The sequence below is a fragment of the Dermacentor silvarum genome, chromosome 7 (genome assembly GCF_013339745.2).
Source record: "Dermacentor silvarum isolate Dsil-2018 chromosome 7, BIME_Dsil_1.4, whole genome shotgun sequence".
NCBI lineage: Eukaryota > Metazoa > Arthropoda > Arachnida > Ixodida > Ixodidae > Dermacentor > Dermacentor silvarum.
In genome coordinates, this window is record NC_051160.1 from 19,874,634 (window position 1) to 19,946,722 (window position 72,089).

A 72,089-nucleotide genomic window follows, 5' to 3' on the forward strand; every position below is an offset into this window, starting at 1 on the left:
ATGCAACGTCCCAATCGCGATGGTCAGCGGATAGACGTGCTTCTCAGTTACCTTGTTTAGGTGCCGATAATCTACGCAAAATCGCCAACTGCCGTCCCTTTCTATAACTATTACAACAGGGGATGCCCATGTGCTGCAGAAGAATCAATGATCTTCCAAGAAAGCGTCTTATCAACTTCGTGTTGGATGATGCCTCGCTCAGTAGGAGAGACGCGGTAGGGTCGCCGATGTATCGGGCTCGCATCCCCGCTGTTAACTGCGATGTTTGACAACAGATGTTTGTCCGAGAGGACGGTCTCCAAGGTCTAATATGTCCCAGTACGAGGCAAGGAGGCATGCGTAGTTCACGGGCACACTGGGACGGAAGGTCGGGCGCAATCATTTTCATTAAGGCATTCAAGTCTGAAGGGGCAGGAGGCGCAGCAAGAGTTGCACACGAGGAGTTGCCAGAAGTTAAATACGAAATGTGGTAGTCTCGGGTTGGCGTGGTTTGTGCAAGTCATATGCCGCGCGGGAGAACTTGTGCACGAAGTCCAAAGTTCACTAGCGGAAGACAACAGGACGTGTTGTCCGTAATGGTAATGACGGTGTGAGGAAACGCGACGTTATGCGGAGAGCAGGACATCCGGATTAGGGAATACGATGTAGTCACCGTCTGGTATAGGCGGAACGTGTGAAACATCTATGTATAGGTAACGGCAAAGTGAGGGAGGCGAATATGCTCTTTGGAACATAGCCGGATCGTAGCACTATCGGGCGGATCAATAGCAACAATATTGTTCGTTAGCAGCAGGTCCCGCTTGCAGTTCTTACTTTGGAAGCTTCTTCCTGTATGTATAATGTCACTGGCACTATTTATTACGTACAGCCTCCCACATTTTTAACTATATCGCTCGATAACACTATAATATGGTCGTACGTTGTCCTGAAGTGAAGATCGCATTAGACGACTCTTGCACAGGAGAGTGCTTAGTGCACTTGAGAGTACTTTTGCCGGTCTCGGTGATTATCGCCGCTTAGAGGCGCTAAAATGACGCGTGATGGACGCTCGCGCGATACAGCTAAAAATGCGGGAGGCTCTATATAGTGCCAGTGGCACTAATCGAGTTCGAATCGGCCAATCATTGAAAACACAGCTGAGGACGACGCCACACCCTGCTAACACAGGTTTTTGTCACAACGCGATGCGACACGGACGCTGACTGTTAAATTCCTTTGTCTTTTACGTGGAGTTGCGGTTAGGTAATGCTGGCTTGCAGCAGCGTTCGCTTGCGCCAACGCTATACGGGAGCAAGCCAAACGTTCGCGGTTGTTTGTCACGCGTCCTGCTTAACTTTGCAGGAATGGCAGTGACAGCGGGGGCACGTAGCTTTGCTACCGGCACCTATACAACCGGATAGGCGGTAGACGTGACCATTGTACCGATCCAGTGTGACGAAGCGTCCGGTGGTTGCACTGACGATTGCGAAGAAAATGCGCTGCATCCGCCGCGGAGGTTACCGGTGAAAGCAGTAAAACAGGGAACGCCCACATCGGAATTCAAGAAGTTATAGCGGCCCCGCCACCGTCGCTGCCAAACATTAAGTTTTCCTCGAGTCGAAACAATTCAGAAAAAAAAATTGCTTGATCGGTCGTTGAAGACGAAGTCGGTGTTCCCTCGCGGATTGTTAACTTGTGCACGCAAGGCAAACTCTATTTGATTGATTGATTGATTGCGGATTGTTAGCGGGTGCACACAAGAAGTCTAATTGATTGATTGATCGGTTGATTGATTGCATGGGAATGTTGACAACCTGTGTCAACTGATTTTCAGAGAAACTGGCCAATAACAACAAGATGCCCGGAGGGGGTCCCGTCGAATTCACCTCCCCCGACGCGCTCCCACAGAAATCATCCTCCCCGCAGAAGATGCAGAGCCCTAATCAGGGCGGTGAATTCTCTTCATGTAAGCGTGCGTGTCGGTTCTTTTCCACGCCCTCCCGAGTTCCAAAGCCACGGCTGAGGATTAAAAAACAGAGTAGAAGGGGAAGAAGCTCAGGGCGAATGTTTAAGCATGCGTCGTAAATTTTCCGCGAGAGGCAGCGAAGCCAGCGGCGGTCTTCTTTCGGCAACGGCTGCGGTGAGTGAAAACGAAGCCTCGCTGCGTATCACTTCCCGATCATATCGCGCATGGCAAAAAAGTAACAAAAAAAAGAGAGAGAATGAAAGAAAGAAAGGAAGAAGAAGGAAGAAAGAAAGAAAGAAAGAAAGAAAGAAAGAAAGAAAGAAAGAAAGAAAGAAAGAAAGAAAGAAAGAAAGAAAGAAAATCTCTGTTCTGCTTCTCACAAGAGCCGCGCGAGTCTCTCCCATGTTTAGGCCGATCGCAGCCGTCTTTCGTATCGGGAAGCGACCGACTCGTGTTCTTTGGGAGGCCGATTGGCGGCCTGTTGCTTTCGCCATTATATATTGATGGCTGCTGCTTCTGGCTGCCGTCATGCTATAGCTTGGCTTCGCGGTTTCATTTGCGAAAGGGTCTCTCAACGTCAAGGGGTTGCGTTTCCTTTCACCGATATATGGGAAGAACTAGCTTGATTTACTTACGTGCACATACGTATAGGGTATGCACACACACACACACACACACACGCACGCATAAGCGCTCTGATTTTTGTCCCCTCGGTGGCGCGTTATCGGCGTGGTGTATCTTCAAATGTCGTTCGCCTACTTCTCCGAGTCCCGCGACAACGTACAAATGGGGCGGCTCTGTTATACTTCCTTTCCTTGTTTCGTTTTTGTCTTTCCGCCTACCGCCGTCAGAAAGGCTCTGAGGAACGCCCTCTGGCGAATGTAGTATGTACTTCAGCGGTGATTATGCGTGTTCGCGGCGGATGTCGTTTACCTCGAGTGATGCAGACTTTTCGTTCTCTCTCTCTCTCTCTCTTATCTTTGTAAGTTTTCAGTGATGTAGTCTGTTTACTTCTCTCTTTGCAGATCTGAATCATCGTGTTCGTGTTTAAAAAAGAAAAAGAAGTTTATTACTACAGTGACGATTGTTGCCATTGCTTCAATCCTGTAGCGTTTTGTACATGGTGCATGCATACCGTAGCTTCGACCGCAGCTGGGTGTACTTTTTACTTTGACATGGAGTCAGAGTCGCCAAATGTTTAGCGTAATCTCTTTGTTCTCAGCAATGCGACCTAGGTCGGGTTTCTTGAGATCTTATGAATCATAGTTCTAGAACTGATACTTTGACCACACTGAGGCGCTCTTTCTCTGCCTTTGTTGAAGCCGTCGAGGAGCCCAAATGTGCTGTTCTTGTTGTTGCTGCATCGGCGCGTAGTCCGTGTTCATGTACAAACGCCGGCAACTTACTGATCGTCCTCTTCTTTGGTATCCCACACATTCTGTTGATCAGTAAATAGATGATGATGTAATCGCTGGCACCAGCACTTTTCGCACCGCAACCTAGCATCATGTATATAGGCTATCAAAGGCTGCAGACTATTATTACTTCACATAAAACCTGATATTTTATAACATTAGTGGCGTAGTCAAGTCCACGAGAGTGTTTTGTTTATTATTGTTTTGCGTATATGATGTATACTTTTGTTGGCAATTAGGCTTGGGCAATGCGTTAGCGTTTTGGTAACTATACAGTGGCGTCTTCACGACCCCAATGTGAGTGTCACGTGCCTGAAGCCTCAAGAGAAGCTCTTGTTTCTAAAAGCAAGTGTCACATTGCAATGAAAAAAAGTTTGGCGTATAGTAGAGTTATGATGCAAATAACCTTCGCATAACTCATACCATCCTGTCTTTTTTGTTATTCTTTGTCTTGCCGTTTTCTTTGATACCTCATCGTAACATCTTAAAGCTATACTCACAGCAAGATGGAGACTTAGTCTCCATCTTCAAGTCTCAACTTCTGTATGATATGGTCTGATAGGAATATCTAGAGGTGAGTAGGTTGCAAGATGGGAAGTGCACGATAAGGGAAACTTCATCCAGCGATACAAAAAAAAAATTCAAATACGTTTTTCATCTTAATTCACATCGATGATGGGGCGCAGTCGTAGACAGTTCGCTGCTGTGTTGCCGTGAAAGTGGTGCAATTGCGTTGGCGTATGATGTAGCAACGATAGAGATTAGCTCGGTAGGTGGTGGGTGGACAGCGAAGCATTGCAACATCACCCGGTGGTATCTGTGGCGCAGGTTGACACCATCGCTGTATTGCAGGACAGGATTTGTTTCTGATGAGAATGGTTATTGAGATGTGGGAAATACTGTAACGTGATTTTTGAAAAAGAACTCATCGATAGGGTTGGTTGGATTCGTGGCTCACATTATCGAATAGATTAAGACGGCAGGATCCTTGACGAGATACGGAAACCGCGAATGGCCTTCATGCCGGGGACGCTTGAAGCACAGTAATTAAGCGAAGAAAAAAGGAAGAAAGTCATCCCGTAGACGTTCCGGCAAAAGGATTTGCTTTTCATGGACAAGAACCATAGTCGCAAGTATTCTATGTTTGGACGCATTAGTGATTCAGTCTGGTGTGCCGATTGTTGTGTCGAAAGTGTTTACCTTGACGTCTGGACATGTTTTTTTTTTTTTTAGCAAACCGGCAAAGAAAATGACTCTTGAGCCTGTTCTGACGAACACTGCTTCGAACACACATTGCAGCAATTAACTCGGGCTCATAACAAAAGTAGCACACAGCGTCATGTCGTTTATTATAAACATTCTTTATTGTTCTGTCATTTCGAAAAATATAGATATAATATTGAAAATGAGAAGAAAAAAAGTTTCTCTCGTTCAAAAAATATGAACAAAGATCCAACGCGAACACTGCTACCTTTTTTTTCTTTCGCTATCTTTAACGACGAAAAGGCATTTTCATAAAAACAGTGAGCTGTTCAAAAACATTCAACAAGGCACATGACAAGGCACGAACAAAAAAAAAAAAAAAAACAAAGAGATTCACCGGCACAATCGCGACATTGGCGCAACATGTCACATTATACATAACCTAAATTTTTTCTTTACATGAAGCAGGCAACGCTGATGCCTTTTGGAAGCACACCGGTATTGATTACTAGCACAGCGTGTCTGCTAGCTTATTTTGCGTATTGCTTTGGGCCCGGTCTTCAACAAGGGTCTTGACAAGATTCATTCACACGCGTAATCAGTCACACAGCGAACCATCTACGAAGAAACAAGCTAAGGGACACTTTTTTTCTTATGTAAGGTATTGCACTTCATGACCTCCAGAACTGGCCAATATAAGGTTGCTCTCGCGTCCAAGAAAATTTCCTGCATATTTGATTTTGAAACTCATTTTTATGTAACAATACTATGACGAGTGTCTCTTTGCTGTGCGAAGCATTGAACAGTTTGGCTGAACATGCGTTTACAAAAAAGAAAAAAAAAAAGAAGAACGCCTTCCTTTTTACCAAGTATCACATCGTACTGACAAGAAGAAAAAAATGGAGACAAGTAAACTACTGCAGACATAATTAGAGTTAGTTTCAGCACGTACGCCGATTACTCTTGATCATTCTGAAATCATCAATTAGTATAATACTCTCCTGCCTTGCGCTCGTGCGCAGGAGGCTACGAATACCTCTGATTGCTTATAAAGTTCTTCGAATGTATCTCGAGTCAGACTTTCTAAAAGGAACGAGCTGAAACACTTCAATGTTTTCTATAAACCTTGAACATGGCGACACCGACTCCCACAGGAAACTTTACTTGTCCATGTACATGTGAACTACAACATGCCGTCATGGTCCTTTGTTAGATCTGATTTTTTGGCGCCTTACTGAGCTTAGCAATCTACAATGAATACACTTTATCTTATCTTTCACGTGTTTCCGTAACGAACCAAACACAAAATTTCACACACTCCAGTTTACATTCGTTCTTATAATACACAACAGAATACGAAGAAAAAAGTGCAAGCTACGACCTTCAGCTGATCGGAGAGAAATTCCGTAAAGCATCGCACCGAACGCTTTCGTCCTATTTTTTAAGAGAAACGCCATCTTGAAATCCACGGCCAGCGTGTTTTCCACGAATACGTCGCATTTGTGACCGAAAGCTTGCGCAAGTACACAAACGATAAGTCACGTGTACATCAATGCTCTTTCACCGGTATATATAGTAGCCGTTGAGGCTGGAATGCATTTAGAATCTCGCCAAAAACGAACCTCGGTTTCTCTGGTTCTCTCGTCTTCAGTCACATAGCGCATTGTTTACTAGTGAAGCATGGACGATGAGACACGAATGTCTGTCGTGCTTGTCCAATACGGCATGCATTCATTAAGTGTCTTTGAACCCAGCAGTTAATGAGAGCGTGGAAGCAGTTTTCAAAACCAAAGCATGATTGCGCGTAAGTCACTGTTCGTCCCAGCTTCCATTCTGCTTAGTTCGTTATGTTGCTGAATTCCCTAAACACTGCAGATTGCAGTGATAAATACGGAGAACTGCTGCAAAAAATAAAGAAACAGGAGCTGTGAAGATCAGCAGAAAGTTGAACAAGAGTATGGTGATATGTATATTCAACATAGTTGTACCTTAGATGTGCAAAATTGGAAAGAGCAGAAAGCCTTTTCGAAAGCGCTCTTTCTTTCTTGTTCAATTTCTTCGCGGCAGACTTGCCTCGAGAAGCTCGAAACCATTCTGAGCTTGGAAAAATACAAATATCCATAGTCGGCGACAAACCAAGGATTTTAAAGATAACTGGTATACATGCGCCAGCCAATTAGGTTCGCTAACTTTTGTTGCGTCACGCTTGCGGCAAACATTTTTTTGCAATATTGGTGTTTCTTTACAGGTAACTGCACGCGTTTTCGAGTGCGGAGGTTGTACCAAATTTTTATGGGTTGTCACCGACTATGGAAAGCGTAGAAGCAAGCGAATTGGTAGCGCGATCCCGTGAACATTTTCATTCTTAAATGGAAACCCGATTTTATTCGTCGCTTTACGCCTGTAAGTGGCGACGCTTCCAGCGTCCTAAGTCACCGCACGTTGAAGGTATAGAAAACTAGCTTTTGGACGGACTAGATTGCATGTTCACCATACATTTCTCGTTGAGCGTGGACATACCCGACTCGCGTGATCGTGGCACAGCAGTGGCTTTCCCAGCTTTTAAGTTATGGCACGGCTGAAGAATCCACTCTTCGCTGTGAGCATCGAGATAAAGCTGCATTAGCGTTCGTCAAGTGCGTCGTCGCGGCGAGCAAACAAATTCTAGCACAGTTGTCTATAAAGCATTACGCTCGTATAACGAACGTCGCATCAGCTGCTATCCGCATATAAGGAAGCGATGAGATTCTCAAGGCACTGCTACGCCGCCCCAGACGGGGCATGCGAAACCAAACTTCGTCGAATTGCTTACACTATGCTTGACACATTCTCATGCACAGATCATCACGGAAGGGTAAAAAAAAATTGACTTCGTTGGGATATATGCGAAAGGCACAACAATCTTCTGGAGATCCTGCTCCGAGAAATGAACGGTTTATCTGACACAAAGTCCCTCTTCCTCAAAATCCGCCGCTTGAAAGCGAGTCCGTGAGCCATGCGTGTGACACGAACACGGCGTGATGTTCCGCAGCACAGCCGAATCTGAAAGCGCTCAGGGCAGTTCGTAAGGCCCGACTCGCCCTCGTTCCTCAATCTTGCACAGTTTCATCAGCATAGTAGTCCCCGCTCGTACGCCACTACACCGGCAACAGTGTCATAACGGCGTAACAGCGTGCACAACACTTCACTGCTGGCCTGAAGCTTTCGTTCACGTCCAAGACGTGTCGTCGCGCCATCCACTTCACGGCGTCGGCGCGTCGCTGAGCTGGAGACTTTCGCCGTCGGATTCGAGAATCATGCCGACCAGATCGGTGCTCATCAAAAGCGGGTCGTCACCAAAGTCGAGGCTCGATTCGAGCGAGTCGATGCTCTGCACCGAGTCGACCTCGGAAGAGTTCTCTTCGGTCTCGTTCGCCTCCCTCAGCATCTGGCTCAGGGCCGCGATGTAGTTGACCGCGAGCCTGAGCGTGGTGATCTTAGTGAGCTTGCTGGTGTCACCGTTCTTGTCGGGTACGCAGGCCGGAGGTAGCGCCGGTACGGCAGCCCGAAGTTCTTCGAAGGCCCGGTTGATCTCCTGCATGCGGCATCGCTCGCGGGCGTTGGCTGTTTTCCTCCGGTACTTGGACAGCGGCGGAGGCTTCTGCTTTGGCTTGGGATCCCTCTTGTGACTCTGCTGCTGCTGTTGCTGCTGTTGTTGGTGTTGTTTGCGCCGCTGCTCCGTCTCGATGCGAATCTGGACCGACCGCGGCCTCAGGTTGTAGTCCGGGTTGAGTCGACACGACCGCTGGGGACGTCCACTAGCCGTCTGGACAACCGGTGATGATGACGTCGACGAGGTCACGGTGCCCGAGGCGGCGCCGACGACGTCCATGGCCGGAGCTGGCTGCGTCGTTTGGAACGCCAATACGCTGCTCGACGCAGAAGACGCCGTCGGCTGTTGTGCCGTCGTTGTCGCCGTCGCTTGCAGGACGACATCGGCGGCGTTGAATGGTGGATACTCGATTGGTGTTGAAAAGTTGAGTTCGGAGGGAAAGTTGAGCTCGAGGAAGGACTCGAGCGCGACGCTGTCGACATCCATGTTTGGTATTGGCTTCCGGGAGTCAGCTACTCTCCTTCGCCTGGATCTCGGCTCGCCCGATCTGCAGCAGCGAAAAAAAAAAAAGAAAGGTGCTTTAGTTTCGTGAAAGTTAAGAAGGACGAAAATTTCCCTTATGCATTTACGAAGTTTCCGAACAGTCATTCTATAGTTAATACAATTAATAGCGTACCCGTACTGCTGAGAGAAAATGGCCGGCTCAACGAGGATCCAGTAGACATTAGAAACTTCTCGTAGAAGTAGCGTGTCCGCTCTAAAGAAATAACTACAAGGAGTTATCTCTGGCTGCAGGGGAGCAGTTGTAGTTTGCCTCAGCAATCACTGTAGACAGCCGTCTGCGACGTTAGTGGCCCCATCTTTCAGCACGAATCGCCTCCATTGAACAACATGTCTCGTAAGTACGTCAGGATAACTGCTTCAACGGCTAAATGGGCGTCCGGCGGACCGCGCCTTTTCCATGAGGCTGTGGATATTGATGCTCTGGAGCTGTCATTTACTGATGGGCGCAAATCACTGCGTGTAAGTAACTAACCTCTATTCGATAACAAGAATTCCTGCTTTTTGCCCAGTTAAAGTTTGCAGGCAACACTCATTCCATAAAACAAAAATCACAGAGAAACCGATTATCATATGATGACGTCATCCTCCGAAAATTACCACAATTATATGTCTCCGATGTTGTGCACGACGGTGGAAATATTTTCTGCGTCATCGTAAACTCGACATGATCGCTTAGTCACCGAGTGACGCGAAGCTAGTTCGTTAACTGCTTGAATTGTCAAAACGTGCTATAAGCTAGACCAGCGGTGACATAGAAGACAATGATTTTGCTGATAAGTTGCAGAAAGGCACCGTTAAGTCTTATCGCTCAGCTGTCGGACGCGGCAAATACTGACCGTTCTGTAAAACCATTGATCCGCCTGCAGCTTTGTAACATTCACGCATCACGAAACGGCTCACTGGCTCACTCGCTGCTCATTGGCTGCTATTCTGTTTCTTCGTCGCAAGTATATGAACTGTGCCGGCTGGCAGCGACCCCTCCTGGATCATTTAGAGTTACAGAATTGGGTGCCGCAAGGAACCGAGCTGTTTACGAAAACCGATCTCGTAATGGTTCTAGCGAATACCCTTTCCTTCGACGTGAGCCGAGGACAAATATGCTTCGAGCTATTTCATTTTGCAACTTTTTTTTTCTATTTCACGCCCCCGGTGCCATTGGCCACGGCCTTCGTCGCAGACCTGGCGCAGGGCTGCATTACCGCCCGTCTCACGAAAACCGTGCAACATCATGGAGGCTATCGGGCTGTTGTAAGCTGCGTAGTCGAAGAGCACAATTCGCTAGGTTGTTCACGAAGTTATTGCCTGGCACGTTCCCTCCCCTTCTAAAACATAATTTGTCGCCTTCAATTGTCATTCTCTCACGTTCACTTCTTCGGCTTCTTGTAGACTTTTCGTTTTGGCCGTAAAAAGTTTATGCCTTTTTTTGTGAGACCAAAATTTCTTAACAAATGCACCTCCTTTAACCCAAGCCCGTCCCATATGCTTTCAGTCGGATTGTTTGCGCAAACTGAATGCAAATCACTCATAAAAGAGTGCAAAACCATGAGTACCAGAGGGTTTTATAGATGTCTAATGGAGTGAAACATCTGTACTCTTTCTATAAACGATCCAAATATTTTTGCAACTGTGTGCTCATTGGAACCAAAAGAAGCTAGTCCAAAGCGTAAAGAGGCACCTAATTGCTATTCAGACAAAATATTTCTGAAGGCGTATGAGCTCGAACATTTCTCGCTAAATAATTCCCCTTAGCTGCTTAAGCGGGTAGTATTCCTCTATGCTCAGAGAAAAAAAGAATGGGCAAGCGCAAATACGTCAATATCGTTGTCTTTTAATCGAATGTGCGTCTTGAATAATCGTACCTCATCCAGCGCAAAATATCCCGGGCTTTGCTCAACCGATTAGTGACGAGCAAACACTCCAACCTACAGGCCTGCCCATCGAACCGCTTCGAAGCAATTATACGACAAGCTTCCCACTGAAAAATCTGTGATGGCGGGCCTAGTGTGTTCGCGATCCGCAAATCCCCAAAGGTCCGATGCGTCTGTTAAGATCCACTACCCTGTGTGAACCCTTGTGGCTGACTGCGGAACGAACTATTGAGCGTATGCGAGCGTACTGTGAACTTTGCTCTTCCTTCCCATCTTCTTGTTCCCTCTCTGCCATTTTGCAGTGCAGGGTGGCCAGCCGAGCTCAACCTACTTAACTTCCCTGCCTTATCACTTCCTTCTCCTCTCGCGCTCTTGTCTCCGTGGAATGAAGTCACTGACAGTTCGCGATCAGTGTTGGCCAACGCGGTGTCAACTGTGGCATGTCACAGTGGACCACAAACTTTTCCTTTACGACGCTTCGGCAGCCAAATGGTTGGCTCTCGCGTGCGCCCTACAGCCTTGCGACACCACAGCTCAAGCCTCCACGCCACTGCACGGTTCTTCCTTTTTTTGTCGAAACAGATTACAGAGGCCTCAACCCACGTATCGAGACGGCGAGACCGTGGGGGTACGAGTCCTGTCGACTGCGCCACCACTCGAGCTGCCTACGCCGGCCGCCTCGCCGGCGCCCCAGACGCAATCGGCGGCGCCACGTCTCCTGGTTGGCCGCGTCGCGTGTCTTTTAAAATGCGAGGTCGCGATTCGTCGTTCCAGGCTTCGTACATGTACGCGCAGTTATAGTCACGCGAACGAATCATGCTTGTCGGAGAGGCCGGTTTCTCGCGACGGCACAAGTCCTGTCGACTGCGCCACCACTCGAGCTGCCTATTTTGTCTGAAGCCGCGCAGACGCCATTTGCGTTCTTCTTCTGGCAAAGTCAGGTTCAAATTCGCAAACGTTCTCGTTCGTAAGTGCTAGTGTTTGCTGTGGGTCGACTGTCTTCGCTAATACTAAGTTTGTTGTCACTGTTTGCTTGTATTTCTTCTCATGTACAGTAAGAACTTCTTGGTGGGGGGGGGGGGGGGATATCGGTTATTTTGTGCACAGGTCATGTCTGGCGCTTCATATAGAACTTGTGTACCCCATGGTATCACGCCAGCCAACATCCTAACATGGTCGTAACATCTTAACATGGCCATAAAGATGGTCGAACTTGGCCGCACCAGATGAAGACCCACGCCGGACTCTGGCTGCTGCTCGTGTCCGCCACATCAAGAGGAGAATGGGACCCGTAGGCAATTCACCATAGGGGTGCGCCACCTCCAAGAACAAAGACGACTCGTCCATAGACTGGGTGTATAATATAGTTTTGTTCTTCTTATCCCTTCTAGCACTGTATTTTTTTTTTCAAAGGGCTAACAAGTGTTAACTATAACATCAATGCATTTCCCCACAGGTTATAGGACGTACTTATCGAAACTGGTGCTAAGCACACAAATTTTCATAGAAGAATATGACTTCATTAGTGGTCTGCTTCAATCACGTAATTGTGGCTTAAGGCACACTTAACAAGTAATTTCGCGAACCTTTGCTATTTAGCCGACACAACACAGCACTATGTCGCGTAAGTATTGTAATGTCAGCCTTTTCAAGTAATTCAGCTGATATTAGAGAATCATGCTATCGGACATCTGAGATATTAGTGAGCTTGTTCTAACCAAACAATATCACCCAGTATGTGCGTCTTCCATGAACACAAACCAGTTAGTGCTTTGTCACCATGGCGTCAGCGAATGACAACATTTAGCTGACTTAAAAGCTCTCGCACTAGCAGCGAGTTACACGTTATCACAAGTATGTGTCCATGCCATTTACTGAAGTGTCAGTCCTTTGTTGGCTTCCATATTACTGGTAGGGCTTGACACCATGGTGCCGTAGTTTTGCTTCGACGAACAATCTGGGAAATGTAGCATTAGAGTGAAACTGTATTCTTGCACTCTCGATTGTGATCACGCGCTCATTTTACTGGATGGCAATATCCAGGATGGCAATATCCTTTAATTTCCCTAACCACCCTGTCCTCGTAACAGAGGATTGTAAACTTGCATTTTTCTTGCGTTATATTAAGTCAATTTTCCTCAATGTTCATTTTGCACCCGAGCGTTAATTCCCGCGCTTTTCAATTTCTTCGCTGAGCATTTTGATTTCCTCGCATAGTACGAAGTAGTCAAGAAACGTGAGCTCCTTCACTGCCTCTGCATTTCATTTGCGCTTTCCAGCTGACATCGGCACACAAACAACCTGTTCGTGAAACGCTTTAATGTTTTTTTTTTTTTTTTTAGTGCGCTAAAAGCGAGCAGTCTTTGACGTCATCACACACGAGTATGTCATTTGCCTGCGTGACGCGGGTTGCAGAATCAGCCACAGTGCTATACCGTACTGCCGAGACCCCCTTCTGACTTTACTTTTTTTTTTTTCATTTCGACTCCCGTCAAGTTCTTCAAACTCCTTGAAGACGTGGGATGGAACGCCTATATATTTTCTTTCGTTAGCCGTACCCGTTTGTCTTACGCAGCAGAGTACAGCGTACTCATTTATTATTCTCCACCTGACCTCAAAGAGACACGCGTTCTACTGGTTGCAGGAAAAAAAAAGAAAAAAGGAAGTTTAGTCACATAGCTCTACCGTTTTATCTGTTTCATTTTTGATCGTTCCGAGGCTTCTCTGGGCGGTCGTAGGTGTCTGCCTTGTCGGGTGATCATAGCTCCGCCCTCGTCGCAAACGTTCTTTCCTTTTCGACTGGCGTACGTAGCTCATGGGCGTCTACTCTTCGGCTGTATGCATAATTTCCCCACTGTCACATAAAAAAAAACTGCTTTTTCGAGCGTCTATTAATCGGAGTTTACATGGCCGGCGCAAACTTTTTAACTAACGAAGCTCGAGGCTGTTTGATCTGCAAAGAATCGCTAACAGCGTAGCATGCTCCATTCGGACCGTTCTTACATGAAACGTGAGAGATCCCTAATAATTGTTGACCAATCGCAGTTCGCTGCAGCCCATCCATATATTGAGAAGCGAAAATTATTTTCACAACTTCACGGTAATCATTGCTTTATGGCCCGTTAGTATCGGTCGGTGGACCGACCTTCGTCTGGGGTTACAGGCTTAATAAGTAGGCAATAAGACTTGCTTGTAACCCCTGACGAAGGTCGGTCCACCGACCGAAACTGTTGGGCAATAAAGCACCACAGTTTCAACTTATTAAGCCTGTAACAAGGGTTACTGCTTAATAAGCAGGCAGTAAGACTTGCCTGTAACCGACGACAAAGATTGCCACAAAGTTGTGAAAATCATTTTCACTCATTTATTTATCTGGCCCGTTGAACAACCCTACTGTACATATGAGAGAGAGATAGTAGACGGCGACACCGTATTCCAATCCACTTTCTTGGGTACCGTATGCGTACTAGATCTAGCCCTGTATTATGATCCTCATGCAGCCATCCCACACGAACACGTGGCATTCCTATACAGTACAAATTCCCGCATTTCCCATGAATCGCGTGCAATTAAGGGATATGTGGGAAAAGTGGAGTATGGATAGTCTTGACTGGGATCCTTCGCTTTAGCACATTATGCTTACACTAAACTACGTGTACACTACGCATTACAAGATACTAGCAGTCAAGTAGGCGTTAAGTAACACTATAGCATTTCGCTCCGCACGGAATTCATAGCTTCTGAGAAGCTTCACCTGTCATACTCAAGTGCTTCTTTTTTGAAACCCGCGTAAAATGGATCTTAGTGATTTAAGCATAGAATGATCTTAGGCTCAACTTTTGTGCGCTTTTTTTTCTGGCGATTGCAGGTTGCTACTACGCCGCAAATATGTGGCAGTAACGGATGAGTAGGTGATTGCGTATCCAAGATTCTCGCATGTTTACACGAAGGAAACTATTGAAACCAGCGTTCTAATGCAATAATCCTCTATTTACACGTACTTTCTTAGGAAGAAGTACTGAGCGTCTGTCGACAAGCGTGTACGGATAGATTTAGCACTTGGCGGCACGTCTATATGCTGACTCTGACGCTGGTTTCGAAGCGATCTCGAAGGACAATCACGCAAGACGTTTTCTTGTCTCGCTTCTTCATCTTCTTCCATCTGTCTTTACAACACGAGGCTTATTTTTTCCATCAAACTGTCACAAGCGCGAAGACGCGCGATTAGCTTCTTTCAAACCTGTGACCCTGTATACGGAAGTTTATAGGTTTCCCTTCTACAGCGTCTACGATTCGCGAAGCACACGAGACAGCTTGTATACGACTACGTCTTCAAGCCAAACAGAAAACGCCTATAATATAACACAGCTAGTATACGTCTAGACACAGCCGAGAAAACACGCGCACGAGAAGACAGCTATTACATGTCGTCTGCAGGCAGAACAGACAACACGTCGACAACCGTTCGCTGATTAAGCGGATAATCAAGGGCGCTGAAGCTCGCTCGGCGTTGACATACATCTTTGTACTGTTGCGCGTTGTGTGGTCGCCTAAAAGCACTAGAGACACGTTCGCCAAAGAACGCCGTTTGCTGCACGATACACACGTATGAAAAACAGACGACTGACAATGGCATTCGCTGGCTTGCTGAAGTGCCATCGTGTAAGCTCAGCCGCATGTGAGAGCAATTCAATACGGCTGCGCCGTCTAAGACGTGTGCCGCTGAGGTTCAAGACAAACATTTTTTTTAACGAACGAGAAAAGGAAGAAGGTGATCGTAGTTACCTAATAAACTACGTTTTTTAGCGCCATGTCGCTCCATTTGGTAACGGTACAGTACACGGGACGTCGATGTGACAAGGAGAGCTATAGAAAGAGCTATAAATAGACGAAATAAAGAACAAAAACGAAGTGTACGATCAGGAATCTCGTTCTTACTGCCTGTCAAGACCGTCACAGCTTTGCTTTTTCATTTACTTTTTTTTTTTTTCGTTCACGTCGTCGTCATCGTTAGACCACCGATCATCGCTCGCTAGCAACTCGCGAAAGTTGACAGCTTCCTCTTTTCGTTTTTATCTTCCTCGCATTCATTTTTTATCTTCTTTGCTTGACCGCGGGAGACTATGGGTATTATTTTAGCCGCTACTTCGGCTCGTTCTCTGGTATACACTTCGGCTCCCGTTCGTAACGCCAAATCACAACGCGTTGAGCTGCCAACCGACTCCACGGAGAGTCGATCGTCGTGTGTCTGTACGTACGTAGCTGGCTGCTTGACGGACTGTGACCAATCCCGCGAAGGACATGTACGATACGTTCCCGCCGAAGAACGTGCCGCGCCCAGCCGACACGGTGTCGTGAATATATGCCTCCTGTCGTTATCGCCTTCTTTTTCTTTTTGAATCCAATTTGGACCGCCCGCGGAGCCGGCGCCTTTAATTTTGCCGTCTCGTTCCTTCTCGCGTCTCGCGGAGCTTCGATCTAGGCGTATACACGCTGCTGTGTTAGATTGGCAGGCGAGGTTTCTTCCATCGAAGCCGTATACTTGCGTGAATGTCGCGGAATATGCTGTAGCGTGCTGGCCTCTTCTACGATTTTTACTACATCTTTCATTTGCAGTCTATACCGTGGCTTCTCAGGCTAATAGATTTTTTCTTTTTTCTTTCTTTTTTTTTCCGAATGCCCTTGAGATAATCGTGACAAGTGGCAGAAGTGCCCGACGAAGTGTTGAGCGTCCAGTTTATACTTGGTTCGCGCGCTTAACCGGCGCGTCAGAGCCACGTGAGAGGAAACAAACAATCAAAAGAGCGTTAGAGCAAATGAAGTCAAATAATAAATAAAAAACAATAGAAAACATTCAAATGATTAACAGGTGTCGAACGAGGTCTGTCTGACGTTGGAGCCACGTGTTTTAGATAGGAGTCTTGCATTCGTCAGGAAACTGCCGAAAAGGAGTCCCATTGTGGAAATATTTGGCTTCAGGATTCAGACGTCTCTTGTCCCGCCACTGTCGATCTCTTCAGGTCTTCAGCTTCCTGTTAATTGCTTTACTTTCTTTGAAAAACCAAGTAATTCAAGCGGAGCGGAGCAAATATGACGCGTTCAACGTTTGAGCCTCGTGCGTATTTTAACGACGGGATAAAACACACGCTATTACGAGGCAACGGCAAACCACGTGTCCGTAAAGTTGCGTACTCTACAATGCAAACAAGCCTACAAGAGAAGCCGCTTTCAACCACGGTCAAAGCAGGAACTGTGCTTTCTTTCTTTCTAGGCTTCTTGCTCTTTGTTTCTGTTTTGTCTCACTCGCCGTAGAGCTGCGTAATTTAGACTGGATCGTAACATCGGTGCGGCGCCTTGGAACAACTTACGTCACCGTGAACAAGACGTGACGTCATTTAGGGTCTCGTTCAATTCTTTTCGTTTCTTTATCCATCTTTTCTTTTTCTTTCTATATCGAATATTGTACGGGCAAAGAATATTGCCGCTGGTTTCTATGCAGCCTACGTGGGGAAGTACTGGGAGACCTGAGAGGGTGTTCAAATATCCTCCTGTGCAAACCGCTTACGAGAAGAAAAAAAAAAAAGAAAAAGCACTGGGTACATAAGGTGCCCGTAAAAAAGAGGACAGTCAAGGCACAAGGTTTCCCTTCAGAGTGACTGTTCACAGAGAGCCTAAAGTCTACACACCTCGTGGCTATAGACTCGCTTCGCCGGCAAACTAACGCTGAGTCTTGCGAGTCATCCCCCAAAGCGGCAGATGCACTCAGTCTTTCGCGAAGTCTTCTTCTAGCGAGCGTTAGAGGCGTTTACAACCTCACGCTGTACGTTTGCACTTCTTACGCACTTCCCGCAAGTAGCAGTCTTATAGCAATGGTTCGTGTGTTTTTTTTTTTTTTTTTTTTTTTTTTTTTGCCAGAGACGCGGTAGTACAGAACGAACCGAACAAAGCAAACGGGATAGAGATTTGATGGCCTTCTTCGTGTTTGCTCTAAGCGGAGCCCTCAACGGAAGGAACAGCTCACGAATTGAGTACGGTATAGCGAGAGACTGTATAAACGAGCGGTTTTTACTGGCCGCAAGATGCTTGTGCAAACATACGGCGGAAGCGGCCGCTTAGTCAGTGGAAGTTGGACGGATGGATGGATGGTCGGTTGGGTCATCGATCTGGCATGACCGTGCGCTACCGGATTTTCCTCTTGGCGTTCTCAATGCTTAAACGGGCACGGTGGAACTTGACGGCCAGCCTTGGTGCCTAGATGTTCATGTAAATCACCGTGTTTCTTCGTCGCGCGTGATGATCAATCCGCCCTGTTTCAGTGGTGGTATAGTGGTTCCAGCGGTCATGATGATATCTTCACCAGCGGATGGCATATAGAAGGTGGTCTTTGCTGGAAACAGGCTTATTAACTATCTTCTGCATCAGATACCACGACACGTTTACCCGTGTATTCTTCTCGTTCGTGCTATCACATCAGCTAATTTACTTGACGAGGGAGATATCGCTTGACAACCAATCGCGTGGTTCCTGTAGCTAATTGAGAAATTTTCTCTGCTTTATAGATTCACTTTAGGCCACACACGTTGTGTTTACGGGATTGACGACGAAGATGTCCAGTACTTTGATTGAGCGTGCTCATTCTACCGGGCGTTGAAAGAGACATGCGAATCTTAAAGTGCCACAGGTGAGAGGTCTTCAACGTGTTAGCGTCTCTTTCCCGAATGACCCATCGTAGTTCACGAGGAAGGGTCACATCTGTATACGCCTTGTTTTCCCTGTCAGCATACCGAGCCGCCAGAATGGTTGCAACGATTCCATTCCAGTTGCACACTTTTTTACGCTTTGATTTGTCAGAGCGGAGCTGCGCCTGCATTTTCACCATGCACGATATATATATATATATATATATATATATATATATATATATATATATATATATATAAAGAGAGAGAGATGATACCGTCCAACATATAATGTGTGGAGGTTGGTGACTAAATAGGACCGGCTATGGGTAGGCTATATATATATAGAGGCCTTCGTCCTGCAGTGGACTTGAAGAATAGGCTGCTGCTGCTGCTGCTGCTGATGATGATGATGATCATGATTATCGGAAACATGTAGAAACCGCCCGCCTTTTCTATACGAACTGTGTATACTTAAGAATAGGCGTATAAAAGCAAAAAATGCACACTGTTAACGTTCTGCTCGAATAATCACTGCATCGAACAAAATAATAGATGATTATATTGACAGGCGTTACTCAAGAAAATTAAGATTCTTGGGTCGTTTGGCTGTCGACGCATTAATTGTAACAAGACCACCGTATATAAAGGGTCCCGCAAGTTGATAATCAAGAACAACCACGCGCACATTTTTCCTCACATCCGCCACATGCAACGCATTCTCTCAAGTTGGGAAATGCCTCGAAGCTCCATTTGCTTCCTCTCCGAGCAGCGCAGCCGTAAAAGACGACGATGTTTAATTAGCGTGCAGCCATCGGCGATCCAGGAACCGACAAACTTGCACAAGAAGTCCGCCGCAGTCAGCAACGGCGAGGCGAGAGGCGTTCCTCGCATAGATTTATGCGTGTTTGATCAACCTCGCTCTCGCGAGGGCTTTATAAAGGCAGTCATTTCTATTTATGCATCAACCAAGGCTCCTTCTTCGCCGGAGGAACGCGCCGAGCACACGTTCCAGAGTTTCGTGTGACGCCAGCAAAGTTCGTGCGACCTCTCAGGTTTTTACGGCGCAAAAGCGCGTTGCAATGAAGTTGAAAGTGCCGACTTACGTCCGCTGCTAAAATGAACTGCATGTATGAGCTGGAGCTGTATGCGAATGAGCTCCTTGGAATGAGGAAAGGCTGTAATTACAAGGATACCCCTACTCAGGTAGCTTTTTTTTTTTCTTCGAAGGGAAACGCAAGACGCCCGACCTCGTATTGATAAATGTGAGGTGATCACTGTGGGCCTTTTTGGGGTGCATATTGACTGTCGAAGTGACAGTCCTGACTTGGTGTAAAGAACGGGCTGCGCTGTTAGTTCGTATTTTTTTTTTTTGGATCCACTTTTTGCGTCGATGCGATATCCAGCATCGACACTGTAAATCGTATAACGTATCCAATGTATGCGTATCGACATATGCGTATTGTTCCTTAAAATTCTGTTTGTAATCAATAGAGGAACCTAGATTGCTGTTTATTGCACGACTAAATGGAAAGCAGTAGCCGGCATCTCCCGTGTCACCTTTCACTCCTCTCGCATCAACATTGAATGCCAATAATAACAATGGAGTCCTTTTTTTTTCAGTTTTCTGTGTACCATATTTACTGTAATTTCTCACATTATAATTATTCAGAATTAAATCATATGGGTGCCTGGATCTCTATATATGCGCCAATATCTCATCCGCACAACGAAGAAACAAAAAGGCAACCGATAACGTTTAAAAAGATAAGTGCTTGTAATATGAATGAAGCGCCAAGTAATTTATTTCCACGGCTGAAAGAACAATTTCCTTACGGTTGTGTAGGTCTATATGAGTCGCACGTAAGGAGAAGCCTTTTAAAGGAAAACTCATTGATCCATGCGCGTGAAGCGACGGGAAAGCTGATCGTTTTTCAATGGAAGTAGAGCAGTCAAACGCGATCGCAACGAAGCATAAGTCAAAAGGCCATTTATAACGGAACTGAATCATAACGCGTTATCTCGCGAGTGGACTAGGAAACTGGGCTCCCATGTGCCGTGCGTGCGGTGGTCTTTCTTTCTTAAGCGAGCGTCCCGGCTTACGACACTGTCGCTAAGGAGTTGTTCTACGCAGCGGCTCCCGTAGACCGAGGGTGGCACATTACTCTGTTCTCAAACGCGTGCTTGGAAAGCAAAGGGTCGGAGGAACGCAAACCAGTTTTTGAAGCCGTTCGATGCAGTTCGCATGCAACGGTTATATATGCCACCCTGCGCCATGCAGGTACCCGCAGAGGCCTCGTCGATGACTCATTGTATGAGTTATGCCATGGCAAAGGAGAAACCTTGCTGCAAATAGCATCGCGCGTGTCCTTTCATATATCAATAGTAACCCTGGAAAGCGTCTCTGAGTCCATGCAAGCGAATGAATGAAACTGAGGCCTCCGGCGCTGTATAGGAAAAGTTTAACAGCCCTTGCGGTAATCGTGCGATTACACTACCGAGTTTTATCATATGTTCCTGGCTCCCGACTGACTAGTAGTGAAACAAACGTTTTGGTGCCGTAAATTGCAGTCCCTACGTTGTAGCATATTCTGTCGAAAGGCGAACATCTCTGCGCAGGACGATGTGTGCTGCATAAAACTTGAAACACAGCGCTCGTATGTGATGATGATGATGAGCTTAACGTCTTTGGCACATACCCACTCACGGGGATTGGCCAAGAGTCGGGCAGATTTTACATATGTGCTAAGTGAATAAATGTAGAAAATTTATAATATTGGTGAATAAATTAAAGCTAAGTAAATTCCAAGACGATTCAGTGGACAGTCATTCAATATAGAAAAAAAGTATATATACTTATACATGAGGCAATAAGGTAAAGATGAATTGAATAATATGATTAACAATGAAATCGGTTTGATTCAACAATGAATTTCTCGATGGCGATGCATACTATCCCTGTGTGAGTGTCCAAGTACAGAAGCTACGAGAGACAGCAGTACCGGAGTGTTCAATGGCAGGCCGAGCTGTCGCATTACAATTTGCAATGTCCTTTTTCTCGTGTCTTCGTGTTCCTCGTCTTTCGTTTTGTTTTCTTTGCGCTGGTCAAAAAATTTGCTTCAAGATGATGAACCAAATAACTCGCACCAGAGGCCTCCTTGAATGTACCTGATGTACAAGTAGCAAGTGGCCGCACTTGATGATCTAGATGAAGTTTTTACGATAAGAGTAGATTTTAAAACCGTTATGAATACTTGAGAAGCAGCGATAGAAATCTGGCACGCGGGGGACTCATTTGGCAGTTGGGATAAGAGAAATAAAGACAGCAGAAAGGAAATGTGGGCGTGGAAGGTCAACCAGAGGCACATGCGATTTGCTACCCTAATCTGTGGACTAGACATGAAGTAATGCTCCGAAAAAAGAATGAGCTGGAAAATAACACTACTCACGCACGGCCGCATAGAGCATCACAAGCAGTCCAGAAAAGATCCATCGAGGTTCGATCCGACTTATGCAGCTTCGGTAACGTGACCTCAACGCAAGCGGATTGAGTCAGCAGTCGGGCTCGCCCACACAGACCCGACACGACCCGAGTAATAACAATGAGGCATGCGCAAGCGTTCGTGTTTTTGAGAAAAGCGGCCTTAACATCAGACGCCGTCAGGCTTGACTATAGAGAAACGTGCTCAACGTCTAAAGCAACCTTACTTCCCCACTGTGTTTCTCAGTCTTATTCATCTTTGTCGGTAACCTAAACAGGTGCCACACATTCACGAGCCCCTATCAGTATCGGGCCGCGCCCATGTTGTCAGAGGCGCAGTGGTCGAACTTGGCGAACACGTCAAAGGTCGTTGCCTCGAATCCCACCCTTCTCCACCAACCGTTCCTGACTTTTAAATGACTCACAGGTCGTGAAGAAAACAAAAAACAAAAACAAAACAAAAAACACCGACGAAACGCTGCTCCCTCCCCGTCGTTGATACGCAACTCCGCCTCACCGCTCTGCGATTGTACACCGCTTAACAGAGGGCGCTGCCGCATGCGTACAGACCTATTCGCTTTCGCTCGGTCCTTAGCATTAATTTATTTCTGTCATACCGTTGTTCTTGTGGCAATTAATGCCAACGAGGGTCGCAAAGTCGTGCACCCCCGAAGGGGGGGTCGCGCCGGTGCCGTTTACGACCTTGGATGGGTTGCCACGGCCGTACCACATGCAACTGTTGTATTTCTTTCTTTTTGTAATTCCTCGATGGCTCTTACGAAGGGCGTAACTCGTTGACGAAGAAAAGAGCAGGCACTGCGATAAACAGATCGCTGAGAGCTCGCTCACCACAAGCTTTCTGGCATCCTGCCGCGTCAACCGTACAGACTATGTTCCGGTCGAAACGCGAGTCAATGCGTGCCTCGAGCTGCAAGCGTTTATCGCGCAATGTTCTTGGTGACTGTGTGTACATGCATTCCCGAGCAAAAGCCTGGAGACCACAGTCACAGTGCAAAAAAAAAAAAAAAAGGGGGGGGGGGGAATGAAACACCATTTTTATTCGTAGCCCATAGGCACGAAGGTTGAAATGAAGTTGTGTACAGCTTGCTTAGCGCGCCTGTTCGACCGATGTGATGCATTAGGACAATTCCACGTTGCCACGGTGGTGCTAGAAAAAAAAATTGAAGTTTTTGCTCATGTCTTGGTCTCTAGATTTTGCTCTCAACTGTAGATATCGGAATAGGCTGATGCCCGCTGCTTCTGTGGTAGTGGGTCGTACGCAGCACTGCATCTAACGTCCCTTTCTTTCCGTCTTTTTTTCCCTTTCGTGTGTGGCGCGTATGCCCGAAAACTAGGCCGTTCCATTGAAGACAGTATGATTGCTTGATTGATTGACTGATTGATTGGCGAAAGATATTGTACCTGATGAAGCCACGAGTTCGGAACAAAATATATTGGCAGCTTGTATGTGCTTTATAGAGACAGTAATAGATAAGAGAAATTTTGTTATCGTAAATACCCGAAGCTTTATCTTAACAATGCAGTCACCGGGTATTTCATCATCTTTTACTCCTGTCCCTGTTCTAAGAAATATCAGGAATACTTCATCCCTTAACGACATTGGCCTTGAACACACACACGCGCGCGCGCGCACACACACACACACACGCACACGCACACGCACACACACACACACACCACACCACACACACACACACACACACACAAAATGAATGCGACGAAGAAAATTTAGAACTAAAGGAGCGTTACTAACGCTATACGCCTTCCTTGTATCGTCCGTTGCGCCCGTTTACGTTTCAAAGCTAATTGCGTGCAGATGCGTGCGCGATGTACAGTACAGCCAACGCAACACCAGCTTATACGCTCGCTCTTCCAACTTTGCCAAAGTGGTTTGAACCTAGCGCACTGCTGCACAGATTTAACCGAAACAGCGGAGCTCATATGTTACACATCAGCGCCGCAGGCCAAACCGAGACGCCTTTCTCGCTGAAAGTGAGCGTTGCTCGTGTAGCTGGGGCGTTGTTATTTCGTTGCTGCTCAAGCATGCAGTGGTCGAGCGACGCCCATGATTCCGTGCTTTGGTTTCGCGAAGAGAGTCGTCGCCGTATAGAAAAGAGCGACCGTTTCGTCGGGTGAAACTGTGGGCGTGGCGGGATCGTGATTTCTCCGCTCTTACACACGCGCAGCGGCGAAGGCGAGCGTACATCGTTATCATTAGAAGCGTCGTAACTGCGCATGCGCACGCGTGTGTACAGCGTTGGAACTTGCCTGCGCAAAATTGTCGCCGTTTTTCTTATACGCGCCGAACGCGTGTTTCCACCGGTATGTTGTCCCTGAAGATGACTTTCGCATTTTTTTTCGCGTTTGATTTTCGTTATAAAAGGGGGAAAAAGAAAGATTTCATCGGAGTTTAGAGGCATAGCTCTTCTACACCAGGTACAAACCCAGAGAACGCCCGGTTCCGTAAATCTGACCTACAAGCTTCGCCAAAGTCAAAGTTTCTACTGCCGCGTTTCTACCAATCACACAGCGTCGCGCACTCCGTGCTTTCTACCAATCATAATGCGGAATCCGCGGTGTCGGCCAGCCGGGGAAAAAAAAAAAAAAAAAAGGCTAGAACGCTCGCCTTCGTGCATAGCGTTCGCCGCCATCATTTCCCGGCAAACATTACGGCTACAAAGCTGCAGTTGCCGGTAAGCGTGAGAATTATTCAGTGACCTTAGAATGGTGTCGCGTTCTACACTTAAAGGCGAAGATTAAGTGTCTCCCAATTTTTCTTTTAATCGTCGCTGAGATTGCCCAAGGAAACTAGATTGAGCGACCAAATGTGACACACAGAGCTCACTACTCCCAACATATCAGGTACTCCCGAGGCCGGGGTATAATAATGGTATTCCACTTCACTCTTCGTCATGGGTCATCAGGGTGGTGCTCCGTCCATGTTATCACTAGGATCGGCCAATATACAGGCGCTGTGTGCACATCAACTTTTCACTTTCTCTCTTTGTCTTAATTGATTCTCTTCATTTTTTTCTTTCATTTCTCCCAATGCAGAGCAGCCAACCGGGCTCAGTTCTGCTTAACCTCCCTGCCTTTCCCTTATCATTTCTCTCTCTCTCTCTCGGAGAAGCTGAGAAACTGGCTGAGAAACTGGCCTGAGTATAATTTCTGGCTCTAGCTTACATCTCTAAACATCAGAGAACGAGGAGGTCTTGCCAAATAATTTTAGCATACACTAAAGAGGGAGAGAGAGAGAAAGAGAGGGGGAGGAGGAGAGATGAATTGATGAAGTTTGACACGTCATCATGTAGGGCGTACAGCAAAGACCGGTGGTCTAGTAACGGAATGGGCTATGAAGATAAGATAAGATAAGATAAGCGCCTGTGTGTCCGTGTCTCCCTTCTTGTGTGTCGTCTGTTTGCGCTGTTACCCAAAGTTTGAAGATAAGAGAAGGGCAGTGAAGGAATGCAGAGGATCAGGGGTGGGACAGTATTGGGAAATTTGCGGGCATATGTGATTAGTAAGACTGCTGAGACAAGAGGGGAGAATCGGGAGATGGCAGAGCGAGTGGCCTTCGTCCTGCTGTGCACATAAAATGGAATGATGATGATGACAAAGCAGAAGTAGAAGATGATGACTATACAAAGAAAGGAGGCACGGATGGTAACAGTAAGGGAGTCCGGTTGACTAGGCAAGGTATGGGGCAGTAGGGTTATCAAAAAAGCGCAGACTATTGCAGGCTAGAGCTGCTTCTATGCAGTTTTCGAGGCTCAAATTCGCCACCCCCCCCCCCCAAAAAAAAAAAAAAAGAAAGTTCTTACCCTGGATTTCTTACCCCAGAGTTCTTACCCTGGAAAAGTTCTTACCTCGAAATGTTTTTTTTCGGATTAGGTCACAGATGAGCCTCTAACTTTTACAAACGTCTGAGAGACGAACCATAGCTACGTCAAAATTTTCATTTGACTTTAATGTTACTGGTCATATTTTACAAGTAGTCAAGTCATTATAAATGGAAATGCATGTAATTGAAGCGACCTCTTGATTACAGGCAGTAAAATTTCTGAAAATAGCTATACTGATTCACCTAAGTTATGGTCAGTGTTGATCGTTCTGTTAGCTCTGAGAACGATGTGTGCCGCTTTCTTCTTAAGGGTACCAATTCCTCTTTCATGACATACAAAAACCACTTAACTCATGTTTATTTCATTGTAGGCCGTCTGTATAAGTTGAGGCATTAGGCCAACCCGGATATTTGTAGAGAACTCCCGTAATGTACATCGTGTGCAATGTACGCATGTCCTTGTCCTCGTGTGAGCACGCCCGTCACGCCCGTCATCGACATCCTTTATAGTTGCTGGCCTCTCATAAATTGGTGTTTGGGAGGCCACGAATGAAGTCTGATGTGACCTCAAAGGGGGCAAAGCTAAACGCAATAAAAAGAAAGAAAACACCACAAAATGTTGACTCCGGTCTTTATAGACGAACTTATACGCATATTCACCGGTAAGACGGGACTATCAGAATCACGGATAAAGCGCATGCGCTTTAAATCATCGAAAGGCCAAAGGAGACCAATGAAAACCCAAGTTAAGGAAAAGACAGATAATCTATAGTCCTGTCTATACTCAAACGTGCGCACACAAGCCCCATTAAGGATAGAACCGTTTTACTCGCGGATACAATACTTTCCCTCAACTAGACTCCTGCACGCGCGGGTAATTCTGGGAAACCAATTAACCTTCACCTCCGACACGGAGCGGGTCAGGTCGGTCAAAAAGTCCGCGTCACGCAACGGGCCAGACGGCAGAAGGTGCCCGTCGTCTGCATGTAATACGAGAAACAGACGAAGAAAAATCGTCTGCTCCTCGGTGTTCGGGCAGTGCGCATTTGCTACAGGCATAAAGCAAAAAAAAAAAAAAAAAAAAAACCGGAGATCCTAAATAAAGCACAAGCAAACCAGGATTGTTGTTTTTACTTTTCTTTTTTTTTCGGTTCCGCGAAGGTCGGGATACAGAAGAGATGGGAGAAAGCCCCGTATAGTCGTGTAAGACTTTTCCAGCACCCATGGACCGGGGGATATACTGAATGCAAGAAGCGCGCGTTTACGATGTCAAACGCTTCCTTAATCTTTTCTTTCTGTCCTCCAAAGCGCTGGGAATGCCACTAACACAACTTTTTCCCGCCCGTTGGAACCTTAAGTTATGCATCGTTAACAAGCGCGGCGCGCGCGCTTAATATCTCATCGGAGCATATTTTTTTTACGACCTCCGCTTCAACTATAGCGCCCGGACATGCACGCGTATAAGGCCTAATACCCTCCGGCTTGGTTCGAACGTGTACGTACGGCATATATCTCGCGGGCGCCTATATTACAGCCACCGTTTGGCTGCCGTCTTGTCGAAAGGTAAACAATGGCCTCCTCTGTCTCGCCTCCCGTTCACGAGCCACAGCTTGAAGGCGCGCTCGTCCAAGGTTATTAAAGTAAACGACGCCGGCGCGCGCCGTCTCAACTGCGTCTGAATAAAAACGTTCAGTGTAGTGAGAGCAAGAGGCTGGGTTGAACGGCAGCCACAAGCGGCAAGCCTGCCAACGAGCAGTGCACTAAAGCTATTTGCTTGTGCACGAAAGAAAGCGAGAGACAGAGAAAGAAAGAAGAAAGATGAAGGAAGAGAACGGCAAGAAGTTCATGCATTGTGAGCAGTACTGTACGTAGACATCCATATACTCTTGTATATGGAACGTTCGAGCTCCGCTATGTAAATCGCGATGAAGAGTATAATACTCAAATAGCTGCTATGGTTTCAAGACATCACGCTGAAGAGCGTGTGAATTCGTGTCCCAGGACCTGCATTCACAGAACGTTTCTTTCGTAAGTGATCTTCGTCATTGGCTGGCCGTATTCGCCAATACTATATGTCGAGCACCAGGATTGGCTGGAATTCGCTCTTACGAACAATTGTAGCATAATAGCTTTTCACGTAAATCTGACAGGCCCATATTACCGCTGCTCCCAATTATCGCCTTTCAAGCCAAACAGCAACGCAAAAATATCGCTTTCTTCGGCTCGCAGCACACGATACACTAAAACGATCTAGGCGAGGTTGCGGACACCTGTGTACACCAATGCGTATACGCAGCTTGTAGAGTGCTCGCGGAATCGCGATATAGGCTTAGAGCAGCGTCTATGCATGGGCACGTATTCTGCGACGATAACTTTCGGCGATAGTACATCGCCTCGCGACCAACAGGCGCGCGCTGATTGGTTGGTTGAGAAAAATCGGATGAGCTGATTGGCTGGTTGAGCACTACGTCACGCAAAGGCGATAGTATCGTCGCAGTATACGTCCCCATTTCACGCTGGTGCGCTGCTGCTCGCTGCCGCAGCGATGTGCATACGCCGCTCGCAAAAAAGACGGGAGCGTTCGTGTGAGAGGATCGCACCGCGCACGCCTCAGCCAATTTGAAAAGGTAATGAAGCGACGCAGCGACAACACCGCTGGCATGCATGCAAGTGGCCTCCGGCGCCGATATCTGTTGCGACGCCGACAGAGTGACTATATATATATATATATATATATATATATATATATATATATATATATATATATATATATATATATACAGGGTGTCGTATGAGCTGATTTATGGCCATCGCTGTCGCAACTGCTAGTTGTCGCGAGTGTCTGTCCTCTTATCGTTTATTTTCCAATCGCTCGCTTTGCAGTTTCTCCGCCCGTTTCTTCAAACTCGTGACACGAGTTTGAAAGTCACTATACACGAGGTCACTATACAGCGAGCCGCTTTAGAGTATGTTCTCCATGCAACGTACTTCTTGGTTTATAGCGCGAAGGGACACAGACGAAGACTAGAAGAAGACAGGAAAAGCGCCGAAATGGCTCTATAAACCAAGAATATGTTAACGTACTAACTCGTCCAACTGTCCATCCTTTTGCATTATACTTCGCGCAACGTTTGACGACATTGATCTCTATGACGAAAAACACCGTGCAGGTTATAGCGTGCTCGATCTGAAGCCGTGACGAAGGAAGAAATATGAATCGTGGTAACGTTGAGAGGTTCATAACAGAGAGGAGTGCGGAATATAGGAAAGAAACGCCATTTGATAATATCTCGGGTGAGAACGAAGATGTGTGCGCTGGGGAGGCGACGTGTTACGCGTATTGTCGCGCGTGCGATAGTACAGCTCCAGCAGAATCGAAGGCTATAGGTGAGTAAGCAAAGTTTTAAGAGTGATGTGGCGGTGCCCGACTGATCGAGGGAAGCAAAACGATTATCGGGGCTGGCTGAGGGTCACTCGTAGTGGTTAGATTGCTGTAGCTTAATTTGCTTGACGAGAACAGCGATCACAACTTTAGCACACTATAGATTTGCATTTCTCAGAGCGCGCATTTGAATATCAAAGCAATATTGTTATATATATATAGCCAATTTACTAGTGGTGTGAGTGAATATTCGAAACTTTTGCATATCGGGTGGAATATTGCACTATCAGCCTCGGAAATTACTAGTCGCTTGCCTCTGACCACGTTTACCGACAAGCTGTTTCTTAGTCCATAGACAGCGCCGGACTTACCTCCTGCGCAGCTTTGCCGCCTCTATAATTAGGCACGTTTGCCCTGAAACAGATTAGACAATAAATTGTCCTTCGTTTCCTTTTACTCGTCATTGGAGCTGTGAAAATTTATGGACGCGAATTCGTCGAGACGATTCCATCTGATTACGCGAGACAAAATGGAAGCGTCAGGGCTGTTCAGTGTGGTCGGTGCTTGAATATGCAAATCTCTTTTCCTTAACACTGTGAGTGTGTGGCGTGGATGAGGCCTTTCCTATTCATTAGGCGACGCAATTTCTTCGAATCTCTTTGCAAGGCTGAATAACGAAAAGCAGATTTCTGAGCTGTGCTTTTATACGCTGCTGTATGCATATGAAAAGTTCTCCGCGCGCGCCTCACTTTGAAACTCGTGATGCGTATCGTGTACGAGATAACAGACACTTAGGGTAATTAGAGGCATAATTAAGGCGAGTGAAGGAAAAAAACTAACGCCAAAGATGGAAGTCATCCAACGCTGCTGCATACTTGGATTGTGCCCAGGTTTTGTATTATAGCGTCGCTAGTACAAAATGACACTCTGGGGAAAAAAAGAGGATGCTCGTTTGGACATCACTATTGCGAAGCGATGTCACTCTATGCACCAGTGTTCTGCGTTATTATAAGAGTTAGCTTTTGTTGGCAAGCTGGCCCTTAATGGGCCGTTAAGTTGACTGCATGATATTCGATTTGCAAGCCAACGCAGCGTCCGTTGAAGGCTACAAACGAAAGTCAATAGAAACACTATATGATTTCTGTAAGACTATATTCCGATCAATTGTCAGCACAGTGAATATTATCCGCCGCGCAGGCAGGCGACGGAAGATATAAGAACGCTTTGTCGCCACGTAATGTCCGTGTGATGTTAGAACACCGGGCGTGGAACTCAAGCGTAACGCTAAACATTTCTATTGATTTCACTGCTTCTCCTTCGGACGAAACTAACATTTTATTTTACAACGCAAGAAGATCCTGTTTTGTTTATTGTTCTATAACCCGCGCAAGACTAGTTAGTAACTCGGATAAGAATGGGCAATAACTGCTGTACTCTAACATTTTGTATGTGTTAGTAATTCGTTATAGTAACCCCCTAGAAGTGGACAGAAAGCTATATAGTAAATGTTGATAATTAGCTGGTAAACGATACTACTCGACCTAACTTGCGGTGTGTTATTCCTGAACCTTTGTGGCTAATAGTACCATTTCTTGTCGATGGTGAGTTAACAGTACTGTCGTCCTTTCCTGGCCACGTCACCATCGCCAAATGGTTAGAGAGAAAGAGCACACAATATTGTACACGCCCTTGGTCTTCTTTGGGAACTAACCGACATTTCTTCTGACTGTCAATCCGTTTTCAAGAGCCTATCCGGAAGATAATGTAGTCTAACACGGCGGTAAAAACCGCGCAGTGGTACAGTACCGGTGGTACCATGTGGTACGGCATGGTGGCACAGTGACAAGGAGGGAACACATAAAACGACAAATTTCTACGTGCACTACTGTAGACAGACTCGCAGCGTACGCGAGAACAAATGCGTGCTTGTGTACGCTGCATCACTGTCTTTAACCGTAGTTGACCCTATAGTGTAACCGTAGTTAACGAAAGTGTATGGGAAAGGCCAGTGTTAGGCTTGCAATGTTTACAATATTAATTTTTTTGTCAAGAAAACATGAGTGTATACGCCCTTTGAATGTGCGAGCATGAGTTTATCACTGCAGACTGTGCGAAAAAAGAAGAGAAGTTTACCAGCGCCAATTCGTTGTACCATTAGGTTTAGAATAAGAAAAAAAATATACAAAACCGCGGTTACAACTCGGCACCATAGCCCTTTTCCGGTGTCCTGGTTCATTCCCTCTGGTGTTTCCTTTGCCAGTGACGCGCGGTACATGTTCTCATAAATACGCAACTGCTCGCATACAGCCAACATTCAGATGCGTCGCGTCTCGCGTTACTGCACAGTGTGCCAGAACTAGCAATTCATACCGGTAAAATTCCACTCACTTCTAAGCATCCTGCTCAACCGACGGGCGCGCGCTCTGCCACGTCTCCAAGCGCATCGAGATATACGGAAGTCGTTTCCGCTATCCCGTCCTGCCGGCAAGTGTAATTGCGCGCAAAAGTAGTACGCGCCGACGTAAAAAACCCGCAGTCGCGAATACACCCGTTACATACACGCCAGTGTAGGCCTAAGCCCCGCGGCATGTTTAGTGGCGGCGGAGCTAGCTGCGCCTTCGCTAAGCCTAAATCTAGGCTTAGCCCTCGAGCACGCGCGCGCCAGCGAGCGCCGTTACCACATTCCGCGCCTTTCCACCGCCGCGCTGCGCCGTTCTTCGAGCTTTGCAGTTGCCACTCGCGAATGCTATACGAATAATAATAATAATAAAGAAAGAAGTCTACAGGCGGGGAAAGATTTATGGGGCACTACTAGGCCTAACCTACATACTTTTGTTTCGGTTTTCCTTCGCGTCTTTTTTTTTTTTTCTCAGCTCTTCGTTTTGCAAGCTGCTTCTGCTGCTGCTGCCGTGCACTATACGGCGCTCAGAAGTTCTCTCTTTCTGACGGCGTGCGTAATAGACGCGGAAAAAAATGATCGACTGCCGCCGCTAGCGCGCTGCGCGATGGCCAAGGACGGTGTATACACCTCTTCCGAGCTCTGTGGCGGCGTCGCCTCGTAGACCGTGCGCAACTCCATCTTCCAGCGCGCGCCATTCCGCACGTTCGTGTACGTATAGTATATTCGTTTATGCCGCGCGAAAGTCTACCACTATATACGGCTATATATATATGCTCAACGGTACATGCACGGAATCACACGTTGCCCATGTGCGCCGTTCGAACACCCGTCAGTTCCGGTGTTCTGAACGATGAATACACATATCGTCGTTGCGCGAGGACGCGCAGAATGCAAAGTATTCCTGCAAAGACATTCCTTTTGTATATATTCCTTTTGTATTCCAGCAAAGACATTCCTGCGTATTCGCATCAAGTGCGCGCGTATATTCGAAGAGCGGATTTGCGTTTTCTTTTGAGCGCGTATAGAAGGTCGTCATGTTCGAGATCCTAAGCGGGTAAAACATTAGAGCCAAAGAAACTGGCACGAATTGGTGGATGCCATGAAGTATACAACGAACTCATCGAAGAGAGTTGTCTATAGTGCGGAATTGCTAAGAGAGCTGCAAAAAAAAAAAAAAACAATTTGCGGACGAGAAGCTGTTGTGATTAGGTGGACACACAACCCTCACAATTTTAGTGGCCTATACAGAAAGTGTGTAGACATATTTTTACGACGCGTATAGAATGCGATATATATAGACACTCTGTACACTTCGTCTACACGATCAGATTCCCGCACACTTCGTTTAGACGTGCACATTCTATACGCTTTACGAAGTGCATGAATAGCCATGGTAAACTTTCCGGGTGTTAGTTTTATGCGTATACTATAGCGCAGCCCGATCTGGCTAATTCCTCGCGTTTAAGGCAAACTTCAGTGTATCTCGGAAAATATGGATTCCTCGCTTACTGTCTTCGGCACTCCCCGCTCTTGATTTGCTCTAATTGCTTTGTTTCTGCTTACAATATTAACTCTACTTCTAATTTATCTACTGGGCAACGAAGATTGGCTGTGGCAATTAAAAGGAATCTCTTCCTTTCATTTTCAGTTCATTAAAGCACAGGGGATACTGTGACTAGGCTTTTTTTATCATCCGGTAATGAAGCACAACGGAAAGTACTTCTAGCTTCAAGAGGGGGTCAAGAGCCCCAGCACGGGTGCTTTGATATCGTTACGTTCTTGTAATCACTCCTTTGTAACCCTTAACCCCTTCGCCGCGCGTAGGGTAGCAAGTCGGGCGCGCGTCTGGTTGTCCTGCCTATATACGTTTTCTTCCTGCTTCTCTTCTGTCCTCCTCAATGTCCGTGTGAGCTTGTCACTAATTAAAACCTCGTTATAACGAAATTGAAGAGGGGCGTAGACTTATTTGGTTACATTCATTATTGCATGTACCGTACTATGAATCTCTGCGGAGAGTTCAAGGGGAATTTCACTTATATTCGTTATATCCATTATTTAGTTATATCCCGTTTCGCTATAATGAGGTATGGCGTAAATCCGTGTTCGGTCTGTACGGGTGCTAGTTAGAATGTATTGTAGGAGACAATTTGCGATATTGGCAGTGTTCCGATACCCCGCATTCGACAGCCGACATAGAGTTGATACTCTTGTATAGCTCCTTCTCTTTAAACAAATCTGGCAACGCACTCGGGAAGTACGATAGTGCTCACCGGACGTTTGATTTATTCATCTATTACGAATTGGAAATCTTGGCATCGAACCACAATATATTGTCGCCGGCGTCTCTGCACCGTTAAATTGTTAAATGAATTAGTGAAGTGACACATTTAATATTTAGGCATCCTAAGCCAAATACTGAGCCACTCACTTGCAATTAATATATATATATATATATATATATATATATATATATATATATATATATATATAAAGTTGATTCCAACTTGCACCGTCAAATTTCCTAACTTCATCACCCCTAGTTTTCTGCCGTCCTCGACTGCGCTTCCCTACTCTTGGTATCCATCCTGTGCATTCCGTAGCTGCCCAGTTCTATTTTTTTTTCTCTTAATGTCATTAGGATATCGGCTATCCCCGTTTGCTCTCTGGTCCACACCGCTCTCTTCCTGTGCAGAAAATACTATGAAATATATGGTATCACTCATAGACTGCCGTACAGACTGTATAGAAAGGTCTTCTGTAGCGGGTGCTTTAGCGCTCGCAAAATTAACTTGTACCACCCCGCTTAGTCAAAATAGCTCGCCAGTCTCGCACGCGAAACTAAACTAAACGACCTTTCTTTAAAGACTATACAGTCGGGATATATATAACGTAGCCTGTGACAGACAATGACTTGAGGATAGTACTAGTTCAAAAATAATGTATTCATCCTATTCCAGTTCTTATGCTCGTCCCTCATCCTCCGCGCAGTTCTTCACGATCGACGAATTATAGAGGAAAACAAGGTTAATCGAGCGAGCGGAATCGCTGTTACAGCCCTGCAGGGCCGGACTGTCCAAAGCGTTTGGTTCGTAACAGCTGTTTGTTACTAGGCAACCGCGCTTACTAACTTCACTCTTCAGTATAACTAGCCACAGCAGTTGATGAACTTCGTGAATTTGTTGTGAATGAAAAACAAAACAAAACAAAAAAAAAAAAAAACCGCTGGGAACTTTGCGAAGGCGAGATCGGTACATTTTGCTTATCAAGTACGTCAGCTTCGCCAACACTTGCGACGGCAGTAATCGTCAGGCTATATGAATGCGCTGGCCTTAACTATCCATGGAGACGAGGCTGATTTGTTTCCCGCTATATGTATTTAAGGCATGGCTATGCTGTTGCGTTGCTAAGCACGAGGTTGCGGGATCGAATCCCAGCCGCGGCGCAGACGCATATCGATGGGGGCGAAATGCAAGAACGCCCCTGTACCGTGCATTGAGTGCACGTTGAAGATCCCCAGGTAGTCGAAATTAATCCGGAGTTAATCCGAAATCAATTCTCACCACGGGGTGCCTCATAATCAGACCGCGGTTTTGGCACGTGTAACCCGAGTATTTACTTTGATATGTTAGTGCTACATCGCGTGGTCGATTGTTCATCACAAAATTTGGAGACTCTTCAACACCTTCTCTGTGACTGTCCTCGCTACAATTTACAGAGACGATCTCTCGTAATTGCTATAGCGCGCTTTGACCAAAAACCTTTAACCGAGGAAATAATTTTAGAATGCCGACAACCACAAGGCCATCGCAGCGGAGGGCGATGAGGGCACTGTTGCAGTTTTTAAGGACGACAGACTTAGACAAGTATCCCGAACTGATTTTTATAGTCCTACAAGTGATACTGTGTTGTGCGGTGATATTATGTGGTGACAGTGACTGAATGTAACTGTGTATTCGTGCTCTTTTGTTTTCTCTCTCTACTTTCCTGTCACTTTATCTCCCCCTCCCCGATCTCGCCAGCGTAGGGTAGCAAACCGGATCTTCGCTTCTGGTTAACTTCCCTGCCTTTCCCATTTCTTCTGTCTCTCTCTCTTGTCGCCATAGCCTTCCGAGATAATGGTGCAATGTCAGAGTTATAAGAATACGTTGTCATTGCTCTCTTCTGCAGACAGAATGCTTCAGCTTCAAATTTGAACTTAATTTACGGGCATGTGTTTTCTCCTTTTGTCCACACTTTTTTACACAATAGCTGAATAAAAAAAAAAGTTCGCCATGAATTCGGAAACCCTCTTCCGTGTTCGCATATAAATGGTTACGCGTCTATGCTAATAGAATGGCAAAATATATTTTACCAGTGTTGTTGCTGCAGAAAAATCTCTATGCTATAGTGTATACGGTTTACCAGTGATCGGTCATGCTACAATGACTACAATGACATGACTACACACTGAAGACTTTAGCACTTTCAGTCAGTCACAGTGTATCGATACAGAGATGCGACTTACTTTTGAATGTTTCGGCAACTATAAGCGACGACAAAAAAAAAAAGGGAAAAATTATCGAAGGTAGTGCTGAATGTAGACGTAACACTCTGCTAACGAAAAACAATGTCGTAAATCAGTCTTGCAACGAAAACAATGCCATACAATTGCATTTTAATTGGGGCACAACGAAGTTTGACGAGTTTATTGACGTGTCGCGCTATATCACCGTTATTAATTAGTGTTTATTCCTATGTCAGAATGCTCCCTACTCAACGATTTCCAGCGCATCTACTTGTAACAAATGTTCTACTTGTAAATCATCTTCCTTTTCCACGGTCAACAAGGATCAGTGGGCATTTGCACTCTGAAATCTTTATTTCCTGGTTATTTTAAGAGCTTCCAAGTTGCGTCGCTTGAATATTGAATGAAATAGGCTAGCATAAAGATGGACACATCAGATATAGTGGGGAAAAAAAAAAACATAATAGAAACGCATACGTCTGAAATGTAGTTGCAACTTCTGGCGAGTTATTCGTTAATAAAGCTGCGTTATAACTAACTGTAAAAACACGACATATTCTTTTATTTGTCGTCGATTAAAACCGCTCCTCAGTTGGGTATTGTGCTGCCTACAAAAGGCTGAAAAGTGCCGTCGAAGCACAAGCGTGAAACACTCTTCTCACCTAAACCTTCACGCAATAATACGCACTGTCATCGGTGCACAACCGCGCACTGAATTGAAGACTAGCTGAGAGTGAATCTTTAGTTGGCCCGTAAACTTTCGACAAGAACCGCACACTATCGCCGACATGCTTATAAGCGCGCACTCACCGGTGAACGTGGCTCCTGGTGCTCCGCTGCCAGCACGCCGGCCGCGGTTGGCTGAAGTTGGCCTTCCAGCGCTCGCTCGTCAAACCCGGCTTCTCGTTTTATCCACGCCGCAAGTCCTTTCAGGTTCCGTAGTTCACGAGTCAACACAGTCGACGGAAGGATCACCACCGGCTCTCCAGACCGACTCGCAAAAGTCCTCCCTCGGACCTCACAAAAATCCTCGGCCGTCCTCTCACCGGAGTGATGATGCCCGGTCGACAAACCAAAACGGTATCCGAAGCAGTTTCCCGCTCGAAGAGCGTTGCGGCAGCGATGACTGGGGCACGCGCAGTTGTAAGTGGAGGGGGCTTCGCGGGGGACCGTTTCCGCGTTTGGGACGTCCGAAGCCAGGCAGGCGCTGCTTTTCCCCCCCTCCGCTTCGGCCTGCGTTGGGCCTTCTCCGGTAATAACACAGTCGTTCCAGCAGCGGCACCACGAACGGTGGGCCCTTTCTTTTTTTTCCGGGGCAATCGACGCGACGGCGTCCGCAGCTCGTCTGACGACGGACCAGCGCGTGGCGGTGTAGTTGCTTCTTATAGAGGGCGGTGGTCAGCCAATGGCCGTCCTCCGGCTGCGTGACGTCGTTACGGGGAAGGCGGGGCGAACCGGTGGGGGGCTGGAACGAGGGGGGGGGGGAGGGGGGGTTGGCAGACGAGAGGAGAAGTACGAATCAAAATAAAAGCGCACGATGAGCCGCTCGCCGCTCGATTTGTTCCTTCTTTCGTGATGTCGGGATGTGTGCGCTTTTCTTTATTTTGCAATGCCTTCTCTCGCAGTTGCCGCTCGCGCTTTGCGGTGGCTTGCGCATGCATTTGTTGTACTTTACTTCGTTTCCGGCTCTTACTTTCCTCCGTTCTTTTGCTTTTCTTTGTATTCGCGTTTATGAGTGACGCTGCTTACAAGCGCACGTTCGTACGTGCAGAGGGATCGGATGTTGCCTTTAGGAGTCCTGCCGTGTAGCGCTGAAGTTGGACACTTAAAGAGGACCGCAGTTTACTTTCTTCGTTTGTGTCAATATTGTAAGAACTAGGGCGGGGGTCTGTATGCTGTGTAGGGTGACATTATATTCAGTGATAGCAATAAAACGTAACTCGGCGTAGAAAGTGACGCTGACATTCGTAGCGATAAGGATCTCGGCCCGGATTTGGCTTATCGATCGACGTCGAGCGTTCAGAAGAACGGTTTAATTGTATATGCTGACATTTTTGGCAAAGTCCTGCCGTCTCTCTTGCAGTACGATCAAGTTCGCAGGTATGAGTAAAGTGGGCCCTCACAGGTGCCACTCAACGCAGCTTTAGCGATATTTTCTTATAGTTCCTAAAGTTCCTAAAGTTCCTATGGTTCCCTGTCGGACTTAATATACATATTCTCGAAGAAGATGCCTGATGTTTGCGGTTTGCTATGGGCTGCGGCACAGCAACGTAGTCGCCAATGAGTCACTTTGAGGTAGTTTTGTCATTTGCACAGACTGTTGTGTGGCGTCTGCTCAAACCTCCGGTTATCTACGCCAGTGTTTGATCGTTAAAAAGGAAAAGAAAACAACGCAAGCTGCTTATGGTCGAATCATCAAGCACGGAGGCCTTTCCATATGCTAAACATGCTTCCGCGACATTGGGCCGGAGGAACAGCGACAGGTTCCTATTGATCGATCGACCAATTGTTCCCGCAATCAACCATCTTGTAATATGAATAGTATCATAGAGACGAAGAAGCGGTGGTGAACATTTATGCGCATTCCACACACTATGCGAATCGGTGTAGACGAATCAAGTTGCTGGTGTTAATGCTAGGCGTGTTGAGATTATGTAATGTTACATTAAAGTGGACACTCTTTTACGTTATGTAGATGACATTTTTACGCTACGTAGATGACATGTTGTGGTATATCTTGTATTGGAGCAATAAGTCAGAAGAATTAGGTTGACTTCTTTATTCCTTCAAAGACGTGAATGATCATCACTACTATAGTCGGTTATCAATTTCACCTCCCTCTCGGGATGTTGGTAATTAACCTTCAGGGTCACCCTGAAGCATACGAACATCTTTTGTGACGTGTAAACCAGCGCATTATACAACGGCGCTTCCTCTTTGAGCTCCTCCACGCTGACGTAACAGCTGTACTCCATGCTTTCCCTCTCCGCGAATGAGCTGTGCGAAGGTCAGCTCGCTACGTGTACTCGACAAGATACCGGCGCCAAACCCACAGAACAAGCCAAAGAAACTAGGTCCCCATGCAACACCTGAGCGACTGTAATGCAATATCATTACCAGGATCGGTTCACCCCCGCCTTTGGTTGCAATGCCTCCGAGATCGGCCCGCGTTTCAAATCACATTAAATGCCTTGCGAAGAGACATAGCGTACAACGGTGTCAGGATCCGCCCAACAAGTCGCCGCCTTTAATTACGTAGCCTTCGAGACTAGGATCGGCGCAGTCTATCGGAGAGACTGGCGACCACGAACTATACGCCAAACGCAGGAGGGGGGGGGGGGGGGGGATATACAAAGAAAGTTTCACTTTAGACGCTCGCCTTGTGCAGCTTGCACTTTTACGAGAAATCAAAATGCTGTATTTGTTGCACTTAATATCGCAATGGATATCCATCAGTAAATTACGAAGTGCTCTTTAGTTTACAAAACTAGTACGTATCCCAGAGTTACTGCGAATTTCATAATAATCATAACCTACTGAAGGTTTTCTATAATACGAAGGCCTTTTCCAGCCGTGTCGAGTTAATGCTAGGCTTGCGTCAGCTTACTCCACTCCATGTGCCTGCAAATTTTCTCATCACATTACACTACCATATACTCTGCTGGGCTCGAGTATAGGTTTCCTTTACCTTGGCACCAATTCGGCTGCTCTGTTAGACCACCAGTTACCTGGTCTATACATTGTATGACCCACATGAAGTGACTGTACGTGAAATACTGCGGTCACCTGGCTCGCGTGCGGCATAATTTTTCTTCACCGCGCGAGAAATTTGTCACGAACGAATGTAAGCTACAAATGTGTATCGGGAATGTTTATGCGTTACATCAATTAGTTTCGATTCATTCGGGAGTGTATGTCAATAGTAAATCCTCCCCTTTATTGACAATGAGGGACAGAGAGAGACTTGCCCGGCCCGTTACCCCCCCCCTGTCGACTACGTAAGTCGCAAGCCAACGCCCCTCTTTGGTAGAGTGTACGCTCGCTTGTTTTATGCCAAATGAACACAAGTGAAAGAATGAATCTGCATTGCGCCCAGCTTTTCGCAGCCTGTAACCACGTTTGACGGCGTCCTAATTCTGCAGGCAGGTGCATAGGAAACGGGCGATGTGTTAAGTGTAAAAAGAAAGAAAAAAAAAATCACTCGAAGTCAGTAGTATAACGCTATAACTTTGTTCCTGCAGCATGCATTCTAATGCTATATAGCTACAGGTGTATGCGAAAGCGCTAGTGTATGAAGCTGGGTACGGACAGCCCGGAGACGTACGACCACGTCTTCTAAGAACTGGGACGCCATCGGTCAGCCTTCGATAAGTGCTTTGGGTCCGACACCATCAACTACACTGATCTTAATGACTACGCAGGAAACGAAATCAAAGTATAGCGCAGTTTAAGCTAAAATTGAATGCCCGTGGCCAACACACGTTCGATCGTTTCTCAACAACGAGATACATCGATCCATAGGGCGCAGCAGTGGGTCGCCTTGCGGTGTGTATATAGACAGTTTAAGGCATGGCACGTGACGGGAATTTTTCATCCGTCCAAGGAACAACAACAACAACGGGAGTAATTTGGAATCGAACCAATTTATTGAGGCTGGGGCCAGCACGCGCTCGATTAGGCGTGAACCACTTTAGAGTGACCGAACTATTGTTCGCGGTCGACCATAGCCAATCCACTATCCGTTTCACGGCTGTCCCCGGTTGCGCGGATTATATCCGGCAGGTTCGGAGCGACCAATCTGATAGGCGGGGAGAGCGTGACATAGGCTTCACTGAGTACGTTCACGCCAATCTTGCACGGTGCTCGAACACCGCTTAGAAAAAAAAAAAGCCTTAGAAAGCAATTGCATGCAAGTGTGTGCGTGTGTGTTTGTGGGAAGGGGAAGGGGATGGACAAGGGGATATAGGGGAGATTTAGTGCGGCGTCGTAATATTTTCTGCGCGCTGTTTTATTAAACTGCTTAAACGTCCATCACGCAAAAGGGTGTGGCTCATGCGGCAGCCTGCTTTACAAACACTGCACGCGGCACGTAACCGCGGAGTAACATTATAACTGTTTCGTCCTGTTACGTATACGCGTATTAGACCGTGGCATTCGCATGTGCGAGTATTGAAAGTCTAGCAACGACTAAGACAGACAACCTGGCAGATCCAGCACTGGCTTGCCATTGACACCGAATTTGAGGCTACTGTCATCGCCGAACAATTCCGTTATTCCTGTGAAAGGTATATTTTCCTGTTGCGGACAACGTATTTTAGTTTTTAATACAGTCTAGTTTAAAAGTTTCAAAAAGAACACCGTTGAATGTGTGAAGTAACTTGCGTGTTTAAGCGCTTCTGACGTTCTTGCGGGCCACCAGCCTTCATGAAACTTTGGATATATATATTTGTGCGTGCGCGTCTGTGTGTGCGCGTCTGTGTGTGCGCGTGTGTGCTGTTCGATGTTTAACGATGTATCATAATCATCACCTAGCACCTAAAGTAGCATGTCATGCTAACAGGAGGAACAGCCAGGCTAACATCTCCAGCATATAATTAAAGCATGTTTCTCTCTCTCTCTCTTCTCTGTATCTCTCTTTTCAGGGAAACTAAGGGTATACTTGACGTGGTCGAGAACGGTAACCATTATTTTCTGGAGTGTTTATACCAGAACTCCTCGTGGAACATGCGGACACGAGGTTTATGTTTTCTCAAACAGCAAGGAGTACGTAAATTTAAAGAACGTTGTTCGTTTATTTTATTCATTTCTCTCTTTTTACTTCGGCACCTTCCACACCGCTTGACGTTCAAGATGCAGTGGCGAGCAAATATCAAATATACTCAAGCTACCAAATGATCGGTCGGGCCAGAAGCATCAGGCCAGATACGAGATACAGAGTTGCTATGTTCTTTCCGGAATTGGAACAACGACGAACAACGTTGTTTGGTGGCAGCGAAGGAGGAATTTCGCGGGTTCAAGTTATCACCGGAAGGCAAAATCAAGCGGAACGACCACGTACTAAGCTCCACATTTCGGGGCAAATTAAATCTCTCTAAGACGGTTCTGGTCTCAGAGCGGTGGTAACTACACACGCCTTGAGCATAGCTAAACCCCACTGAAACGGTTTTGTATAATTTTTATCATGCCAGGGTCTGTATACGCAAAGCATTTCTTTCGTAAAACACTTTATCACAGACCGATCGCGTTCGCTCATAATATGTTCGCTACGGTGATTGGCCAGCACTTGTTCTTACGAACGACTCGCGAGTCGTGCGAAAGGTTTCTGAACACGGGTCCACATATTCACTTTCTTCATTACTTTGATCGGAAATGATGCCAGTTCCTTATCTAATACCCGGCCAACTTAATAAGGAAAATAAAAACGTGCTGTGTTAAGGGTAAAGAAAAAAAAAGAGGGGGGGGGGGGCGACACGTGGTAAAAATTGTGTTAGAACACTAAACTTGCTCCCGGTGTTTATTCCATTGGAATAGCTGCAGGTGTATAATATGCAAGCGGTAGCGAAGCTGGGCATGAGCAGGAGGAGGCGTGCGACCGTGTCTTCTAAGAACTTTGACACCACCGGTTATATAGCCTTCGATAAGTACGTTGGATCCGACACCATCGAACTATTTTTAATTTTTTTTTTTTGATAGGGTATAGGTTGTATGTGCATGTATTTGCGCCCTTCACTCAACCAACTCTCCCATCGAATACTTCTGCAAGGCTCCTTATTTGCTATTCTGCGTCTTTTCCGTTTTCGAACAGTTCAGATGATATGCGGCGCCATGAAAACGAACGCTTAGCACTTTTATTTCGTTAGACGGGGGATTGTTATTTGACGCAAAGGTAAAGGTTGTACATCGTCGTGTTATATGAAGAAAAGTGATAGCACCGGCATTTACAAACAAGTTATTAGGCCCGAAATCTTTGTAAATGCAGCTGCGAGCCAATCGAGATATCTGATATACCAAATCTGTATGTTGGCCCTCATCAATAGATATATGGAGAACTCAGGTTGGGGGGGGGGGGGGGGGGGGGAGCTGGGGGAGGAGAGGGCACTGCCACCGAACGCTCAATTTCGGGAGCCCGGAAGCACCGTAACATATCGCTAAGGAAGGAGGAGAGACATCCGCCAGTGCCAAGTGGTGGCCTTTCATGGGCCACATTTAGTGCTTTGGTATGTCAAACGCCAGTCTGATAACTTAAGCGATAAATAAACAAGCGAGAAGCATTAATTGTGCGGCAACCACCTTATTTCGCTCGTGGCACACCGCTACGGCTTGCGAAAGCGCGGTCCGCCCATTCAATTGGGTGGCCGCGTCGAGAAATGCGACCTCCTCGCGAAGTGCAAGTGATGCACGCTAGGCAAGTTTTTGCCCTCTCTTCACGGCAGAGCGGCAGCGCTGTGAGCGCTTCCTTCCATAGCTCGCCGTTGGCAGCGGCCATTACACGGCATGTGGCGGCATCCCTCGGCGTTCAATTGAATTGTTAACACCGTCAAGCCCGCCGTACCTGATTCTGTGCGGATTTTAAAGAGAATCACTCTCTTCGGTTCTTACGCCCGTTTTCAGGGTATCTGATTTGGGGGTCCGGAATTTCACCGCCGATCTAAGTACCCCGATGCAAAGGGTGCGTGACCTCGCGTAGCTAAGTTGCTGGTCTCGATCGTCGCCGAACGCCAACCGTAAATACATCTAATTAATGAAACGCAGCAGTTCCAACCGGAATGTTGGTATCTAAATGACGCGGAGCTTGCTTGGGTTAACGAGGTTGCAACAATGTCACCTGTATAGTTGTCAGCTTGCCTGCGTCGCGAAGACGACGGTGACGTGTAATGCCGGTTGAAGGAAGAATGTTTTGATGACAGGAGCGTGCACACAGAAGTGGCACACATATCTCAATACATTTAAGGTTTCGTGCCCCCCTTGTGTCACGGTGGCACATCGATTCTTTGAGGTTCACCAAGAATAAGCACGTTGTCCAGACCCGGTGCCGTAGTGTACCCGGGCACATATGCCCAATGACACATACGCAGTGATTCAAGTTGATCACTAGGCCAGACAGCAACCACTTGTCTATTCGGGCAAACACCCAGCAACCCAAGTTCTGTCTATATATATCCACAAATATATCCGACCAGAAAACGACGACAAACGCTGAATCACGGGGAATATAAGCAAAGAAAGCTCGCGTTCACTTTAACTTTAATTTAGCCTGAAATCGTAATCTTCTGGAACCTTCTTCTCCTTGGTAGGGAGCCTACATGCAAGCGCTTGCATGTAGGCTCCATACTCCTTGGCGTGCATTGGTCCCTCTAGCGGTAAACATCATTTTCCCCCTCCGAGATATATGTTTATGCATACCCATACGCATGCACAAGCTAAGTGCTTCTGTGGACTTTCACCTAATAACGCTGTGTGTTTATGCGTATTTATGCAGTAATGAACTAAAAAATGTTAGGCGAAACGTTAAGAGACAGGAAGAGAGCGGTGTGGATCAGAGAGCAAACTGGGGTAGCCGATATTCTAGTCAACATTAAGAGAAAAAATAATGGAGCTGTAGGCAGGCCATGTAATACGTAGGGCAAATAACTATTGAACCATTAGAGTTCCAGAAAGGCCGCCAAGAGAAGGGAATCGTAGTCTAGGACGGCAGAAAATTAGGCAGGGTGACGAAGTTAGGAATTTTGCAGGCCCAAGTTTGAATCAGCTAGCGCAAGACAGAGTTAGTTGGAGACCGCTGGGAGAGGCCTTCGTCTTGCAGTGGACACAAAAATAGGCTGATGATGATGATGATGATGATGATGATGATGATGATGATGATGATGATGATGAATCACCTTTTGGTGACATAGTGAACGCAAAATTCTCTCGCTGAGCGAATTGTGACGATTTCGGGATAACCGGCCATGGGGATCACATTCTGATGGGATCGGGGAACAGAAAGGATTTTGTATTTAAATTTCGGTGGGCTTACGAAAGTACACCGACAAGCAGCGTTATATGTGTTCGGACTGGTCAAATATTCCGTGATACATCTATTTTAATTAATATGCAAATAGATTGAATTGAGCCCTGTACAGCAGACAATGCCTACAATTTCCATTATATTACTTTTACTCATACACAAAAGCGTGACACGTAAGTTTAGCGTACGACTGGCATGTGTTTCGGTAATTTACTGGTTGATAGGCCATTTTTCAGGGAAATGTTCGCAAAACTTGTTCATTTATGTTGACCTCTTTCATTTTAAAGTGTACTCCAGGCCTTCATTCTGTAGAAATAATTAAATAGTCCGGGAAAGACACTCAAAATCCGCGACGCCCCTTTGAGCTGGTGAATAAACCTAACGGGTCGCATGACAACAAGAAAGTCTCATCTTCAACACTTCGCTCGCCGTAAGGGTAAGATTTTTCTTGTTCCAGGCGTATAATCTATAAATGCAGCTTAACCTGACTTTTTTCCTTAACCTCTCTCATCACGGGTGGTCTAAATTAATCCTCCTATCGCGACTATCGCATCCGTCAGTTCTAACTGTGGTGATTTGGGACGCAAGGCACGTCATTTTGTAATGTATTCATAATTAATTGCCAATGGCAGCACCACGTCGATTCTTTGTGTGACGTTGGGTGCCGTCGGTTCTGCATAAGGTTCTTTTTCTAGGTCGTGTGTCTCGGTTGAAGTGAAAGGAAACAGAAAGCCATCTCTGGCCGTCATCCAAAAGGGTGCCACTAAAGGTTTTCTGCGGAGAACGTAATGTAATTACGCACTTCGACTCGAATGAGAATTACGCGCGTCTAATTACTCGCAATTATACGCTCAGTTGCAAACGCACACCTTTGTTCCGAGGCGGAGAACCACTTGACGGCCGTGCGCGTTTTATGAATGCTACACGCTCGAATGGACCACCTACGGCGCTCACTTGTTTGCGCTTCCTGCGAATTAATTGCGTGCAGTGAACGGGAGACTTGGGCTTAAGGATAGCGACACGGACTGTTCAGTTGTTCTGGCGTGTATAGCGGCAATAGCCGCTCTTCCCTAATGCTGCCCGCATATTCTGTAACAGGGTCTCATATTACCGCATGTTGCATTCAAATCAAACACTTGACGACCTTGACGCTCGATGCGGAGAGACCACTCTTTATTTATTTACTTAAGGATTTATTTATTTCGTTCCACTTACGAATGTCAAAGTGGACAAAAAGTGTATACCCATAGTGTATACATAGTGTATACCCATACCCATATATATATATATATATATATATATATATATATATATATATATATATATATATATATATATATATATATCGCAACCACCGCCAGTTGCACTTTGCCCCTCGAAAAGGCAGGGCGTGTGTCTCGTGTGAACTTAATTACTTCGTATTATGTGAGTGTTTTTTTTTTCGGTGATGTAAATATTACTACTTTTTGCAATCTTTCTTTTTTTTTCGCCTGCACTGTGAATTGTTAGAACTAATCCTGTATTTTTTACTCTTGCATTGTATTCTCGCCCTTCCCCTCTGCAATGTACTGCTATGTACCTTGATGGTCTCACAAATAAATAAATAAATAAATAAATAAATAAATAAATAAATAAATAAATAAATAAATAAATAAATAAATAAATAAATAAATAAATAAATAAATAAATAAATAAATAAATGGCCTAAACAACACTGGCTATCTTGTTATGAAAAAAAAAAAACTTGGTATTACTACATTACGATGAGCGCGCAGTTATTCTTTTTCATCGATTTGACCTAAGCTATTATGTGAGTGCCGCCCGTATCCACATTATACTCCTGACTTCATCTTTGACAGTGCAGACCCAATGGATGATTTCAACATTGAGATATAGATATACCCTTTCGAGAAACGCAAAAATTGTTGAAAATAGCATTCGTTATGGTTGCGCGACGTAATGATTCGTGCAAAAATATTAGGCCAGAACTTAGCATTGCTAACTATCTAAAATGGGGACAGCATACGCTTAGAATGTGATGATTGTAACGTATCTACAGCTGTGCGCGCGCGTGCGTCGTGGGCTACCTTTCCAGCTCTCATTTTTCAAAGTGACGTATACGTGTCGTATGTGTTACGACAGGTATGTGTTGTGTACGTCAGGTATACGTCAGGTATACAGGTATGTGTACGACAGGTATATGTATGTGTTACAAACGTGCGTATCCGTTAAACGTATGTGTTAAAAGCGGCGATTTGGAACGTCACGTGATGCGATCGCGTACGCTCAGCACACTTCGCCTTTACTCTTGGATAGCTCCGAAATGGGTGAAGTCCACGTATAATGCTTCAAAGAAATGCGTGACCGACGGTGGGAAAAAACTTCTGTCTTCCAGCACAGCAGGCCACGGAATGCTCTAGCCATTCTGCCACGATGCGTCTGTGGTGGTGTCAAAGTCGCTTTTTTGAGACGTCGGTCGCTTTAAATCTGCAACGACCTTCGGGATCGGCCAATATTTTCCGTCAGAGGAACGTCATACACTTCGAAAGTGGGTGAATTCTACTCTTAATAACATCGTATTAAAACGTTAATGAGAAGAAAAAAAAACGACACCGCAGTAAAGATGAATTATACTTGGTACTGAGCGTCATTAAATAGCTATTACTGATTTTCTCGGCGTTTGGGTTTGCGTACACGTATCCGTGTTGAATCTGTCTGTACCCGTGCATTCGTGCGTATATGTGCGTGTGTGTGCGTGTGTTTGTGCGTGTTTGTGTTTGCGTGCGTGTGGAGGGAAGGCGCACAACAGGCGCGCATGCTGTGTCGCATTCGGTAAAGAAGTGTGTACGGGGCCAGCACCATCCCTGCATTCAAATGCCGCGCAAGATATAAAGATAAATGAATGGAGGAAGGGCATGAAAGAACGAAGGAGGCAAACGCGAGAAGCACAATTTTACCTGCGAACGAATCATGGCTCGCTGACATCTGTCTTGGCTTGTATGTGGCGTGACAGCTTTCAATTACCTCGCAGGTGATAAGATCTGACCCTTCGCATTAATGCATATATACGGCGCCATTCTGTTGCGATAACAATCGCATTGCACTTGTTCTCCTATAGAGAGATAGAGAGATACAAGCTTTCATGATATGTTGGAGACGACAGCCTGGCTGATCGCCTGACATGCTAGTCCAGGTGCTGGATGATGATTATGATATACACAGTGAGACACTTCAACTACAAATACAGTCACACACACACACACACACATACATTGTAGAGGTACTCACGCAACTCACGTTGAGTTTCATGCGCTGAAGGCATGGTATCCATGGTCTTGCATATTGAGACCTCGCGGCATATAAAAGAAGGTTTTCTTTTAACACGAAAGTGTTTTATGCCGGGGTCCACCAAGACTTCACTGACGTATTTCCGTCACGGAAATGCGTCATAGAACATAATACAAAGAAAGAAACCAGAAGAAAAAGTTCCACAAACATGCAAAATTTCGAAATCGAACCCACGACCTCTCGGTCCGCGACGATAGATCGCCGAGCGTTTAACCCATTGCGCCACAAACGCATTTGCAGAGAGCTACACAGACGCGCCTTATATATCTAACACTCCTCCGTGTACCCGCGCTCTTGCTCGGGGCGGTGCCGCCGCCTACGAGCAGAAAAGAGAAGTACTGCATTATGACACTAACGCGCACCGACAGTGAACGCTTCGGTGGTCTCAGCACTACGACGCCTCGATGCCAGCATTCGAAGGGACGCTGGCATCAAGAAGCACTACCAACGGTGAACGCCTAGGTGGCGTTCACCGTACTCAGCACAGCGGAGCGTGGCCTCCGCAATTAGCTCTGAAAATGTTTCTGAAGTTGATCGCGGAGGCTCCAATTACGACGCGCTGTACGCGCTGATTTGACTCGGTGACGATTCAGTTACGTGCTTTGTCTTGCGCGTTGTATTAGTGTGTCAGTTACGTGCTTCGTCTTTCGCGTTGTGCTAGCGTGTGCAGCGTAGTGCAGCTTCCATATGCACGACGGTTGCTCATGGTCATCGACGTTGGTAGTCGTGATGGAGGAGACGTGCCACCAGGCGTCAGCGTGGGTGCATCAACGCCTAAGGGCGCTTTAGCCACAAAACACCAATAGACATTATATATCAATGTGCAATAAACATTACACTACTTCTGTGAAGACACGTTTCACTTTCGTGTTCTATACCGATTCCTATATAAGAGGGATCAACCACATTTTTTTGAGCAACATTCTCAACAGAGAGGTTCCTACACAGAGCAGAATCTTAAGCAAGCTATACTGCATTTATTTCAGTCGTGTTGAGCAAGAGCGCGTTGCTTGTGTACCGGCATGAAATCACTGCAAGGCACCGCGATTTGTTTCTTCCAGCTGTTAGTCGGCAGGCTTGTGTGATGCACGCAAATTGACTTGTACTAATGACAACATCGCCGCCATGTTTCTAAGCGCAGCTCACCACCAGCGTGCTGCACCGAATTAACTGCGACTGCGTCCGGCGGTCTTCATTCCGGAACGCCGGCTCCTTTTGGCGCCTTGCGTTCGTATACCGCGTGCAAACTACATAGCGCGCCCGCCCTCGTAAAAAGACAATCGCTGCCCTGGTCTAGAAAAGCGCGCGCGTGAGTGCGGGCGATTTGCGGATGGCGTGGCGCGGGGGACCGACGCTTTCGGCATTATAAGATGGTCCGCGTGTTATTTGCGGAGGTCGCGACCGTTCCGTATAAAGATGGGAGCACTTAAGGGTCGTCCGTGTTCTTCTTCGCTGCATCTATACAGCGCAATTCGGATGTTTCCGGCGCCACCTTTACGCTGTTCTTTCTCGCCGCCAGAAGGCGTTGTATGCGTCTAGCAGTTAGGCCTAATACGACCTCGTATCAGCCGACCGAGACGCATGAGCGCTGCTCACGTGTGCTTTGCCTTCTCGGTGCAGCCCACTTGGAATGTTCGGCAGAATTGCAGAGCTCAATTGTTTTTCGTGGCTCTTTTGTGTGTGTGGGAGGGGGTGCGAGTTGTACGAAGTGCCTGCAGCAAAGCGTAAACGCATACTTTATTGTCGGCTTCCTTTACTTGGCACGTTTAATGGTTTCCATCGCACCGTTTTTGATGAGTGGTTGTGCACGCCTATACTCAGTGATATCTCAATGTTCAGTTGTTCGGTTGTGGTTGTTCCGAAACAGGTTTTCGTACTTAGCGAAATGGTCTCTTGTGAAATCAAGAGTAAGCTGAGAAGGAAAACTTTACTTTCACAGGACTGTGTGGAAATAACAGATAAAAGGTAGTCGCAGTGCTTTACGCTGGTACATATGCAAAATGTTAAAGTCGTTTAGCAACAAACAATTTAGAGATAGAAGAATTAGGATAATGCGCTTGAACGTCAACTGCGGCGCAAGTTTTTGTTATTTTAAATGCGAAGCATTTCTTGGCGAACATTTGCGACTTTGACAGTATCTGTCTAGCCGCCTACGTCTTGGTGCTCTCATAGTCGTTTAGTTAGCTTGTTATTTACCAAAACTGGCATAGTATGACAAGAGTGTATGACGAACATAAATGATAGGTCATGGCATGAATATCATGACATGTGTGTCATATAGGTCCTGAAACAGCTGCCTATGTCTTGGTGCTCTCATGGCCATTTTGTTAACTTGGTAGGTACTAAAATTGACATAGTATGACAACAGTACATGACGAACATAAATGATAGGTCGTGGCATGAATGTCATGACATGGGTGTCATGTAGGTCATGAAACAGCCGCCTCAAATGACAATGACATAGCCAAAAAAGTTGTCGCAGTTTCACCTGAAAGGCGAAGCATCAATTGCGATAGCAAATTTGTAGAGAGCTATACGGAGTAATGATATTAGCTTTATCAGCTGTATAAACTTGGACATGCAGCAGCACCGGCAACACGCAGAACTGTTGTCGACGCCGTCGGCGTTTTGCCCGCGTTCGCTCAAAATGCGTGCGGCGTTCGTGACTGTTGCCGGAGCCTCTGATATAAATAGGCACTTGGTGCCGCAGCTAAACGTCGCCTCCCTCCCCTCCCCCTCCGCCCCCCCTTCCCCACGTCCTCTCGCGTGTCGGAAGAAGGCGCGTTTGCTCTACATATATGGTGATTGTAAAGGAGGAAAGAGACGCCTACTTCTGCAGCCCTTAAGCGAGCACGGCGCAGAACGCGCGTTTGTTCTCCGCCGTGCGTTCACTCCCCGTGGTGGTAAGTGGTTCTTGAGGGAAAGGGAAAGGTTGGCGCTATCTTCTGCAGCCCTTGAGGGAGCACGGCTCAGCGCCAAAATGAAAGCGCGCCCCCCTCGCGCCCTTTCACTCGCACATACAGCGTTCGGCGCGCGGCGACGATTTCTGAGCCGTGCTCCCTCAAGGGCTGCAGAAGATAGCGCCAACCTTTCCCTTTCCCTCAAGAACCACTTACCGCGACGATTTCATCTCCATTGACGTCATACGGAACCTCATGGCGACGGCGACGGCGACGGCGACAGCAGAAATCTCCTTTTGAGTGTCCATATAATTGCTATCACAATAAAAACATTAACACTCAAAAACCACTGAAATAGGTTTGCACGTGGCCACTAAGTGAAGGAAACACTAAAGGATGGTGGTAGAAGCCGTAGTCATGAGCATGATTCAGCAAAAATGACTGACTCAGCGAGAAAACATAAACACTAAAAAACCACTGAAATTGGTTCGGACGTGAGCACGACTAAGGCTTTCACCTTAAGGTCTCTTAGGCCTAGCGAAAGGGACTCCTGAGGAACTCATGACATGAATGTCATGACATGCGTGCCATGTAGGTCATGAAACAGCCGCCTACGTCTTGGTGCTCTCATGGTCGTTTCGTTAATTTGGTAGGCTCCCCGCAGACTGCTTCGCATAACATCGATTCCCACAGGGCGTGGGATGTGCCGGCTTTTTCTCTATATCTATGAGTAGCAAATATTTCAAGAGCACAGTTTCGGGCAGATCTCTTTGTGTTTGAATGTATTAGTTAAAAGACAATTAGCAATCTTAAAGAGTTTTAAAAATAAACCTTTCTCATGAATTTTCCGCTAGTGTTAATTAGACCTGCAGACGATAATTGCCAACTAACCAGAGCAAGTACGAAGGCTTTTCAAGATGGCATAAGTTAAAAGTGCCTCAGTCAGTTGGCTCCATTGACTGTGGAAATGCAACCCAATGTACTGTCACCAACGATATTCTTAATTCGTCTACATAAATACCATATTCTGTGGCTACACGCATTGCCCCCAAATATACGACCATAGAGAAAGAAATTCAGCAAGAGTGGACACTCGGCGAAGACTGCCAACAGGAAATACGTCACGCTAGTATTGATGCCAGCCATTAGCTGAGGTGAGCATCGGAAAAAAAGAATGCGAAATGAAGTCAACAAACAACGTTTTAGGGGCGAAGCTCCTTAGGGTGTGGGTCTGTCGCTCCTCTGTAGTAGTAGTAGTAGTAGTAGTAGTAGTAGTCGGTAGCCACGTCTACTTCTATAAAAAGAAAAATTCACAGCATATCCACGGGGTGAATGATGATGAGTGGGCGAAGCTCCGGAGGGAATCATCGGATCTCCCGCTTAAGGAGACGCTAGCACAAACGCGTTAGAAACGTGCAGTACTCTCTAGTAAGGGGGAGCGGCCACAGCGTCTTACGCAGCCATTTACACATGCCGGAACGTGCACCGCGTTTGCCGACGCCATCACATGACTGCTGAGAGAGTATACCCCCCGTATTCATAAACGCTCCTCGACTTGAACTTGACTTGCCACCGCCTTGGGCAGCGCGTTCGACACGCGTTGAAGGTAAGGCGGAGAGGCCACAGCGTCTTACACCAGCTTCTTACACGGGCCGTAACGCGCTAGCACAAACGCGTTAGGGCTCTGTTATACTCCGACGTTCACAACGCGCGCGCGCGCCGGCGTTCGTTTCGTCGCGTCACGTCGGCGAAGACACGCCAGGCGCAAATCCGCCTGCCCTATAGTCCAACGCGACGCGGCCCGACGCAGCGGCCGGAGCCAAAGCAGCGCATGCTCAGTAGAGCAGAGCAGAGCGCGGAAAGCGAGCGCCGCGCGGAAAGAAACGCGGACGCGGTGCAGTCTGGGTAACGTCGTCGGCACGAAATGCAGCATGTTGCATTTCGCGCTGGCTGTCGCCGGGCCGCGCCGACGGACGCTGGCCGCGTCAGTCGCGCCTCGCGTCAGACTAAAGAGTGCTCGCGTTTTGCTAGCGTAGCGTCGCTGTGCCCAGCGTGCGCGCGCGTCGACGTTACGTCGGAGTATAACAGAGCCCTTAGAAACGCGCTAGAAACGCGGCCTTTCGTTAATTTTGGGTATTTATTGCCATCGTGGTGCGTGTGTCCATGTCCGCTTCGTGGCGTAGTGGGCTAACGCCGCGCGCTCGGAAGCGAGGGGTCCCTGGTTCGATTCCGCGCTACGGACACAACGTCGGAATTTTTTCTCTCATTTTTCTCAGACTGGTTACACACTACTACTACGACGACGACGACGGGGACGAACGGGTGCCGCTATAAGAAGCTTCGCCCCTAAAAAAATACCTTAAGACGTGTCCGTAGCGCAGAATCGAACCAGGGACCCCTCGCTTCCGAACGCGCGGCGCTAACCACTACGCCACGAAGCGCACATGGACATACGCACCACGATGACAATAAATACCCAGCATTAACGAAAGACTGCGTGTTTCTAACGCGTTTGTGCTAGCGCGTTACGGCCCGTGTAAGAAGCTGGTGTAAGACGCTGTGGCCTCTCCGCCTTACCCCCGTATTCATAAACGCTCCTCGACTTGAACTTGGCGCTGAGCCGTGCTCCCTCAAGGGCTGCAGAAGATAGCGCCAACCTTTCCCTTTCCCTCAAGAACCACTTATCGAACTTGACTTGCCACCGCCTTGGGCAGCGCGTTCGAAACGCGTTGAAGGCGGTGGCAAGTCAGGTCGAGGAGCGTTTATGAATACGGGGGTTATATAAAATTCGCAGGCGCAAGTTGGAATACGCTAGCGCAAGACAGGGGTAATTGGAGATCGCAGGGAGAGGCCTTCGTCCTGCAGTGGACATAAATATAGGCTGATGATGATGATGATGATGATGATGATGATGACTCTCTCAGCAGTCATGTGATGGCGTCGGCAAGCGCGGTGCACGTTCCGGCATGTGTAAACGGCTGCGTAAGACGCTGTGGCCTCTCCCCCTTACTAGAGAGTACTGCACGTTTCTAACGTGTTTGTGCTAGCGTCCCCTTAAGCGGGAGATGGTGCAATTATAATGAAGGGCACTATTATAAAATAGGAATGACGTCACATATGGCGCGTGTCATTGGTGGAAGTCAATCGTTCGATTTAGTGCGGCGAGACTGGGCGAATTACACGGAAGATTCACGGTTTACCGATGATTCCCTCCGGAGCTTCGCCCACTCATCATCATTCACCCCGTGGATATGCGGTGTTTTTTTTTTGTTTTTTTGTTTTTTTTTTTTTTTATTGTAGCGAAAGCTACACTGGCCGCTTTCCCGCCGTTTCGCTGTGGCCGGTGGCAGCACCGCGAGCTGAGCCGTTGCCTAGCAACCGACGCAGCTGGCGTTGCAGCTGGCTGGCAGCGTTTCTTTCTCTATGGTGTGACCACCCCGCGGCGTCTTACCGGCGTCTGAGACGCGTCTTTCGCCCGGCGAAATGCTTCACTGGAGAGGGTCCGGAATGCCAAGCGGGCGAAGCTAGCGTCGGAGACTGAGGAAGAGCTAGCCGTTCGGCTCGCAAAACTTTTGGACTTGTCGGCTTATAATTTATGCCTGGCTTATATCGATGAGCGTATACCTAAGTATAATAATTACAGCTAAATCAAAGGCTAACCAAGTGAAACCAAGACTTAACCAGGCTAAACCATGCTTTCGCTTTGCATGTCCAGGGTTAGCTGAGCTAAGCCGCAGCAATTTTTACATGCGAAGCATTTCTTGGCGAACATTTGCTACTTTGACAGTATCTATCTATCTATCTATAGGCCATGAAACAGCCGCCGACGTCTTGGTGCTCTCATGGTCATTTCGTTAACTTGGTAGGCTCCCCGCACACTGCTTCGCATAACATCGATTCCCACATGGCCTGGGATGAGCCGGCTTTTTGTTTTCTTGTTTATATGACTGAGTGTTATTACGTGAGCAGATATGTGTAGCTAGAAATACGGAATATAGGCGCCATCATTTAATATCTGCCTGCTGCTTCATTTTGAACATAATATCTCATTTAGGTTGATCCTCCTTTAAAGCAAAGTCTAAGTTGAAGCAAAATGTTCCCACTATACATGGCCAAGCGACACCTGGGATTACACGCGAATGGGCCCGTATAGTTTGCTGGAAAAAAAAAAGAAAACAGAAATAAAATTAACTGCTTCGACCTTCTACGCACTCCATTGTGCAGCTAATGAGGGCACAAAAAGATGCACATGGAGCGAAAATTTACTTTTTTAAGAGGCGGGAAAAAATTAAATTATGGGATTTTACGTGCCAAAACCACGATCTGATTATGAGGCACGCCATAGTGGGGGACTCCGGAAATTTCGGCCGCCTGGGGTTCTTAACGTGCACCTAAATCTAAGTACGCGCGTGTTTTCGCATGTACTTAGATTTAGGTGCGCGTTAAAGAACCCCAGGTGGCCGAAGAAGGACGAGGAAAAGAAGGAAACAATGGCAAGGAGGTCAAGCAGACGAGCGTCCGGTTTGCTACCCTACGCGTGGAAGAGGTAGGAAGGTGACCGGGAGAGAAGGGAAGAAAGAAGTCGAGAATATGAAAGTGAGAGCATATGTAACAAAAACAGATAACGAAGGGAACAATGAAAGGTGAAATCACGCAATGGAGATGAAAGAAAGAAAGTAGGAAACAAAAAAAAATTACGAGGATATAAGGAAAGAAAGCACAAAGGGAATAATGAAAGAAGAGAAAGAAACAATGAGATGGGAAGGACGAGAGGAAACGACAAGTAGGAAAGAAGAATGAATAATGAAAGAAAGAAATGATTAAGAAAGGAACGAAGCAAAAAGAATGTAAGCAATAAAGAAGGATGTCGGAAAAAAAGGAAACAAAGAAAAAAGAAAGAAGCCAAGTTGCAGATAGGAAAAGATAGCTGCATGGAGCCGGCGGCGATATAGAAGGTGAAAGGAGGCGACGATCCAGTCCGTGCCGGAGCAGAGCTCGCGCCGATGGGCGCGGTCGGCATTTCACTTCGGGCTCCGCTCGTACAGTCCGGCCCTCCGGACACGCAAATAGATGATGTCGCTGACCCCGACGGCGGAACAAGTGACCTGGCGATTGAGACGCACCACTTCACGCCTTGCTCGTGCACTTCTGCTATTGCCTCACGGCTTCGCTTTCTCGTTTTCCGCAGCCTCATTGTTGTTTCTATACACGGTCGGTGGCTTGCAAAAAGGTTGCAAAGGTTGCATTGTCAAAAAAAAAAAAAAAATTCACAGAGTCCCTTATGTAATCCCTAAGACGACTTGAAGGCGAAAGCCCAAGTGCCGATGGATTAAAGACAGACACATGACGTACACATCCCCCTTAATTCGCTTAGTCTAATTCGCTTAGTCATCCCTCTTAATTCGCTTATTCATCCTCTTAATTCACTTAGTCACCCACTTATTTCGCTTCGTCATCCACTTAATTCGCTTTAATATTCATCATAGTTCGCTTTATCCTATCATCCGTCTTTATCACCCATCTTGCTTGCTTAAGGGGCATGAGCCACTGATGATGATAGTTTTTGTACCTTTCATGTCGTCGACACGTTTTCGCTCAAGGACGTTGAAGGTCGACTGAACGATGAGACATATATAAGGCTTGCGCCTTAATAAATAATGGATAAACGTGACAAAGGCGCACGAGGCTATGTCCGAAGCCGGGTCCTCTCATTCCTGAGTAAGAGAGAGAGAAAGAGTTTAATTAAAATCGAGGATGTAGTTAGTGTAGGCCCTTAGCTCATGGCCTCGTTGATGCAAGTTGCTCAGCGCAGCGCTGACGAACTGCGCCTGGTGAAAGCGCGACGCCAAGCAGACGGCCTGTGTCAGCCAAGCAGCCGATGAACTGGAGGGATAAGTGAGTAGAGAGAGAGGCTAATTAACAGGTGGAGGTAGTGCCCGAGAATGTGCTGGGAGACGGCCAGTAGCCCCTGACAGAGGGATGTAGACACCTGGAGAGTCATCGGCGAAAGTCGAAGAAAACATGGAGGCAGGTTGGAGAAGAGAGAGTAGAGAGTTGGAACTGAGCGTGGCCGTATAATAGAACTGGTTCTTGTTCTATATTGTCGGTTGAGACTTAGAGCAGTAAGACAATAACCGTAGCGCTAACAACCGTTTTTAACACTAAACAGTGTTAAGAAGGACTGTACTAACGCTACGGTTACTGCGTATTATCGAACGCCATGCGCACAAGGGAGTGCCGGGCGGGGAGAGGGGAAAGAGGTACCCGTTGGGAAGATGGATTCCACACGGTAAGGTGTTGAGTAGTGTGCAATCTATGGAGTCGGTTCGGCGGGTGTCGCGAGTCTGGCGTCGAGTTTCACAGGTGAGCTAACGGGTCCGCCCACTCTCGGGCAATCCCGCATGGCAGAGACAGGGACAAAGTGCAGATTGGCTGTGGCGCCTGGCTCCTGCTGAAGCTCACCCCAGCCAAGCCAATCAGAACTTCAACAGCAGACGAAATGGACATGTCCACTAGGTGGACTCTTACAGAATACCTCCCCTGGTCTTCAATGAACCTCTTACTTATTTATTAAGGCGAAAGCCTTATATGTTTCATTAACCAGTCGGCCTTTAGTGAAAACACGTCGGCGACACGAAAGGTACAAAAAGGCTACGAACCCTCGATGTTTGGTGGGACTCGCACCCATCACCTTTGGTGTTAGTGAAGGCGAAGTTAATTGAGGCACAGTTAATTTAGAGTTAAGACACTCGAACCCATGACTTTGTGTGGGAGTCGAACCCTCGGCGTTTGGAATAAAGAGGGAAGACTAAGCGAAGTACACTAAGCGAATTAACAGGATGAGTAAGCGAACTAAGAGGGATGTGTACGTCATGTGTCTGTTTTTAATGCATCGGCACTTCGGCTGTCGCCTTCATATAGGGATAACATAAGAGACCCTGTGAACATTTACTTATTTATTATTAACTTAAGGGCCCCATCTAAGGGAATTTACATGAGGGTTGGGCATAAAGATGACAGAATCGATGGAAGTTGTGTTCATGAATCGGATGAGTCCTCGATAACAGCTTTGAAGCTCGCGAATGATTGGTTCATTCGGAAGGTCGTTCCAGATTCGGGTGGTGCGCAGAAAGACTGCAGAAATGTGGTGCACGGTGCGGGCACGTGGCGGGGTCACGGCGTTCGGATGACTTGCGCGATGGCCTCGGTTGAATATGCTGGCTGTCACGTGGGACGTGGAAAGAAAGAATCTGTGATAAAGACAGAGACGCGAAATCCAATGGCGAGAAGCGACAGTAGAAAGTTTGAACTGAGATTTCAGAACGGTGACGCTGGAGTATAGTAGGAGTATTCGGAAGGAACAAATCTGCATCTGCACGATTCTGGACTGATTTCAGAGCCTTCCTTATATAATGAGGTTAGTTTGGTGGGGAACAAACACAGGTAGATGGGTATTCAAGTTTAAGTCGCACAATAGGTTTATGAGCAAGTAGTTTTACCGGTGATGGTGACATGTAAAGGTTACTGCGTATGTATGCAAGGGCTTGGTTAGCGGAGTTTAATATGTGGTTCATGTGGTTTTCCCTAGAGAGGTCCTTTGAGAGATAGACGCCTAAATATGTGATCAAACTTGTTGTAGCTATAGGTCAATCATTAATGACCTAAGTGGAAGGTGTGTAGTTTCGGCGATGATGAAAAAAAATATTAGTAATGTCGTAATGGCATTCAGCGACATCAGCCTGGTGGTACATCACTATTGAATGCGCGAGAGGCAATCCTGCGGAGGGTAAACGTCAGTAAAGTTATTTATTGAGCGGTAGAGGACGCAATTGTCTGCAAGAAGACGGATTTTAAATGTGACAGAAAGTTGAATGGCGTTAATGTATATTTAGACTAACAAAGGCCCCAAGAAGGTATCCTATAGCACATCAGACAGAACAGGGGAGGAGTTGGAGGAGTATAGTTGTTAGCTTGTACGAACTGCTTTCGGTTTATTATAGAAAAAATTGAACCCAGTTAAAAACGTGCGGGTGAAGGTTTAGACGCGAGATTTTGAGCAGAAGACGAGAATAAGGTACTTTATCAAATGTTTTTTTTTTGTCGAAAATTAAAAACAGTACATCAACTGGAATGTTACGTTGTATAGGCTGGAATGAACGTCATGCAGGCATAAAGTTAATTGAGTCTGGCATGAGTGATCGTTACGAAGGCCGCGTTGGCTGGGATGGAAAAAAGCTTACAGATCGGATAAGAAGTTAGCATCATGAGAATAGATGACGTGTTCCATTACCTTGGAGCAAACACTGGTGAGCGGGATTGGCCGGTAGATACCTGTAGATGAGCGATCACTTTTCTTAAAGACTGGAATGACCTTCCCAACTTTGCAGTCAAATGGGACTTTGCCTGTATTGAGTGATTGCTGAGAAATTATGGACTGCGCATGCGTCTGGCATTCTCGAGTACTTTAGCATTTATACCGTCTATACCGCATGACGATGAATTTTTTAATGAGTCAATAACTTTATGGAGTCCTTCTGCTTTAAATTCAATTTTATTTATTGGGGGAAAATCGAGTGTGCGGGAAACTTGGAAGTTTATCGTTAGGTTCATTAGTTAAAACTGAGCAAAAAGTTCAAGACAACTGGAATATCGCAATCAGCAATTAGTGATCCGGAATTATCACAAAGGGAAAGCGTGTTTTTATCGTTGGGTTTCATAATTTTCCAAAAGCGGCTTCCGTTATCTCGCATCATGTTGGGGAGGGTATTGGAAAGAAAGAAAGTTGCGCTTAGTTCGTGCTGTTAATGCCGCGTATTCCTTAGCTGCACCATTGTATTTGTCCCAAGCTAGCTGTGAATTTGGCAACTTGGCTGAGGGAACAACCGTTTTTTAAATTTTTTTCTTATTCTTCGTACGTTTCATTTCGACGTTAAATCAATGAGAACGAGATCTCTTGCTCGCAGTCATTGTCGGAATATAAAGTTTCATCAAACTCTGTATCTTGAACTTGAACAGAGATCAAATAGATTCCGTGGCAGCTTTCATAATGCGTCGAGGAAAAGTCGTTATAGAAAACTGCTACATCGTGATTCATAGCGATGTAATCGGCTTTGTCCTGAAGAGTTAATCATTTCTGCTTTGATGCCAACCTGGGTATTAGCTGATAAGATGATGACCACGACGACCACGCTGATAGTGTTGGTGATCGGATCTTGAACTGAAGTAGTTCAAGGATCCTATCATCGGCACCATCAGTGTCGTCGTCTTCATCATCAAAAGCAGCTTCTTCTTTTACCAAGGAAATCCCTTCGTGCTACCACTGAATGGCTAATTTTCTTATTAGTACAACTGTATGTAGCTTTGGCTCGTAACCTAGTATTGCTATTACGGAGACTACGTTATGCCGCTGGCGCTTACAGTTACAAGGCACGCAGTCATCGGAGTAGTACACAGGTGCAGCCTTCGATCAACGCTACCTCTAGGGGACGTTGCTTTGATTGGGAGTAGCGGAGTTTCATCGTGAAAATTCGAAAAATACATTGAAGTAAGACACGTCGGGATTTCGAAAACATGGTAGACATTGAGATTTTCCCGAATTTTACTGGTTGACATTTTTTAAGTGAAGATCTCTTAGCGAACGCTTCCAGACATTTCTTAACGTGGCAGCTGTCTTGCCGAATATATATATATATATATATATATATATATATATATATATATACAACGGTTATATGAAGGTACCCCTGAAGTGGCTCATATGAACATCGCAGGCTAACCACGTATTTCCAGCTCTGTTCTGCGTAACAAACAAACAAACAAACAAAAAACTTCCTTCATAAAACCTGTATAGATGTGGGTTCACAGGCATCTCTAAAGCACACCGATCTGCTAATGAAATTGTAAATTGTACTTAACGCAGGATTCTGCGATTTACTTTATTTGATTTGATTTTGCTACTCCTGCAGTATGCGCCACACGTTGCTTAGCCAATCCTCCAGAAGGGGGCATGTCCCAGTATATGTGCGATTGCTACACAAAACGTGAAGATATGATGTCGGCTCAGTGATATATCCCTAAAGCACACCGATCTAATTAATACAATGGTTATTTACCTTTCATGAATTGATTGATTTACTTCACTATCTGATTTAGTCATTGCGTACGTGCCACTGTGATGGCGCCCGCTCTTGGCCAATCATCCAGAATGGCTACGCCCCACTGCGACAAAAGATGTGCAGAAAGCGTTTATTGTTACGTGCCATACTTTCATGTGCACACACCTGTCATCACCGAATAGTTTCAAATCGCCGTTAGCTGAAAAAAAATTAATAAACCGCTTTACTTTTAATCTTCGCTCCGCATAGATTCCAACATGTGCACTGGATCTGCATGAGTTTCTTTTTCCTTTCATTTCTTTTTTTTTTCTCACTGTCAAGGTGACGCATGGTGTCGCAAGCACCCGTCCAACGCATAACAATGCGCAAGCACCGAGCCTCCTTTGGAGACACCTGCAAGCACTTCAAAAAAAAAAAAAAAAACACGTCCTCCAAAGCGGCTTGAGGCGCCAGCACGCGCATGCGCAGACCAGGGGTACCGTTATAGCGCCGTCCATCAGGCGCGTCTCCCCCTTGCCATCATCATCTTGCTTTGTATATCTCCGGCACGATCTCGATACGCTAGACGCCCCGGGATGAATATTTCAGGAGCCGCGCACTCTCGCGGCTGCCGCTCTTGCGCAACAAGAGCCGCGAAGGAGAGCAAAAAACAAGATAGCCGAAACGTCCGCCCCTCGTGAGCCACGGCGCGTGCTGTGGGTATAGCTAGCCTCGCGCGCGAAGCGACGTCCGAAATTGAGACGCCGCTGTATAGAATGGCTCAGACTGAGAGTGCCGCGAGAGAGAGGATATAAAAAAAATTATCCTGCAATAACATTTTTCAGCCACGCCGACGCCGTGAATGTGTTCTCGTCATTTACACAACATGTCCATATAGTGTAGACAGAATGCCTAATGGCTCGAATGCCACCACACATTGTCGCAGCCTGTTCTTCTTGATTAACGATATTCCGGCTGCCTTTGATTATCCCAAGCGGCATTCGAAGTGATGTCATTTTAACGGCCAACGCTAGCCATTGTTAGGTCCGTATAAATGTAGATTGAAACAAACTAGACCAACATTGACCCTGCTTCGTGTGCCGTAAAGGATACGTCTTCACCTGCCTTTGTTAGGTTTATGAGAAGTAGTGAAGGCCTTTAAGACAATTTAACTCGCTGTACCCTATAGAGTTTGGAAGGCATCCATGAGGACAGCGCACGATCCTTGCGTAGTATGGAATGATTGCTTCTTAGTGTAGTTGGGGCTGCAGAAAAGATTTCGCACGTTCGGACTAACCTACTCTTAACGGGGCTCTGCGTAACATTTCCACTTGAAATAGTGAATCGCCCGCATTTAAGGAACGATTCACAAAACGCTAGAAAAAGAAAGAGGAGGATGACGTCATATCTATACCTTATACGAATCGTTCGCCGCAGCCCGGGAAGTACGCCGTAAATGAGCAGCTCCGATTGACGCGCTTATTGGGCCCATACTAGTGGCACCATCGTACTCTCAACTTAACTACTCTAGTACGATTAATCTAGTCATGCTAGTTACAGCACATGCTATGTGTCTGAATTACGTATTATATGTAATAAACGTAACTCAACGTTATGTTCCTTGTATATAGCGACCCGCCGAGATATCCCAGTAACTGTGGCGTTGCACTCAAGGTCAGGGGTTCGACTCCGCCTGCGGCGGCCGCATTTCGATGGGGGTGAAATGCAAAAACGCCTGTGTGCTTATCTTTAGGTCGCGTTAAAGAACCCCAGGTGGTCACAATTAATTCGGAGTCGCCCATTACAGCGTGCTCATAATCAGATCGTGGTTTTGGACCGTAAAACTCCATATACCTTGATTTTCTAATATTTTTAAAGCTTATAGTCAGGTTTCATCTACTTTCATCTTGTGGCAGTCTTTAAATGTTAAATGTATATTTTTGTCTACCTTAATTTGTGTTTAGTTTCTAGCTACCACTTCGGGATAGATGGTAGCCGATGTTCACATTTCCTCCCCAATAATAAACAACAACAAGATGATGCCCGTGATGACAACGTGCATTGTTCCCATGTACTCAGGTAGTCACGGTGAAGAACGGCACTATTTGACGACGCCAGCGCAACCGCTCACCAGGTCTGGGCAACGTGGAGCACATCTACAGTATGCGGTCAGCGCTTGCGGCCGTCTCGTCTGTCAGTCTTCCGTCCGCTGGTGCGCTGTTTTTTTTACAAAGATCCACACCCGCCGCCAGAGTTGATTTGCGACCTTGCGAGCGTCGTTTCAAAACCGGCGCCGGCGGCGTGTGCAGTGGCTTCGGTGGCGGCGACGCACCCCTCCCCCCCCCCCCTCCCTTCTTTTTTTTGACCCTAGCCCAGTCCACTCGATAGCGTGGCCCTCATGCCCCGCTGAGCGTGACCCCGATGACCCCACCCGCTGCTGCAGAGGGGGGGGGGGGGGCTCCTAGTCCTTGCAAGAGCTCACTGCCGGGGGCCCCCTTTAAGGAGGGAGAGGAGGGGGTACACGGTTGGAGCGAGAAAGTGCAAACGTCGTGAGTGCAACCCAATTTGCCAGAGTCTGCTCTCGCGTAACTTCTGTATCCAGAGGGCCGAGAGGGTCTTCGCATGGCGGGACTGGTCATCGCTGCTAAATCATGTAACCTATATTTTTTTTTAAATCCTGTAATGCGCAAACGCAGTTGCACATCAACAAAAGTTATAATAGCTTATTCTGCTTTAGTTTCTGCCCATGGAGAGTACATTACAAAAAAACAACCCCAGCTCATACGATTGTCGTCTTGCTGCTGTCGTCAGACACACACACACACACACACAATTGCTCTCCTTGCACAAGCACGTCCGTCCACACGGCAACACTTTGCTAAACCTCAAAGGATGACTGATAGCATGATCACTGAAAAATGCTTCGCAACACATCGATTCCCACAACTTGCGCGCCACATTTCACAGTCCTTACCTCGTAGGCAAAGGCTGTGATAGGTAAAGGATGTGAGGTAAAGGCTGTGCAAGGCGAAGGCTGTGCTAGGTTAAGGCTTTGCTAGGTGAAGGCTAGGCTATGTAAAGGCTGTGCGACATTTTACCGCCTTCACGATCAGCGCAAGTTGAAGAGGTTTTAGCGTTTCTTTAGTAGGACAAAAATACCAACGCCGTTTTAGCATAAACCACATGACATAGGCATATAGGTATACGCATGACTGTATAACAGAAAGTCGCAGATGACGTCACAGTTCATGCTTCTCTGGCCTATTTCAGCTACAGTAACTAACTAATTAGTAATTGGTTTTCTGAACTATCTACAGCTGGAAGAAACTCTCTCAATCGTATGTAAAATGCTAAATAAGCTATGCTTAAACTTCGCGGTGCTTAAATCAGAATTTTGAGATATCAAAACAGCGTAGCACATGCGATAATGCTGGGCATTACAGAATTAAGATTTACAGACTTCATCGACTTCATCTTTCGTCTCCGAACTCATTTGATGCTATAGCAGGATGCACTTGCCGTGGACACCGAGCCATTCGGTACGTGGTTGGTTGTTCCTTCAGTTAACGGCACGACCCACTCTGGGGCATCGGCCACGAAATCGGGCGGTGTGAGCTGTAAAGGATATAAAATAAATTTTAGGCAGCATCAAGAAACGAAATTGATAACTCGACAATTGTGAAAGTGTCATCTATTCAAAATACACAATATATCGCCACCGTAAGAAAAGTTTAGACTCGCAGAAAAAGAGTAAACTTAGCACGCAGATCTAGTCCCGCTCATAAAATCAAAAGTGGCTTGAAGAGCGTTCTCGTGGCCCAGATGCAGTATAGCACCAAACAAAATGATTACAAAAAGGGTCGAGTTCAGGCTGAGCTTTAAAAAAAGGGATCCTCCAGAACTTATTTGCTTTGAATTACGCCATCTTCTCTTGAACAACACCTACATCCTGATGCGTACAATGTCGTTTTCGTCTGCTATGGTATCTTCTGCTGTATGCCGCGGAGCAGACTACACACCACTCTCAGTGTGCGTGGCGCGCGAGAAGTCCCACAAATGTTGCGCTCTAGTTCAGCGGTTTTCTGTCGTCCAGCTATACTAAGCAAAACATTGGTTTGTGCTCGTTTGAAATCCATAACATTTCGATATTTAGCGTATAATAAAGAACGCAGCCATAGATATGTGCCTGCCGTTCCGCGTTTTGACGATTATGACGTGGCAACATAGTAGATGACGTGGCAACATAGTGGTCTCCGGCTTTTTTTTTTTATTTCGAAACTTCTATAGGATGACGTCAGCCATCGTGTATGGGTCAAACTATAGACTTGTGGGGCAAGCGCACATTGCAGAATTTAGCATGTTACCTATAGATCGTGCCTATAGGACATGGTAGTCAAGATATTGTTTATGTATTTATAAATATTATTTGACGTTTATCGGCGCACACGAAATTGTTCGGCTTGCAAAAGAAACTCGTGTTTGACACTTAGTTATCATTTTTAATTCTGAGCATTGCCTATATATTTTCGCCACCCAGATATTCAACGAAGCAGACATACAAAGTGTTTCATTGCCCTCGAAAAAAAAAGCTAAATTGCGAAAAGAAACTAAGTTCGTAAATTGCGTTTATTTATACATGCTTCATTATAATTGTCATTGTTGTGCAGATAGTGAAAGATTATGGTCCAGGTTCTACATCGTATGACCTTGCGATAGTGAACAAAAAAATATAAAAGACATCATCAAAGCTAGCTGCACACAAACACAAAGTCTTATTTGTATTTACGCAATAGGAACTACAACTTCTAGGCTACAAAAACGAAGGTTTGAGAATACGAAGACATACCCATGAGAAGCAGTTTGAAAAGTATTCCCAAATAATAAAAGAACGTGGTGTCAAAAATTTGTCCTTTCATGAAAGCATTCATTCGCTCAAGTCCTTCCGGATACCACTGCACCGTATTTGGTGATAATCTATCAGCTACTTTTTTTTCTTTTGTTGCCAGCGTTCAGCTATAATCGCACGGCATAGATTTGGTGACCCACGAATGTTCGCTGCTCATTTGTTTCATTTGCTGTCTCCTTTCGCTGTGCTCAGGAACGTTTGAATAATCGCATGCGCACAAGGTCACGAGTGGGAAGTAAAGGATAGTGTTTCTAAAGCGAACAACCGTCTTATGGTTTTTCAATGACCCTGCGGACTAATTTGCTCTCGGCAGGAGTGAAAACGTGTTCCCCTTATGAAAGCGTATAGCCGCGTCTCTATCGTCGAGGAACTGTAGCTTTCCTGTATTTCAAACGAAACGCACTGAGAGACCGAGCAAGTAAAACGAAGTGTCCATTTCCGAGCCATTCATTATACCTCGCTTCGTCGGAAGCCGGACTTCGGCACGCACGATCTGCCCGGTGAAGGGTCAGGGTGGCGATTCAATATCCCTTTGTTCCTGTTGCCCCGCGAAATGAACACAGGCATATTTTTGGTGCTTTATCGGTGTCTGCTTCTTCCGTGCTCTCTCTACGCCATATATGTTTTTTTGCTTTGTCAATCCCGTTTTACTTTACTCATATTTCAGAGTAGAATACCGGACGTTTGTCTGGTTGACCTCCCAAACTTGGAACTATCTATCTTTCACTTTATCTCGCTGTTTGTCTTTATGTACAGTGCAGCGCAAGTGAAACACACAAGACTTCAGAAAGACGGGGCGCCCGTATATATTTCTGTCGTATCGAGTGTTCCGCTACCACTACGCTCTACATAATGCCGTACCAACTACAGCCCATCAGTTCGTTATATTGAATCTCGCTTTCTCTGTTTGTCAGCTTCACTAAAATTTTTCGGTATAGCCCCAACGGTATCAGCAAGTATTACCTCCGTATTAATTCAGAAATGCATCTTAACATGAAGCCCGTGTTTGACTTGATATCTAAACGACGCCTTATTATGAACGCTTCATATAGGAAAGCAATGACCATCCTGGAAGCATTCATTACCATCGTCATTAAGATGAAGTCAAGCACGGGCTTCAAGTTAAGACGCATTTTTAAATACGGGGGTTAGTGACAAGGCCAGTGAAGACGACATCAAAAAAAAAAAAAAAAAGCGCGCCGTTGTTTTCGCCTTTCGTCAAACCTTCTCCCTTACAGACATCAGGGGCAACGCTGCGGAGGCGGCTAGAGATACTTCTTTTGGGTGCTGCGTTTGCACTTAGAAATAGTTGGACGTTTTTTCTTCTTTATTATTCTTTTTTGTACCGCAATTGTACGAGAACGTTCTTATACAGGCTCAGTATTGAACGCAAAGATTTTAATCCTATGAAACGAGCAAACTTTGGTATAGGGCTGCTAAGGCATTGTTCTAGGTTAAATTGCTTTTCGTTTTTTTTTTCTTTTCTTTTCGGGTTCTTTATTCGCAACCAAGCGTATCCAAGGCCAGCTATAAACGGAGCCCGAAATTTCCATCTATCAATCTATCAAGATTTCATTTACTCCCACATAGACCTGAAAATTACCTTAATCTGGGAAATTTCCCTCGAGTTGGCAGCCGTGCATAGACAGAACGAGCGGAGTGATAAATTTTCGTTACCGAACTTCTTGCGTAGCTTCCACGTACGGCGTTGCACCTGGTGTCTTAAACGGGGTACACATCGTGTGTCGTGAGGACGAAAGCTGAAGTCGACGGCAGCTTATTGCAACTCCCAATGTATATCTGTTCGAACAAATAAATGCGCCATACGAGAATCGTGAATGGCGCCAGACAATGTACGTGAACGCGTGGAGCTGGGGGAACTCGGTGAAACTTCGTGCGCGCACGGTAGTCGTTTGGTGTACGTGCAGACACGTGACGTGCACTGGCATGTCTCTCCTGGCGGCCAGTGCAGCAGACATGCATGCAGGCGTCCGCGTCAACGCAACGACGCCTTCCATCATGTTGATGCAAACCGGATGCCAGAAACAGACAACGCTTGCATGCACGCGGCGCTGCGCGAGACGGAAAGACACGCGCATGCACACACGGTTTCCGTGAAGAAGCACGGTAGCTCTCGCTCGCGTGCGAACGTTTCCGATCATTCCGTCACGTCACGCCACTCCGCTAAGGCAAAAGAGAGAGAGAGAGAGAAAACGACGCCAGGCGCTGCCACCGTAACAGACGTGCCTATCTTCGAACACGTTTCGGTTTGGCTGCGTCCGCCCCCGTGATTGCTGGTATCAATAAAAGTCTCTCTATCTGTCTCTCGTGTTGAAGAGGCTCGAGTTTACCGTACATCTCGCCCAATAATACGGACGGCATCGGAGCGTGCCTGTGTATAGTGCTCACCATAAATGGCTACTCCCTTATGCATCGTTTATCAAGCCTGGATTTTGTGTTGTATAGGAGGGAGGCGGAGCTGAAGACAGACCGAGCGACCAACATTCTAGTATGTATACATAAGACATTTAAACCACCACCACCACCACCACCACCACCACCACCACCACCACCACCACCACCACCACAACACCGTGTGCAACATCTTGTACGCGGTAACATGGTCTGCTTTCCAAAACCAGCGATGTCTGCTTTGTCAGCCCCGTCTTTTACCGAATTGTCGTCCTTCAATTTTGCATTGCGCGTTAAAGCGTGCGCGTCTTACAGGTATCTGGCAAACCTTGAGCGCATTCAGTGCTGCACAAAATTTGTATTAGGATATATATATATATATATATATATATATATATATATATATATATATATATATAGAATGAGAATAGTTGGGCAACCGTGGTCAGGATCTCTTCAATTGATGTCCCGATATAAGCGCCTCCCACATGAGTGTTCGACTCAGGAGGAAACGTTTTCAACTAGCAATAGACGCTCCTCAGTAAAAAACTTGATTGGTTGCGACACTGCCACTGCGTTCGACTTAGGAATTGACATTAACGGTATGCCGCCACAATCACCTGGAACATCATAATTCGACCGTACGGAGAAACTGTCACATTTATAATTTGTACTGGTTCATGTCATGCTGCGAGGTTTCATTTCGGGGCATCCGAGTCTCAGTAAGCAGTGTTCGTTTATTTCCAATGTTAAAGTTTTTGTAAGCCGTGACTCCCGATGAAGGTTGCTACATTAAATGGCCCACTGATACATAGAAATCACGGGAGCGGCTTACGAAACCACACGGTACGGCTGTCGAAGCCCTCAAACCCGCGCAATCATCAGCATCATGAAAAACATTTATCGGCCTTATTTACGCGGTCTTTTGTAGTAACCCGTCAGGGTCTTCTTGGACGCTCTAGACTGGATTTAGCAGGGGTGGGGCCCTTTGTGGAAGGCTCCAACGGCCTCAGCTGAAGTGTCTGGTGTGACAATTTCGAAGAGGAAAGCTAAATGTGGGCACGCGCGTGTTAGGAAGAAACGCTAGAGGCTGGCCTAACGAGTCAAGCTGTGGTCTGGTATACTCGGCATGAGTAGATAGATAGATAGATAGATAGATAGATAGATAGATAGATAGATAGATAGATAGATAGATAGATAGATAGATAGATAGATAGATAGATAGATAGATAGATAGATAGATAGATAGATAGATAGATAGATAGATAGATAGATAGATAGATAGATAGATAGATAGATAGATAGTGGACAGAAAGCAAGAAAGAAAGAAAAAGAAGGAACTAAGTGAGACCGACTGAAGAAACGACGCACTTATTGAGACGTCGGCGCGGGGCCCGTGCTCAGCCGACTGTAAAAGCCGGCAGTCACGACGAGAGAGATCGCTCCCTCGGCACGCCTGACTTAAGAGGCGACGCGGCTTTCTCAAAGCTTCTTAAGAGAACAACCGGAAAGCGACGGAGGAAGGAAAGAGGAACCGCGTATAGAAAGTGATGAAGCTGTGGACAGCTTCGCCTCGTTGTAACGCTCCTCACGAGGAGCTGCGTGTGCTTGGACCACGTGATACCCGCCCTGTCACGATGCAGCAGCCGCAGCTATAAAGGGAATCTGGCACGCTCGGTGAATAAGGGAGCGTACGCGCGCCATGCTGTATAGCTGCTCACGCAAGTGGCAAGCCGGACACGCGCGTTGACAGGTTGATACCGTTCTCGTGACGGTCCCCAGCGGCGAGAGACTCAGCGTGAGCATTGACTTGTAAGCCTGTATACATCCCATTCGTGTCCAGTGAATAAGCAACAAGAGCATCGCCTTATGCAACGGCCTGTGTTTTTATTCTGACAATGATCCAAGGAGTGTCTTGCGCTTACCGCCGCTCTATTTCCACTCAAATTTCAAAGAAACTGCATGTTCTGGTTCACGTCATTGAATAAAACACTTGGCATCCCCTGCTTGACTAGTTTATGATTAGCTTTAGTTGCAGAAGGTCAGTAAAAGAGGTCCATATCTAACCTAACCGAGGAGTCGCCCATCATGTCACTATCGGAGAAAGCTTTTTCCCATCCACAAAGCGCCACATTGACCGCATGATGTCAGTGCCGATGACTGGAGAAAAGAACTCTTTCTGAGTAACGCTTACTCTTTCTCTTTTAGTTCTTTCGCCTTTGTTTTTCTTGATAAACATGGCAAAGAAAGTCGCCAGCTGTCAGATTAGGAGATGCGCGGCCTAATCCTTTATCTAATCGGCAAGACCAGGAGAGGAGGAGAAAAGAGAAAAGCAGAAGGCAGGGAGGTTAACCAGAATAACGTCCCGTTGGCTACCCTACGCCGGGAGAATGGGTAAGGGGAACACATAGATGAGAGGGAGAGAGAGGATTGAAGGAAAGAAGGAAATTAGCGGTGAGTTCGCTGATGCGTGCCAGACTTTGTAAAGAAGCAAGGTGTGAGACCGGACTAAAGATGGTAATCTATAACCATGTTCACAGCTCCGTCGTGCCGTTGTCTCCGTCGTTGGCTTTCCATCATTTGTCCCCTGTCGCGCTGTACACATCGTTTTGTAAGCAAACGCTGAAGTGTTCAGCACTATTATCGACGTGCGCGAGCAAGCTCAACTATTCATCTCTCCACGTTCCGTATTATGGTGCAGGACGACTATATAGCCTAGTTATCAACTATATCCCTTTAAAAAAATATATGCAGATACAACGCACGTACGTGTTGAAATCAATGGGAAACGAATTTTTCATGAAACGGTTAATAAAACGCTATAAATTTCCCCCTTTGACTGTCTGGCTTGAGTAGCAGCAACGGTCAACATTTCCAGTTGGCCGATTCTCACTGTAGTCTTAATCAAGCTCGCAAGGCTTCAATTTGACGTATCGGACAATTGAGAGACTCGCATATCTTGTTATCTGCGCTCACCGTGAACGTACTCAAACTGCATTTTCCACATGTCGTTGGTGATAAATGAAGCCTACCTCGGGAGTATCCATGTCTCGCATTGCATCTACACGATGGCTCAGCCTCAGACAGGAGGATGGAATGCAATGATAGCTACCGGTTTTCCGATGGCATCGCAACAATGGCGCCGCGCGTCATTAGGTAATGGTACGTCGAAAACACGCCGCGAAGATTAATGGTTCACGAAGTCAGGGAAGCAACTTAAGCTTCGACACTCGGAAGTAGTCATGCGTGCACTGGGAAAAAATGAGTGCTTGCGACGATGGCATGCATGTTACACGATTGTCAGTATCACAGTTCTTACTTTGTTTGGGTTCGTCTTAGAGTTGCATACCTAACAAAAGTCCCTTTTATCACTCTCAGTGTCAAAGAAATTCATTTTGCTACATACGCGTCAGGAGCACGCCGCGATGATAGAGACATATGTTGTTGTGTTAATATTGTTGCTATTCGCCGGACGCGTATGTAAGTGCCACGGTTATGCCTATCCGTGTGTCCTCTTCCTCTCTCG

General features: G+C 46.4%; 1 protein-coding gene and 1 pseudogene across 1 annotated transcript; both read right to left on the bottom strand.

Annotated features, from left to right (window-relative positions):
• Positions 1–4,702: 4,702 nt before the first annotated feature.
• On the bottom strand, positions 4,703–37,237 carry LOC119457662 (neurogenin-1). The gene is made up of 2 exons (XM_037719298.2): positions 36,707–37,237; positions 4,703–8,702 (listed from the first exon to the last, which is right to left on the bottom strand). Exon 2 carries the CDS (start codon positions 8,639–8,641, stop codon positions 7,805–7,807), a length of 837 nt encoding a protein of 278 aa, XP_037575226.1. The 5' UTR covers positions 8,642–8,702; positions 36,707–37,237; the 3' UTR covers positions 4,703–7,804.
• A 31,827-nt stretch (positions 37,238–69,064) lies between these two features.
• Positions 69,065–69,147, bottom strand: LOC119459811 (U4 spliceosomal RNA; annotated as a pseudogene).
• Between the last annotated feature and the right edge of the window lie 2,942 nt (positions 69,148–72,089).

Excerpts from the sequence above, each read along its gene's own strand:
- LOC119457662 (XM_037719298.2), bottom strand. The coding sequence starts at position 8,641 with ATGGATGTCGACAGCGTCGCGCTCGAGTCCTTCCTCGAGCTCAACTTT.